Below are 72089 nucleotides of genomic sequence, written 5' to 3'. Positions count from 1 at the left end.
TTGTCTGACAGAAAAGAGTTTCAACCAGCTGTATTATTAAAGTCATTCAGTGCCGTAGATGAATAGCTCATAAGACATTTGATCTCCAAGTCCTGCCATCTAGGCCATATGGAAAACTTTGAAACTGTCTTTAAAAAAAAACAAAAAGTTTGTCTTTATATTTTACTCAAATTTTCACATTGAAACTGAACCTAACAAGGCAGACATGAAGAAATGCCAGATCTTCAATGCTTTGAGTATTTAAACCAATCACTGTGCTGAGAACCATTAAATAAAGTTTCTCCACAATATTTTTGAAAATTAAGTCCAATTTCTGAGTCTTCCACAAAGTAGCAACTTGAACCACCAATATTTCAGTTCAGACAAAACTGTTTTATTAGTAGAACGTACAAGAGTATTGGCACTAGAACACATAACAATCAAATTTTTCTTACCCCTATCATTTTTAAGAGGATTAGGACACATAAATAGTTTCTTTATAACTCCAAGGGATTCCATTTCTGAAGCTTCTGCCTTCCATTGTTTTATAAATCCAAGGGATACCAATTCAGCTGGCATTTTTATAGTGCCCAGGGGGCTCCAAATCTATCGGTTTTAGTACTACCAATAATTTTCTACTTTCCAAAGGCTATTGGAAGTCTCATGATATCCAGTGACCAACAACTCTGAAATCATGAGGCCGTGTTTTTATGATTTGTACTGGCCATTCCAATGCTGATGGAGAGCTGAGCAGGTTTACATGTTACCTATTATGTATGAAGTAAAATCTGAAACCAAACATTTTCAGCTTGTGCTAGGGAAGACTTCATTTGCTAACAATCAAAGTCAATGTTTAAGTTACAGATGGAGCTAAACCAAAGCCTTAGATGTGAACATCCTTGTACTTAGGGAAATATGGATATAAATCCAATTCTTCTCTCTATGTTAGGGCAAAATAAAGTCTGGATTCAAACACCGTCAGCCATTTTGGCCCAAGGGATTAACTAATATTTGGGGTCTTGCTGTTTGTTTGCATTAGGAAGAAAAATAGATGCTAGAGTCAAGTATTTCTTTGATGCAATCCTGTTTATTTACAAATAATTTACATAAAGTCCTGTTTCCCTGAATACTGTTGGAATCAAACAGCAGGAAACCGTTTCTTTGCTTGCAATTCTGAACTTTTTTCCAGCCAGCACTCTACCCAAAAATCTCCCTCTCTTTACTTTCTCTCAGGGCCACCTTTCCAGTCCTTATCATGCTGTCTGCTTGGGTTAGGCTACTTTTTTCTGCCTGTTTCTGACTGCAGACATACCCCTCCATCAAACAATGCCCATCAAAAACTCCTCTCCCCACAAAGCTCAGTTTCTGACCAGCCTTGCATGTGGACTATATATTGTTTCAGTCATCCTACCCCAGAAAGAGCTTAACTGCTTCTTACATTTATCCTGAAGGGAAGGTGGCTGTCGTACTTACCCATTTCAACAAGATTTTCACCCCATCTTCGCGAAATTTCAAAGATTTGGATTTAGACATTGCAGTGGGGTCTGGGGAAACGTATACGACTAATGTGGATGTTGTTCTTATTGGTGGAAAAGTAAAAAACTTTGGTCCCCAGGACCATCAGTCTTTCATGACACTAATTTACTCAATAAGAAAAAAAGCACATTCATCTCAGTATTTCACAATATGGAGGAGGTATGCATTACCATCTATGGACCTAATCCAAAGCTCACTGAAATCAATAGAAAGATTTCCACTGAATTAAGTGGGCTCAGATCAGGTCCTATCTTAACTGTGCCCTAACAGGATGAGTAAACGTTAATTGTTTTGATTGGTGTCACACAGGATTCCTGTAGATAAGTCAGTAAGATCCACCACGCATATGACAATTATCTAAACTAAAGTAAACCCACCATCATCCCCATCTCCTGCCACACACATATGGATAATAGGTACAGATCTTGTTTATTTACACAGCACGTTATTATAGTTCTTCAGAGCACGTCACATGACACAGTAATGGTTTTAGAACTTCTGTTTTTCTTGCAGCAAATTTAAGTTAATACAGCCAGTTATCTGCCCTGCCACTTCCCTGCAATGAAAGAACATGTTAACATGCCACTTTTGTCAAAATTAACAAGTGGTTAGATGGCTCCTGCTCACCTTGGCACTTTTCATTAACAGGTGCAAACCCACACTTGGAGCTTACAATGTCTTTCAGTGAAATTAATTATGGATATGTTTACATTGTCAGCTCCTAGGACACTGACGGCCCTCTCACATTTGGCACAGAGCTACATTGGTATCTGAAGAGGAAGTCTGGACAGGCAATAAACTGACCTAAATGTATTTATCAGCTCCTGGAATTCTGAACTGAGCCTCAGGTTGTGGGTGAGGTCTTACCTTATGGACAACAGCAATGGCTCCCAGAGCCCTCTGACACCACTTCCCTGCATGCTTGGAGTCAAGGGGGTGGGGGAACAGAATAGACTGGAAACTCCTGCTGATACCAGTAGGGAGCTTCTGTGTGGGCTGATATGGGCAAGCAGTTTGCTGGGCCAATGATGAGCCAAGGCTGCTCAGCCTCTCAGAGGGAGGGTCAGCCTGACTTAGAGACAAAAAACTAGTTTTGGTTTGAGTTTGGGACCTCAGACAGAAGCAGAACAGCGCAGGGAGTCTCTGATTAACGCCCCCTCTCCACAAAGGGAGTCTTTGAACTGCTGTGGGATTTAGTGCATGGGTCAGGCAGTTCCAGCCCTGCAGAGACCTGCATCAAGAGGGACAGAGATCTGCCCCTGCACCAGCTAGTGAGAGCCAGCTGAGACCCCCCACAGGACTGCAGACCAGGGAGACAGGAGACACCCAGGGGCAAAAGCTCAGTAAGGAGATTCTTTCCTTTTGTTTAAGCTAGCCAACATTCACAGTGTTGTAACACTTGGCTCCAGACTCATAATCAGAGTACCGCCCACGTCGGAAGGGGGCTGTGGGAATGTGTTGATTCATTAATGCTTAATGCTTATTAGTTAACCTTTAACCCTTTCCTTTGGTAGCCCCCTATTTGCCTGTTCTCAGTAAAGTCCCTTGATACACTTATTTTGGGGTGTATCATTTCTTTGCTCTCGTTGCACTGATGTGCTTTATTGTTTCTTGAGTACTGTGTTTTATACTCGGTGCCAAGTAGTAGCGTTATTCATTTTCCTGGGGGACAGCACCTCTTGTGTCTCAGGCACAATGAGGAAACACCTTGGGTGGAGGCAGCAGGCATCTGAAAAAGAACCCAGAACCCAACCAATATGAGGAGATGGAAGAAGCCATTCCCCATAGCAAGCGGCAGGGAGTGTCTAGAACCATAATTCAGGAGAGGGGTCACAGATGGCTGCCCTGCTAGGATTTAATTTACTAGAAGATTTTAATAGGCAAGTAGTGTCAGTTCAAAAGTCGTTGCTCTGCCTGGGAGCAACGAGTCCAGTGTCACCTAGAGAATCAGGCATTACAGTAGAAGATGGGGAGCACCTTGCTTTGTGAGTGGAGCAAAGCAGGAGGCTTGGAGCCCTACAAACCCTTTATGGGAACATGAATCCTCTGTGAAACTCCAAAGGAACAGATTGAGTGTTGTCAACACTGTGAAGGCCTGGGGAAGAGTCATACCACAGCACCAGCACCACAGCAGGGGGCCCCAGTGTCTTGATATAGTGCTCTGCAGTACTGAATGGCAACTAGAGTACCAAAGGAGACACTAGCATCTGAAGTATAGCCATCCTCCAGGACAGTGGTTTCAGGGTATAGCAAGAATGGCCTTGCACCTATGGATTTTAATGCCAACTTACAGCCTTTCCTGGCACAGGTAGAAAATACCCTAAGGGATTTGAAAGATTTGATGTCCAGGGATATTTCCCCTGCATCCACAACTAACAATTGGTTCCAGTTAGTGGAACAAGTTGTGGAGAAGTGGTTCACCTGCCATTGAGAGCAGCCGCTGTAAGAAAGTTGGGTCTTTTAGCTTAGGCCAGTGGTCCACAAACTTTTCAGGGTTGTGCCCCCCCCTTACTCCTTTCCACACACACCCCCAGGAGCTGGGGCTGGGGCTGGGAGAGGTGCCACGGATCCTGGGGGCAGGGGCAGACAGAGGTAAGAGGACTGCAGCTAGCGGCAGGGCTGGGGGCTGGGGCTGAGAGCGGAGCCCCGGCCTAGGCCAAGGCTGGGGGCGGGGCCAAGAGCAGAGCTGTGGTGAGCTCCAGCAGCCAGGGCCGCAGCCAGGTGCAGAGCTGGAGCCAAGCCACAGTCGGGGGCCGGAGCAGAGCTGGGGTCAGACTCAAGGGGAATAAGGCAATGCTTCAGAAAGGAAAACTTTAGAAATGGTAAAGGAGAGATAAAAGGAAAGCCCCTTTTCTCGGAAGGTGCAGACTTGACTCCCTCCTGTATCTGTTACCAGTGGATTTAGCTTACAATAAGGGTGTCCCTCCCTCCTTGTGTAATGTAAATAAAATAAAGAGAAGACCAGGTGATATGGTACAAACAAAGGTAAGTGTATTCAGGATAAAGGTACAGAAAACGGGGAGAAATGGGGTGGGGAAGAAGAAGCACAAACCTAAGCAATACAATGAAACAGTGACTGGCTTTAGGATCTTGAAGCTCAGACCCACAAAACCTCCCTTGGTGTTCAGAAAAATAATAAATGAAACCCCAATACAGAAACCTCTCCTACTATATTCAGGCACAGCGGATGCTATGCACCGATGCGAGGCCCAGGACCTTCAACTCTTTGGCTGATTGGGAGCCTTCGAGGAGGACCACTGGGGAGTCCTGACAACTGGTGGACTTTGTCACAGGCGGGGAGATGCTCTGGGATGATGAACACCAGGAAAGCTGCAGGAGTCCCTCCCAGGTAAGATGGTTTTGCTGTGGCGGGAATGATGACGATGACAGGCCTCTCCTTCCTCTGTCTCACTTCGGGATAGACGATGTTCTTCTTGCTAGCTCTGGAACGTTGGGAAGACCTGACCGTGCACGCGCTGCCACTGGAATGGACAGCCCCACGCAGGCGCTGAGCAAGATCTTATATAATCTTTAAGGCGGGAAAAGTTCTGATGGAATAGAGTGTTGGGGGCTGGTTCTGTGCGGTTTGAGCCCGGGGACTCCAGTGTCTAAGTTGTAAACAAATTCACTTACAAAGATGGAATCCAAGGGTCACAGATGATATACTCCATATTGGATTTCATTAGAGCCAGTGATTTACATAACCTTTATCTTATATACATTATTAAAACAACTAAACAAACACATTTAAACAATACTAACACAACTCTTTTTTCTAACAGGGGCTGGGTAGCATTCCCCCCCCATGGGGGCTGGCCCAGGTGCTGACGCCCTCCCCCACAAACGTTCCTCCACACCTCCCGAGGGAGGCACACCCAGTAGTTTGGGGACCACTAGCTTAGGCAGTAGAGGCTGATGCCTTAAGATCCAGAGGTCCCAGTTTAACTCTCTGCTGCTGCTGATCACTTGGTTTACAAGGCATCCCCACCCTTTTCTATGGTATGAGACCTGGGTAACCTACAAACAACATCTCAAGCAGCTGGAGTGGTTCCAGCAGCGCTGCCTCAGAAGGATTCTCAGGATCAGCTGGGAAGACCAACGCATGAACATCAGCATTCTCTGTGCAGCCAACATTAGCAGTATAGAAGCGCAGGTCATGAAATACCAACTCCGCTGGTCTGGTAACTGTGTATGTATGCCTGACGCTCGCCTCCTGAAGCAAGTACTCTTCTCTCAGTTAAGTCAGGGAAGATGCACTCATGGAGGGAAGCAGAAGCACTTCAAGGACATACTGAAAGTACACCTTAAAAAGGGAGGCATCAGCCCAGCAAACTAGGAGGACTTGGTGCAGAACAGAACACAGTACCACAAACACCAAGCCACAGCTCACTTTGAGGAGCAAAGACATGCTCAAGAGACAGAGAAGCAACAAAGGAGGAAAGAAAGGATACAACACTCCAGCCCACAACTACATCTCCTCCGAGATCACACCTGTCACTGTCACTTCTGTGGAAAAATCTGCAGGGCACGAATTGGGCTTCTAAGCCACCTAAAAACCCATCAATGAACCCCTTTGGCAGACATCATCCTTACAGCGAGGGATAGCCAAAGAAGAAAGTCTGTTACTCGTGGTGCCCTGTATGGGGAATTCAACTAAAAAAACCTCCAGCCCGTGGAATGTAAGCCATGTCTGCTTGGTGTAGGCAACTATCACTTCTGGTGGTGGATAGGCCACATAGAGGTTAATAAGCCTGCTCCAGCATTGGCTAAGACAGTTAACATAGGCAATAGACACTGATGTATGAAGATCCAGAGGTCCCACATTTGATCTCTGCTGATGATGACTCAACCAGGGATGTCAGCATTAAGCAAACATTACAGCAAATGCTGTTTGTTTATAACAAAAAACATTGCTAGTCTTCAGGATTGCCAAAAATCGCTCTGCTTTTGCTCAGAATTTTACATTCAACTGTAAAAGAGAAGAATGTTTACTTCCTTGTTAGCAAAGTAATGCATCATTAGGAGCAAATAATAATGTGCATAGAAGTCTCTGAAACCCATGATAAACATTTAATCTTTCTAATTACCAGATGCTGCACAATTCTGCGCTAGCCCAAGGAAGTTCTTGAAGCTGCCAAATTCTGATTTTGGTAGCATAACAAGGCTCATAGCACTGCTAATTGGGGTTGCAAATACTGTAACAAATGGAGACACAAAGATGTTTCTCCTTTTAATGCTATTTTATGGCATTCCATTGCCTGTGTTAACATTTGTTGTTAAAGTTTGAGCTTCAGCACTTTACCTGATGTCAGAATAAGAAGCTTCCGACTATTTACTATATCAAAATATCTTCAAGATTAGAGTATGGTATTAGTTAGCATGGAGCACATATGTCATAGAAGGAGTAACATGTCTCGATTTCATATTGCAAATGGTATATGATCATTTGAGTGTTTTGGTGTGAAAATGTGTTTCAATCATTTTGAAGATGTAGACAAAAAAATTGCTTTTTGAATATAGCAATACAAAATTGTTATCTGGGGTCCCAGTTCAGCAAGTTGCTTACATATGCTTAATTTTTGGAACTATTCATGTAGTTAGAGATAAGCACATGCTTAAGTACCTTGTTGATCAAGGCCTGAATTTGCATACTTAATCATTTACATACAAAAATAGAATTTTCACATACATGAAAGTATTTTTGCATGACAGGTTTACAAATAAATACTGTTTGCATGTGCAAATGCTGTTATCTGAATTTAAGCTATTTTGAGAATGAGTCTTAATTATTAAGTTATTTGTGATATTACTAAGCATCTGTGACACAAGGACAAGTATTGAAACAGAAGACATGGTTGTCATCTGCTTCTTTCACCTAAACGCTATTTTTTGTACTAAGTAGAAATGACAACATGAATGGTTTTGGTAATGTGTGTTTTTAAAAACTCTGGTCTCTACATTAAAGTGTATCACAATATATACAAATGTAAAGTATCTTCTGCAAAATTAGCCAGACAATAAACTGTTCTTTTTAAAAAATAAAATGAAAACACCATTTCCTATCTTTGTAATTTTCCCAAATACCAGCTCTCCATTATCCAGCATGTATATAATGCCTCTAATCTCACATACTCAAAAATATAGAACGTTAGCCCCAACCATAACAATCTCTCTGGCTAGCCATTCATTTTGGGTTTTAGTTCAAAATTGGTACCTTTATTTTAAAATCCTTGTCTAGCCTTTCCTTTCTTCCCTATTTGGGAAGAACTCTCCTCTCTCTCCTCGTACACAATTTCATCCCTTTGGGGGAAAACTTGGGGGAGGGGAAGGAGAAAAAGGAGGATGAGAACCTTCTTCTTTGCAGCTTGTGCTATCTAAAATAGACTTCTTGGGTCTGCAACTCCTCTCTTCCTGCTGGCCCATGCATCCTAATGTCTCAGCTTTCACTTTTTGTTTTAGTTTTGTAATGGTGAATTCTATAAGTCATTTTGGAGCAGAGTTTCTCAGAAAGACAGTACAAAGTTGTGTTTTTGTTGGATGCCACTAGACCCACTTGATGGAATCATCGCCTTATCACATTAAGTTGTGTTCCTATTTGAAGGAGGAATGACAAACCCTGCACACTTTGCTCTCACAAGTCTCACATTGATTTGACTCTATATGCACAATAAAAAGATACACCACAAAGTAAGTACCAAACACAAGTGTTGCATAACAAAACAGAAATGAGAGAGTCCTGACACTACAAATAGTAGCTTTTTTACCATATCCAGTGACTGAAGACCTTCTATTTATAATACATGAAGATCTCCATTTGATACACTTGGGGAACGATCTTGCAAACCCTACTTTGAAGTGAAGAGGAGTTCCACCTGGAGTTCTAGGATCAAGCTAAAGAAAAATATTTAATAATGCATGCTGGAAAAGAAAACAGCTTATAAGCAGCTGCCTCTTATAACTTATGCTTCCTTTTCCAGCATGTATTGCAGCTTAGCCTACAATTCCCAGAATACTCTGCTGTTCTGAACTGGAACTTGGAACAGAGCTAATTGAACCCATTGTACAGTCTGAGGCCTTTTTCTGCAGTAAGCAGCAGCCACAGTAGGACAGCAGCAAGTCGCATCCTCACATTCCATCTAAACTATCAAATTAATATAATATCAGGGCTCTTAAGTAGGCGCTCCTGTCCTAATACTACCCACCATCACCAGAAACAGAAACAGCTCTTAAGATGTTTAAAGACAACTTTGTTTAATTGTATTCTGTCTGGCAAGGAGTCACTTATCAACTTAACTAACAAATCAGTTAGTCTTTAAGGTGCCACAGGGCTCCTTGTTTTTGTGGACACAGACTAACACGGCTACCCCCTGATACTTATCAACAGTTGTGTAATCTCTACTTTATTGTTTTGCTTTTATGGTCCCTACTTCTCTATTGTTTATTTGTATGGTCTCTGATTCTTAATTGTTTCTGTCCATTGCATAACAAATTTTGCAAGGTGTAAATCAGCTAAGATGGTGGGGTATGATTGGTTCAAGAACTGTTTCATAATGGGCTAGGATTGGTGAAAAATGCTGTTTTGTAGTTTTAAATGATTGGTTAAGGTATATCTATGAAGGACAAAAATTTAACTTTATAAACTGGGGTCCAAAAGGAAGTTCTCTGGAACCTAACTCCAGGACACAGTCCCAGGTCAGAGCTGCCAGACCTCAACACCCTGCCAATCATACTGTGCAGAAGCTAGAGTTACCAGATGATCTAATCTTGACTGGCCACCAAGAAAAGTTAATCTGCCTTATTGGGAATATTATGCTTAGCGTGTGTGTTCTGTTTTGGTAACTGTTAATAAATAGAGGTTAAGGATATTACTGTGTAAGGCTCTTTCACTGGTAAAAGGCCCCACAAACCCACATAAGACTACGCCCTGAGCCCTAGGAACTGGGTAAGGGAGAGGGTGCCTTGATTAACTGGGTTACGCCTTGAGCCCATGGAAAAGTAAAGGTGTGTGCCAGTAACACTATGCTTACCCTTACAGCAACACATCCCATAGGTGAAGTTTCTGCTTTGTCAATTAGTTGTTGACTTATGCCCTGAAGCATGAAGATTTCTATTCCCTTTATTTATTATCCAACCTAAATGATTAATCCTTTTCTGAATACTGCTTGTGGTGTTCAGCGATCACTTGGTGCTTAAAGTGTTTGCATGTCAAGCCGGGCCTACGCTAACATTTTATTTTCTTTATTGACTGCCACTGCACATGAAGCAGAGGTTTACATCAAACTGTCCATACCAATGCCTCTGTCTTTTTCCTACGTGGCAGGGATAGTCAAAAACCAGAACTTTCTATCCATTCGGAAATCTTGAGATTTCAAAATTTGGTTTTGCTCCAAATTGGGACAAAGTCAAAGTCTCAGTTTTTCATGGAAAAAAAATTCAAAATATTTTGTTTTGACCTTATCAAAATTTGTTTACATTTTATCATATGCACTCAATATAAATGTTTCAAATATTATAACATAAGTCAAAATGAAACATTTCAACCTTAGCAAAATGAAACCTTGTGCTAATTTCCCTTAAAATTTTCAACAAAAATAAATACATTCTCATGAAGTGTTTCAGTTTTTGTTGAATTTTCAACCAGCTACTGAGGTGTTATAGTTAAATTGGAATCCAGTAAGGCACCTGAGTAGTTGAAAATATTCTTCTCAAAATGCATTGCATTCATTTTTCAACACTGGGTGGAATACTAGTCTCTTTGAAGTCAATGGGAGTATTGAATTGACTTTAATGGGGCCAGCATTTCACTCTTTGTATTCCACCATTATGTTAGTCAATGGCCTTGCTTGGTTAGGTCCCCTGGACCAATTATTCTCTCTTTGCTGTCTTCGTCAGTTTCTGATATGTAGCAGAACCCTAGAAGTTCAGAAACTTTGTATCTTTGTAGGTAGGTGGAGCAGAAAAAAGGCTATTGCAAATAAAAAGGCATTTTAAGTAGCTTAAACCTTTTGGTTTTGTGCATAATCGATAATTGGACTGAATCGGAGAACAAAACTAAAACTTAACTTTAAGATTAGTGCTTTGAAGTTACCATTGCAAGATAATTAGATCTTCTTTCATTACAAAGCCATATGTCTAGCTTGGAAGAGGCCTTATAGCTGCATGCTACAAACATCAAATAGTCACAAAGGAGCCATAGTCCACACGGCTCCTTTGTAACTTTAAGCAGAGTCAGGATGAGCTCCACCCTGACATCTGGTGGTGAGGTGTGGCAAGTTGTGGAAAAGAACTTCAGGGGCCGATCTCATTTGCATAGGCACACCCACCCCACCAAGAATGAGGCCATAACTGCCCAAATGGTCACTTTGGCTGTTGTGGGATCCCCAGTGTCTCTGTTATTGGGGCGGGAAAAATAAATTGTTATTACCCTGATTATGGGAACTGTGCTTGGAACTGTACTTGGCCTTTTGTTATGATGGAGGGACTCACCATCAACTAAGTAGCACTCGCTAGGCAAGGGACATGGGTTCCAAAACTCTGTGAATGGAGAGAGGCAGTACCTGGTGGGGTGGGCTGGGCTGGCCCCGCCCCGCCCCGCCCCGCCCCCTTTGTGAGGGCCTGAAGCACCAATTGCACCTCTGTCTCTTTCCACTGTGGAATGTCAGAGCTAATTTTGGGTCTATTAAGAGTCTTGCGACAGGTACTGTGCTGAATTCACTTTGGCCTTATGGTGCACCAGCATTAAGGCTTCCACTACTATAAGCTGAAATCACTGAGAGCTGGAATCACTGAGCACTGTGTCAAGTAGTGGGGAGCCGGAAGATCTAGATTGCAGTGGTGCTGTTCGTGGATAGGCTGGCGGAGTGTTCGTGAGACGGCGAGGTGAGCTGAACAGAGCTGTTCGTGAGACGGCGAGCTGTGCAGAGTGGAGCCGGTCGTGGTGGAGCGGAGCCGTTCGTGAGACAGCGTAGCAGAGCAGAGCCCTGTGGGGCAGTCAGCTTCAGGACACGTAAGGTGCCCCTTACCTCTTCCCCCCCCCCCACACAGGCACATTTTAGCCAAACTGGGGAGTAACACTATGCAGATGAACTTTTGAACTCTGGGGCTGGACTTTTTGGACTTTGGGTGATTTGTGGATTGCTGGACTCAAGAGACGTTTGGGTTCTGGGACTCAAGAACCCGAGGGAAAGGATGTGGCCCAATTTTCTGGGGTGGGTCTTTGCTCATGGTTTGGTTAATGAACACTAGTTGTGGTGTTTCCCCAATTTAATGCTGATGTCGTTTACCTCATGTTATTAAAGATTCTCTGCTACGCCGAGACTCTGTGTTTGCAGAGGGGAAGTATTGCCTCTTTGAGGCGCCCAGGGGGTGTGTAAGATTTTCCCAGATCACTGGGTGGGGGCTCGAGCCAGTTTTGCATTTGCTTTGATGAGAGGGAACCCCTGTGTACTGAACCCGGCCCTTGCTGCTATCAGCTTGGCCTGGCAGAAGGGTTACATAACAAAAGGTTTACATTTAGTCTTTCATAAAAACAGCAGAGAGAGAAAACAGGTGAACAACGAACTTTTTTTTTTTTGGAAGAACAAACTCTTTATCCAGTCTGAGAGATAAATTAGCTTTGTTCAGCTGTATTTTCCCTGATTGTTAATGTGGTTAATAATGGTGAACAAGTGTGTAACTAGCATTCTTACTAGGTGACCACAATTGTTTTGCAGGAAGCCAAAAAGCAAATGACCAGAAGGTGTCCCCATGCTCCTCATGCCACCTGCAAGGAGAAAAAAAGACATTTGGAAAAAAAACTTTAGTGCAGTTTTTAAACTAAATGTATGTTATATTGGCATGGTGTGCCCTTGCTGTTTTCCTCTAGCCTCAGTCTATGTGTGACTAAAGGCTGGGAGGTCTTAGGGTGCAAGTCTGATACCAAGTCTTTCTAACTTTGGGTCAAGACACTTAGGGTTAGATCCACAAAGGGGATCTAGACTCAGCATTGCAATGCTTAACTCTGGGTACCCTGCCACCCAGTGGAATCCTAAGCCCCTGGTTAGGTGCCCAGGCTCCCCATACAATGCATGGGGAGAGTTAGGCACTTAAGAATAGAATTCACAGAAGCCAGCAAGCTGAATGGGGAGCCGTCTGAGCTAGCCAATAGGAAATGCTTAAGAGAGGGGTATGGCCTTAGATATAAAAAAAAACATCCTGTGGTATTGCACTGACACCCACATGAGTCTTTAGCAGGACTGGAACCATAGAGCTGGAGTACCCCCGGGGAAAAAATGGTGGATGCTGAGGGGGAATGTGGGTGGGTTTAGCAGGATGGGGCTTGGTGCGGGAGTGTGGGTGCAGGAAGTCTGGATGCAGGGACATGAGGCAGATGGGGGGGGGGCAGCTCTCCATAGAGTGACCCCTCCCCCCACGGCTGGGGAGCAATGGGGGCAGGAAATGGGAGGAGGTGCAGAACTTCCTGCACGCGGGGGAAATTTCTGGAGGTGAGTTTGACTAAGCCCCTGCCCCAGGAGTGGCCTGTGAAGGGGAAGAGGCAGTCCTGTCTCCCCCTCTCCCAGTCCAGCCAGAAGCATCTGGATCCTAGCACACAGTAGGAGCCACGGCATCCCCAGCCCTGGGCACACCATGTTAGCAAATGAAAAGGACAGAGAGAGCCTAGCTCCACCCCACGAGGCTGTGATTTAAATCTCCCCTGGTTGCTCGCGCCACTCGAACCAGACACACACACACACTCACCCCTGATTGCTGCCCGGAAGGGGCACATCAATCCATTTTTTCGGCAGGGAAAAAGTACAATCTGTGGGGGTCATGAATGCTGTCCTTGCGCATTGGTGCAGAATTCCCCAGGAGTAATATTTCCAATCCCCTGTATTAGAAAAGAAGCTGGGTGGAACTAATAGCAAAATGTTTCCACCAAGCAATCCTTCCATTTCAGCAGAAATCTATTTACATCTATAATAATTTTTTAAGTTTTCTAATTGATAGGGATATGCATGTCCTGTTTTCTTAATGCCAACCATTTTTGGATGTCAGCTCTCTATGAGCAAGCAATATGATCAGGATGCTGGACAACTCCTTAACAGTTGTAAAGTCAACATCAGGAGCCAGACTTTTACCAGGTTTAAATCAATATAGCTCCAGTGACCTTTTTTAGTTTTTTGTTTCATGAAACTCTAAGACACTTCTTTGAAAATCATAACCATCCCTATCTCTTCCTGAAGCTAAGCATAGACAAACATTAGGGCCCAGAGCCTCAAAGGTAGTTAGGCACCTAAGTCACATTGATTTGAGGATCTGGGCCAGGTTGTTTGAGTCTCATTTCCCAAGTTTGGAATGAAGTGCCATATGTTTTATCATTTTGGAAGGAGATTTTCTAAGGCACAAATTGAAATTAGGCACGTAAGGCTCACTGATTTTCAATGGCAATTGGGCATCTAAGTCCCCTTTGTGCTTTTACAAATCTCTTCCCTGTTCCATGGGATTTGAAATTTTACTTGAATATGAGAATTTTGATTGGCTAATTTTGAGAGGATATGTCTCACTACCCTACTTTGAAAATTGGTTGGGCAACATGTAAAAATGATTATATCAGCAGTTTGGATAAAACACTGCATCCATCCTTAGAAATATGCTTAATGAATGGTGTTACTATTTCTGAGAAAGGTAACTATAATGCTTTTGCACCTTTTTCTGACAGTATCTGACCCTTTTAGGTCTGCCAAAGTGGGCTACCTAGCTCCTAAGAAGTGGTTTTCCCCTTGGGATTTTCACTGATTCTGGTTTTGGGTAGACTAGAAATGCTGCAAAAGTTGCCTCTTCTCTTGCTATTTTGGAATTTAATCAGATAGTATCATAAGAACGGTCATACTGGGTCAGACCAAAGGTTCATCTTGCCCAGTGTCCTGTCTTCCGACAGTGGCCCCAGAGGGAATGAACAGAACAGGTAATCACCAAGTCATCCATGCCCTGTCGCTCATTCCCAGCTTCTGGCAAACAGAGGCTAGGGACACCATCCCTGCCCATCCTGGCTCATAGACATTGATGGACCTATCCTCCATGAATTTATCTAGTTCTTTTTTAACCCTATCTACCAAACTAATCACCTCAAACTAGTGTGATCAACTACTTGAAAGTGTGCTCAATGTTGTTATTCACTGGTGCTGACAGAACATGTTGGACTGTTTATTAGGAATAATGTATAGTCACTCTTTAAAATTTTCTTTGAGCAGATGACCAGATAGCATAATGCCTGAAACTTGTTTCTTCTTACATTTTATTTATTTAGGGTGTCAAAAATAAAGTACTAAAGTGGCTTTTTTAATCTGTGAGGGGAAACTTTCCCTCACTCACTCAAATGCACTTCCATAAGTGAGATCTTATTGCGCTGTGTGTGTTAGTAGAGACTGGTTGTAATCGAATAATGTTTTCTTTCTGTCTCTGAGTTACAACTGGCTGGAAATTAGCTAAATAATTTCTCTCTTGCTCTCTCTCTGCCTTCATTAGGTTAATAAGAAAACATAACTGTGGCTGAAAAAAACAAAACAAAAAATCTTCTGGCATAATTTATTCACAGATAATAAGAAACTGTAGCCCATCTAATAATTATTACTGAAGGCAACATGACCAATGATAGCCCCCTTGTTTCCAGTTTGGGAGTGGAATTCGGAGAGGACTAAGTCTAGGTATTGAGGTGTTTCCAGTAATGTTGGTCACTATGTCCAATCTATGTAAAATACATGGCAGTAAGTAAAATGAAGCAACATATCACTGGAACTGTGACATACCTGGATTTTAATTCTTTTTGTTAATGATCATTTCTTGGGGAATTCAAAACATCATGAGAAGAGGAGTTAATCTTTATCCAAAAAGAAGGTTGAGCTGAGTAAAGGTATGGGAATCAAGGCCAGTGTGAGCTGCATCTTTAAGGATTCTTTGCTTGTGTCTATTCTTCGCAGTGTGCACAAAAATGACTACAGCTTGCGTGAGGAATAAGTGTTGGCTAGTGTTTATAATGCTTTCAGTACATGACTGTTCAATTACTGTTAGTCATTTCAATCAGTCCTGTGGGTGAGATCATTTTAAACCAAAGCATTGGGTTAACCAAAGAAAAATCACAGAGTTTAAGGCCAAAAGGGACCACCAGATCATCTAGCGACGTTTGACCTCCCGTACAGCACAGGCCACCAACGTCACCAGGCCACCAACACCTTATCCCAAGAACTGGCATTAGACCAAGGTATTATGATCCTCAGGAGACTAAACTATTGTGTGCCACAGGCAGAGAATAGGAGGGAGTGAGGTGCACCAATGCCCCAGGAAGAAGTGCATCTGAAGAAGTGGGTTTTTTCCCAATGAAAGCTTATGCCCAAATAAATCTGTTAATCCTTAAGGTGCCACTGGACTCCTCGTTGTTTTTGTGGAAATAGGCTAACAAGGCTATCCCTCTGATAATCAGATTCTTCTGGGCATTGAGTAAGTGAGATATACCCAGGTGATCCTAGCCAGCAACCCAGGCCCCCGCACTGCAGAAAAGGCAACCTCCCCCACCCCGACAGGTCACTGGCAGAGCTAACCATGATATCAGAGAAGGGATGGACCTAGAAGATATAAATATGGAATACCACACAGTCAGACCTATCTATCCAGTTGCTATCACCCATTATGACACAGAGGTTTAGATGAGATTTCAAAAAAAGAGACTAAGGCTATGTCTACACTAGAGACCTTACAGCAGCACCGCTGTACGGAGGCAGCAGCTGCTGTAAGATCTCTCATGTAGCTGCTCTATGCTGACAGGAGAGAGCTCTACCATGGACATAATTAAATCACCCCCCAAAAGCAGCAGTAGCTATGTCGGTGGGAGAAGCTCTCTCCTGCCAACATAGCCCTGTCCACACCGGCGCTTACGTTGGTGTAACTTATGTTGCTCAGGAATGTGTTTTTTTCTCTAAGTGGTAGCGTAGACATAGCCTAAGTGTACAAGTTTCAATACAATTCAGTAATAATCCCTTGGAATTGTGTTTTTGGCAGCATTGCCAAAACCTTGCAACTAGTGAAATGTCTTTTCTGCATAAGCCACTTTTTTCATGTTTCCTCTAAGAAATGCTTTAGACTTGCTAATAGGATAAAGTAAATGTTGCGGGGTCACATCCTCAGCTGTTGCAAATTAGCTTAGATGACTTTCTCACCCCCTGCTGCTTTATCCAGACTGATTCATCCATGAATCTTCCCAGGGAAAAAACAACCTTAAGAACATTTGTATGATTCTTCAGCAAGTATAACATTTGCAAATCATATAGAAATTACTAGGAGCTGATTCTTTTCCCCACTAAGACAGGTCAGGTGATTTAAATAAATAACCAAGTCAAAACACAAATTTGATTATTAGAGTTCTATTTTACAACTTAAGAGCTACATTGATTTTTCATTACAAGGCAGGGCAATGCATGTAATGCAGAGAATAACACCTCTATTTAAACACACATATATATATACAGTACACTAGCAAAATATGAACACAATACACTTTTTTTTTAGAATGAGAAGAACTCATGGGGTCAAGTCCATTCACTCCTCTTTTTCCACATTTCCCCACAAGTTTATTTTAAATAACTGGAAGATGCTTTACCATTCATGTATAATTTTCTCCTTTGAACAGGGTTTTTGGATTGCTTTCCAAACATTTGAATTGTCGTCTCTTGTCATACCATATTATTTAAATTAAAAAATGTATAGTTATACATTGTTAATTACCATATTAAAGACAAAACCTGTTTCATATCTACCCTATGGTTCTCTTAAGAATTCTTCATAGAGGAGGGCAGATATGCAGTAGAATGTAGATCCACATTTAGATTTAGAGACTAGAATTTTGCCCTTCGTACATTAGGCACATCTGATAGCTCAGGGTAAAATTCACTATCTCTTTGAATGCTAGATTATTTAGAAAGGAGTACAGCCATTTAGGCAAAGTTTAACTAAAGAATTATGAGCCAGGTTTTCAGAGTTGAGAATGTGCAGTCTTTGCAGCTGCCTGACTTGCGTCCGCCAAATCACAGATGTGCACGTGCAAATCAAATCACAGAAGTGTAGGACTGGAAAGGACCTCAATAGGTCATCTACTCCAGTAGCCTGCACTCAAAGCAGGACTAGATAATACTAGACCATTCCTAACAGGGGTTTGTGTAACCTGTACTTAAAAACCTCCAATGACGGAGATTCCACAACCTGTCCAGGCAATTTGTTCCACTACTTAACTACCCTGACAGTTAGGAAGATTTTCCTAATGTCCAACCTAAACCTCTCTTGCTGCAATTTAAGCCCATTGCTTCTTGTCCTATTGTGAAAGGTTAAAGAAAACAATTTTTCACCCTCCTCTTTGTAACAACCTTTTATGTACTTGAAAACTGTTATCATGTTCCCCCCTTAGTCCTCTCTTCCCCAGACTAAACAAACCCAATTTTTTCAATCCTTCTTCTAGGTAAGGATAAAAGTGGGAAACAACAGGGTGATAGCATGGTAGGGGTCTACTATAGACCACCTAACCAGGAAGAGATGGATGAGACTTTTTTAAAAAACTAACAATCATCCAAAGCATGGGACTTGGTGGTGATGGGGGACTTCAACTACCCAGACATCTGTTGGGAAAATAATACAGCAGGGCACAGATTATCCAAAAAGTCCTTGAGATGCATTGGAGACAAATTTTTATTACAGAAGGTGGAGAAAGCAACCAGGGGAGAGGTTGTTCTAGATTTGATTTTTGACAAATAGGGAGGAACTGGTTGTGAATTAAAAAGTGGAAGGCAGCTTGGGTGAAAGTGATCATTAAATGATAGAGTTCATGATTCTAAGGAATGGTAGGAGGAAAACAGCAGAATAAAGATAATGGATTTCAAGAAGAAAGACTTTAGCAAACTCAGGGAGTTGATAGGTAAGATCCCATGGGAAGGAAGTCTAAGGGGAGAAACAGTTTGAGAGAGTTGGCAGTTTTTTGAAAAAGACATTGTTACGGGCACAAAAGTAAACTATCCCACTGCACAGGAAAGATAAGAAGTATGGCAAGAGACCACCCTGGCTTAATCAGGAGATCTTCAGTGATCTGAAACTCAGAAAAGAGCCTACAAAAAGTGGAAACTATCTCAAATTAGGAAGGATGAATATAAATAAACAACTTCAAGCATGTAGGAACAAAATTAAAAAGGCCAAGGCACAAAATGAAATTAAACTAGCTAGAGACATAAAGGGTAACAAAAAGTAATTCTACAAATATATTAGAAGCAAGGGGAAGACCAAGGACATTACTCAGTGAGTGGGGAAAGACAATAACAGAAAATATGGAAATCTCAAAAGTGCTAAATGACTTATTTGGTTCAGGTTAGTAGTGATCAGACATCTAACATAGTGACCACCAGTGACAATGAGGTAGGATCTGAGGCTTAAATAGGGAAAGAACAAGCTAAAAAGTATTTAGACAAGTCAGATATCTTCAAATCGGCAGGACCTGATGAAATACATCCAAGAATACTCAAGAAACTCACTGAGGAGATACCTGAACCATTAGTGATTATCTTTGAAAACTCATCAAAGACGGGAGAGATTCCAGAGGACTGGAAGATGGCAAATATAGTGCCCATCTATAAAAAGGGAAATAAGGACAACCTGGGGAATTACAGACCAGCCATTGTAACTTCAGTACCCAGAAACATAATGGAGTGAATAATCAAGCAACCAATTTGCAACCCTAGAAAATAATAAGGTTATAAGTAACAGTTAACGTGGATTTGTCAGGAACAAACCATGTCAAACCAACCTAATAGCTTTCTTTAAAAGAGTAATAAGCCTTGTGGATAGGGGGGAAGCAGTAAATGTGGTATATCTTGACTTTAGTAAGGCTTTTGATACTGTCTTGTGTGACCGTCTCATAAACAAACTAGGAAAATATAGCCTAGATAGAGCTACTATAAAGTGCATGCATAACTGGTTGGAAAACCATTCCCAGAAAGTGGTTATCAGTGGCTCACAGTCAAACGGGAAGGACATATCAAGTGGTGTCCCACAGAAATCAGTTCTGGGTCTGGTTCTGTTCAATATCTTCATTGGTGATTTAGATAATGGCATAGAGAGTACACTTATAATGTTTGCGGAGGACACCAAGCCAGGAGGGATTGCAAATGCTTTGGCGGATAGGATTAAAATTCAAAATGATCTGGATAAACTGGAGAAATGGTCTGACGTAAATAGGATGAAATTCAATAAGGACAAATGCAAAGCACTCCACTTAGGAAGGCACAATCAATTGCACACATACAAAATGGGAAATGACTGCCTAGAAAAGAGTACTGCGGAAAGGGATCTGGAGGTCAGAGTGGATCACAAGCTAAATATGAGTCAACAGGGTAATACTCTTGCAAAAAAAGCAAACATCATTCTGGGATGTATTAACAGGAGTTTTGTAAGCAAGACACAAGAAGTAATTCTTCCACTCTACTCCATGCTGATAAGGCCTCAGCTGGAGTATTGGGTCCAGTTCTGGATGCCACATTTCAGGAAAGATGTGGACAAATTGGAGAAAGTCCAGAGGAGAGCAACAAAAATGATTAAATTTTGGCCCTATAGGCACAATCAGAAAGTACTAGATTTAACCAGATACTGTGGCCAGTATTTTCAAGAGGACCTAAAGTTACAGTCCTAAATGCTTAAGTGCCTAAGTAAGTGGCATGAATTTCAAAAGTGCTGGGCACCCAGCAGTCTATGGACTCTGCACTCACTTAGGTACCTAAATATGAACTTAGGAGCCTACATTTAGGCACCCATTATTGAAAATATTGGCACATGTATCTTTATTTAAAATCATACATGTCTGCTTGGAGTTAAGAGGCCACTTAAAGCACCAACAAAACAGCCTCCAGTTGAATTGCACTGTAAACTATGATGGAGACCTCATGTCTTTACTATGAGTGATGAAAATGATCAAACATTTGGTGTTCGCTTGGTGTCTAATTCTGCTCCCAATGAACACAACAGCAACACTCCCATTAACTTCAATGGGAGTAAGATTAAGATCCTAGATGGTGTGGTTATTCTAGTAGTTAAAAACACAGGGGTGGGAGACTGATGTTCCATAGTATAGTCTCAGCTCTGCAATAAACTTACCTTATAACCTTGGGCAAGTCACTTACATTCTCTTTGCCTTGCCTTCCACACCTTTATTGAAAAATTGAGGTAATACTACTTACTCAATTTGTAAGACTCTTTTGAGGCTAAATGTATCAATGTGACTAAATGTGCAATGAGAGCTTTCTCTAGTCTAGCCAGTGCCATAGTGTGTACTTATAAATGCAATTAACTCTCATTGATTTTTGTGTCAATTTACTACATTTTTAGTAACTAGTTCATGTATACATTCTTTACTTTTTAAAATTTTCTGAAATTGTGTATATATCAAGGACAGCTAATATAACATTAATTTTAGCCATGCCCGTTTGCTCTTTTACTGTTGAGTCTTTTGTTATACTGTTCTTTTTAACAATTTAGTGACCGGTCAAGAATTCTTTGCATTTTTCTAGTATTTTGCTGAACAACAAGTTGTTGAAAGGCATACTGGAATATCCACAATCAATAGATATACATCTTTTGGAGAATCACATATAAAGACAGTAAGCATCGTATGTGACTTAACATATGCTAAAATATATTAAGGATTATCTTTAAATCTTGATTTTTTTTAAGCATTGAAAAGTTTTCACAATACACAGACACAATAAAATCATTTTGGTCTGAAGGCAGATCATGCTTAAACTGGATCTCCACAATACAGACAAACGTATGTTATTTCACACAAAGTAGTTAATGAGAATTTTGATTACATAGCTCTGCCATGTTTTGTAGTCTCAGAACTGATACTATTCATTGTAAAGCAGCAAAATAAGTTAGGATGCCTTCTTTTTGTTTGTCTGAAGCAAAGATTTTTAGGTCAAAACAGAGTTTCTGCCATAATCTGATTTAGTGTTATCACCAAACGTTGCTTGGTATAGACTAGAAGGTGGCAGATGTGTTCTATAAGAAGAACAGTTCAATTTTTTTCTTGTCCAGAGTCACCTAATACAGTATGAAGCACTTCCTACCTTGCTGAAAGTGGGTATTTTACCACTTGCTCAGCTCCATTGTAAATATGGTTCCAAAATCTGGCAGTCAGTCATCTTTTTCCTTTGAGCTTATTTTGGGGAATTCCCTGTTCTAAGCAATTAACGTATTTTAGTTCAAACTGTGAGAAGTCCCAAATATTATCAAAAATGTCTCAAACCACAGTGGTTATTTGAGTTAGTCCAAGATCGTTTGATTCTCCTATTCCTTGAGGACAGTAAGATGACATCTCCACGACTAGTCATACTGGTTTGTTTGTCCCATCCACTTCCCTCAGGTAAGCAGGGTCTTGAACTGTGTTTCTGACTCTGCTGGTGCTCTGCCTATCCATCCTCATCTTAAAGGGAAAGCAGAAGTCTTTGAAACAGCGCTTGAAGTTTTCATCCAAAAAAGCATACAGGATAGGATTTAGACTGCTGTTGGTGTAACCCAAAGCAATACAGAAATAATAGCTGGAGATTGCTGCAGTGCTATGGGGCACATCCCCTAGTGCCTCAACCAGCACAAAAATGTGAATGGGAGTCCAACAGATAATGAAAACTGCCACAACAACAAGAACCAATCTGGTGATCCGACGAAGGTTTCGGTCTTTTTCTCGAGACCCTGAGAGAAGTCGTACGCTCTTCAAGCGCAGGATCATCAGGGTATAGCAAACAATGATAATGAGAACTGGAATAACAAACGCAAAGACAAAGACGCAGATTTTCATGAAGATGTCCCACCACATATAATCAGGGTCTGGAAACTGCAAAGAACATTCAGTACTAGCAGTATCTATAAATGGAGGAGGCAAGAAGAAGAAGAAGAAAATTGCTTTATTATTAGACATTCCAACCTATAGCTGCATTACAGTATAAGCTTGCAAAAGTGATTACCATGTAATGTGACACAAATAAATGGAGTTATCATTAAATCACTCCAATAATTGCTTTCCATTGTCATTGAAACTGGTTTTCCACTGCTGTCTTTCAGGACTAGTTGGAGAATATTTTAAAATGTGTTATATTACATTTTATATTACAAACTTTTGTGCACAAGAGCGGCATCAAACCTACAGAGGCACAAAAATACGATATATAGAGATGCACTGAACAGTTGTTAGGCTCTGGATCTCAGTTTGATTTGAGGCCAGGTTCCATGCAGTGGCAGAGCCAACTGGGGGAGGGGCGATGGGTTGTTGGTGAGCTGGAGGCCTGACACTCACTGGAAAGCAACAGTCCTGTCCCACAGGACTAGGTCTGGCTCTTCACTCCAACCATTGGAGCCTGGTGCATGGGGCCACAGCACCATTCAGGTTTGGCCTGGCCACCTCTCCATCATGAAAGAAGGGCAGTCAGGGCAAATTTTAATGAATGGTGTTGCGACTTGGAGCATGGGGATCACAGCGCCATTCAGGTTTGGCCGGGGCACCTCTCCATCATGATGGAGGTTTGTGTGGGCCAAATTTAAGTGAATGGCATTGTGAAATTGCACATGGGGTCTCAGCACCACACAAACCTGCAAACTGTGTCACAGCACCCGGAGTGGGGAGCTGGGCCCAGCTCCGCAGGACAGGAACTGCCTCTGCCAGGTGAGCATGGGGTGGACTCAACCATAAGCCCTGTGTGAAAGCCGATACACATACATCCAAAGGTTAGCTGGGGTGGGAGTCACACACACACACACACACACACACCCCTCCTTAATAGCTCCACCACTGGTTTAATTGAATTGAAATCTTGTAGCTGCTTTCATGCTATTTTAACCAAAAAAGGGTAAATTTCTGCCATCCTGAATGGTGGAAATCTCATCAGGTTAGCTGATCTCGTGAGATTTCTGCCATCATGAAACAGTCTTGCAATGAGACAATTACTTTGCAGAAATGTTTTCCCACATGCTTTCTTCAGTGCAAACACTATGCAGTCTGAGTGCTACATTCCCTTCGAAATATCTTTTTTTAAATGAATCTTAGGTAAAGCAAACTGGTATACGCAGAGTCTAACTGAGCTGCTCCTTTTGCAGAACACTTCATTGAGAATTCTGTCTGAGTAGGGACTGCAGGATTTGACCCCATTGACATCAGTTCACTTCGTTTCTTACTGCAATATTATGAATGGGGGTCACATGCTGACATTTTATTTTATGTTCTAGTCTTACTTCATCATACAGGAGGCTTGTAGTCAGTGTGATATTCTTGGGTTCATTTGCTTACCTCAGTGTAGTATTTCATCATATAAACCAGGCACAAGGAAAAACAAGACACAAGATAAATGGCAAAACAAGACAAAGGGTCAGATTCTCCATTAGTGTTTACTGGGCATTTTTTTACTATGACTGGTAGTTTGGCTTTCATTCCTGTCTGTGGAACCCATGTGCCTACTAGGTAGATATCTCTTTAAGAGATCTATTGAGTGGTGAGTAGGAGTGAGCTGTGTCTGGGTCACTGTTGCTAGGCAGATGAACAATTAGCACTCCACATCCAGAAGTTTCTGGAGTTGGGTGTGGTAGTTTGAGGTATGCTCAATAGTTTATAATAACTAGCTGCTGGAGTCAGACTCCATGAGAGCAAGAAGTCAGGGCAACTGCTATACAAAAGGCCATGTATCCTTTGTGGGTTGGGAGGAGCTGAGCCCAGGAGAAGGAAGTAGGGTGTTTTCCCTAGCTCTGAATTATTTTGCAGCATGTTAGTGATATTGTTAACCCTCCAAAAGAGAAGCATGGGCAATGTTAATTATAGAAAGGGAAAATCATGAGGGAAAACTCATTTCTTTTATTTTAATTGAATACTTTGAATGTTGTTCAAATTTTGAATGTCGTTAAATTGTCTCAACTAGTATGAGTCACTAACTTTTCTTTTATTTAAATGTGATGATGGAGAAAGTCATTTATTTTGCTAGTCTCATTTTTTTTGCATTTTTCTTGTAACAGTTTTTTTTTTGTTTTTGTTTTTGTTTTAAATCTATAGACTTAACTGAGTGGTTGATTAATCAGTTAGCTGACTGGCTAACTGTGATTTCAGCAGGGGAAGAGTCTGCATGGAGTCCAGCTGAAGATTCCTACAAGCAAGTGGAGGGAAGATGTTGCTTTTGACTCAGCAGATTGTATAGATTTGATTATCAAAGACTCTGAGACTTGGGTGAACTCAAACTAAGCTTTTTGGGAACTCTGAGTTTCTTCTCACTGTGTTTCTGCGGGAACTGACTGTTTAGATTTAATTTGTTTTCTTTTTTTACATGTATGTATAATAGTAAAGATAATGTTTGTGGATTATAAAATAGCCATGTTATAAACATTGTTATTATTATTATTTATTATGTTTCTTTATCATAAGATTTTATACAGTTGGTACTTAATTAAGTTCATTTCTTTTGGGGACTTGAATGTGGGGAGGTTGACTCTGTGCAATCCTTACTGAAAATCCTTAGAGACTAATTCTGGGTCTCCAGCTGCTTTTCTGTGGGAGTTGGGGTTTTTTTAGGCATTGGAGAAGGACAATGAAGTGAACTCTAGCCCATCCAAACTGAAGGGAAAAAACTTCTGAAAGTGCTGATACATCCTATTTTAAGATTTTTGTATAAAACTTTTTGATTTTTTCATTTTGGAATGACATTTTTTCAAAATTATTTATCTTGTATTTTATTATATATTCTATAATATGTACAAAATAGATATATAAGTATAAAATATTCAATTTAATGTTGTCAAATTTTGATTGATCTGAAACTGATTTTTTTCAGAATTTTCCTTCATGGAGAATTTTGAAATTTTTAGGTTTTGTTCCAATTCTAATGAAGCCAAATTTCAAAATCCTTTGTGAAACAGCTCTTCCTTTGTCCTCTCAGCTATAGTATTCACCAAATTTTTGATACTGTATTGCATGTTTTTGCAAGATAAATTACGGAAAATATTTGATTTAGATGTCAACTCATTTCTTTTTACACTCTCTCAATTAATAAATGTGACAGCTTTATGGAGTCTGGGAACAAATGTCTATATTTTTTAGCTATCTCATTCTTGTGCAATGCAGTTAATGCATTTCCTAAGTAGCAGAAAGCACAATATAGACCTCCTTCATACTGTCTGTATTAAAGAAAGGGGTGGCCTCTGTGGTTCTCCAAAGGAACAAAAAATGCAAAGGAGAATTTGATATTAGATTTAGCTTTCATTATTTTGAAAAGTTTCTAGACCTCCCTGTAGCAAAAGAGCAAAATGATGTTAAAATGGTCATTACGCTTGAAAACATATCACTGCATTTCCTAATGATCTCAGATTATTCACAATGTCCTCATGGTCATTCAAAGCTGTCATTGTGGGGTCTGGAAAACCATAGCAAATCCCTGTATTTGTTATTTTGAAGCAGTATCACAGTTAATACATTATTGCGTGGGGAGGAGGCTGAGAAAGAAGGTGGAAGCAAAATATTTTTTTTTACCTTGGAAACATGCTAAGACTGGCCCTGTTAAAGGCTACAGTGCAAAAGTTACTTAATGTTATTAGATTCTCATGCAAAAGATTTTATATTTGTATAGCACATGATTTACATTTTGAGAGAAATAAGAAATGTTGCTTCTATTTTACTTTCATACTTAAAATTCCCTGTTAACGCCAATGGTATTCAAAAACATTTCTTTTTTTCCTGGAACAAAACAAATTTAAAAGTCTTAAAACTCTCTCTCTCTCAAAAAAAAAATCCAGTTCCTGACATTAACAAAACCGATTAGAGCAATATTTGAAAGATACTCAATTTACTCATTTTCTTTTTCATGTTTCTATGAGTTTTAGATGAGTTTTGTGCATATGAATTTCATAGCTGCTATTCTCAGATCTTCGAACTTCTAATAAGTTAAAGTCTTCTGGGTTGGAAATTTAAAGAACTGGTGAAACCAATTACTTACCAAATTAGCTTTGAATATATAGACAAAGTAGTTCAGTAAGAACATGTACATTTATCTGTAATCCACATTCCTTTAACTTTAAATTAAAAATTACTTCAAATACTCAAAAAAGTGCAGAATATTGTACATTGCTGTGGATTTAGGTCCAGTACCTTCTTTTATATTTTTCAATTACATAATAAGAAACTGTTGGAATTGACTCAGATTCCACCTTAGCTAAATATATTTTAGTAAAATATTTACTTTAATTTACCCAAAGCCCCCACAATGGCAGGGAAATGGCAAAGTAAAATAAATCCAGAAAATTCTGGCAAATGACACACACGCACATGCTGCAGAGGAAGGTGAAAATCCCCCATGGTCACTGCCAGACTGAGCTGGGGGAAAATTCCTTCCTGAGCCCACATATGGCTAGCAGACCCTGAGCATGTGAGCAAGGACCAGCCAGCCAAGCAACTAGGGTTGCCAACTTGGTAATATTTAAAAACCGGACACTCCGGAGGAATGCTGGAACTTCCTTGCCCCGCCTCTTCCCCACAAGGCCACACTCCTGCCCCACCTATGCCCCTGAGGCCCCGCCCCCATCTACTCCTCTTCTCCCCTCCCCCATGTCGCTCACTGATTTTCCCCTCCTGCCACCCAGATCAGGAGGGACTTGCCTGCGGAGCCGGGGCTGAGAGCTGCAGCCACCCAATGAAGGTAAGAGTCAGTAAGCCCCGGCTGAGTAGGGGCTGGCGTGGGTGATGACCTGGCACCTCTCCACCTCCCCAACTCGCAGTAACCGGACTTTGGGTGTCCAGTCAGTAGATCTGACCGGACACTGTCAGGTCCACTTTTCAACTGGACTTTCTGGTCAAAAACTGGGCACTTGGCCAACCTACAAGCAACTGAGAAAGAGAATGCTCAGTGCCACTTCAGAGCCTTGCTTCCCCCGAATCCATCTGATCCCCAGGCCCATGTCCCATCTCCAACTGTGGCCATCCCTGATGCTTCAGAAAAAGGAGATTTTTTTAAAAACAGAATATATGGGGGGGAGGATAAATCCCTTTCTGACCCCCTGCAGGTGGCCGCTTAAACCCTGAAGAATGAGTTATTAGGAACATAAGACAAAATCTGGAAGTGAGCCTCAGGGCTTTTGAGCCCTACCCCCACCACCATCACAAGAAACCACGATGCACAAAAACACTCATAAATATGTCCAGCTCTCTCTCAAAACTAATTAAGTTGTTTGCCCTGACAATTCCTAGTGGGAAGCTGTTCCAGAACCTCACCTCTGTGATGGTTAGAAACCTTTTTCTAATTTCCAGCCTGAATTTGTTCATGGCCAGTTTGCAGGATCAGGGCCTTGGAAGAAACTAGAATTCTGCATTTTTTAAGAGATTGGTCTGTCAGTAAAGGAGAAACTCTGTTAAGGTCAAACATATCAAACTTATGCTGCAGGAAGGAAGTGTTAGCAAATACACTGTTGGGAATAATCCTGCATTAGGAGAACTAGATGGGCTAGACAATCTAAGAGAATAATTTTTAGAGATGGGCAAGGTCATTTGATGCTCAGATGTTAAACTGACCACACAGAGTCCTACCCAGAAATACTTTTCCTCACTGAGGAATTAGAGGTTAAACCTAAACTTTGGTTGGAAGTGAAAAAAGTAGCTTAGTCACTTCATCCTCAGGGCCATCCCTACGGGGGTGCGGAGCCCGAGGCGGAAGTCACAAATCTGTCACTTCTGGGACCAACCGCACCGGCCAATCGCACCGGACCCCGGGGCCCCCAAAGCACAGGGCCTGCAGCGGTCGCCCCAATTTGCCATACTCAAGAGACGGCTCTGTTCATCCTACTCCCAATTTATTTGTTAATTTCAAATAAGCACCAGATAATATAGTTGGCCATAGTTACTCAAATGAGGCTGACAATTAGAAATGCAGGGGTTTTGCAGTCAGCACGGAAGTGCATTTGCAAACAGTGCCCAATCTTGCTGTGCACAGTTATCAGTCTCAGTTTTGGGAGTAAGAAGCTCACTCACATCCTGATTCAACAGGGCACTTAGGTGCATGACTAACTCTTAAGCACCTCTACCCCACTATAGTGAATAGGATTACTCATGTGCTTAAAAAGCTAGACACATTCCTAGGTACCTTGCTGACTTAAGTGTTTCACATCTTTTAAAATATAATATAAGCAAGCCAGACAACTATTCTTCCCAGCGGAGGATACCTGGAAAGCACTCTTTCCAGAGGCAGTCATTGCTTTATTGAGACTGTCAATGCTTTATTAGTCAAAAAAGTTTCTGCAAAGCAGTGGTTCTCAACCTAGTTACCATTGTGGGCCGCATCCAGTACTAGCTGTATGGCCCTGAGGATGTCACATGGGCCGTAGCTCTGTGCTGACTGGGCCACAAGTTGAGAACCACTGCTGCAAAGCAAAAGAAGACACTTTCTTTCCAAAGATCTGAATGCATTGTTCCCAGAGCACTCTGTCTGCAACCCCAGCCAACCCAAGATCAAGATCAGGAACAAAATCCATGTTTTGCACACCAGTGCAGACCAATAGCCAATAAGTTTCCTCTCTGCACTCGCTAATGAGCATTAATGTTTTGTTTACATGTATCTATACCAAACGATTTAACAGGAAGTGAAATCAGTAGCGGCTGCTTTCATAAATGGGTAGAGCAGTCTTCCATAAAGTTCATAGGTTCATGTCTGCTAGAGTTCCATAATGCTTAGAGATATGCAGCCACTATTATGCCCCATAAGAGGAACATGAGCTCCACTCCACGGCTGGCCAGGTGTGATGATGGATGCCATAGAAGTGGGGTCATGGCCACACCACATTGCTGCTCCATCCTCACCCTTTTTTGGGTGGCTCAAAGTGCTAACCCAATGAAGTTCTTGAATGAGAGAGAGCACAAGAGCTACAATTGTCCTTATCTTCTTGGGGGGGAGGGAGTTTCATAATATGGCTTATATTTACTTAAGATGGAATCTGAAGTCACTGAATACGCACTGGAATTCATAATCTTCCAAGTGACACAAATATTTAGAGGAAAGCAGATATAGATTACAATACATGGCTTTTTGGTCTTCTAAGTAGTACTTATTCTGACTCTGCCTAAAAAAGTCAAGACCTACTAATCTTATGCATTTAAACCTTTCATTGAAGAAGCATGGCATCAAAATGTTTCCACTTTCTCCTCAGATGTTCCTCCATTTGGAATACAGAGCATTCTGCTTTATAGGGCCTGATTCTCTGCTGCCTTCTACTTTGTAGCTTGTGCAAATTAAATGTTCAACTCTACCTCATCAGGATGGTTGTGCTTTACACCCACTTGGCATGGTTTAAAGCACTGATCTATTGGGCCAATAGAGTACTCCGATTCACTGAAACTCATTTGTGCATGCATGTCCAGTTACAGTGAAACTCTGCGTCTAAGGGCTAATCCTGCAGTCCTTACTCAGAATGCCAGTTCCCATGATAGTATATGGGAGCTTGGGATACCTGTCCCATAGACCCTATGCCTCTCTGTTGCCCTATCTTGCTCCTACTCCCAACTCCTCCCTTGACATACTTTTCTCTCCAGCTACTATGACCTATCTTCTTTCCCCTCTTCTTCTCTAAGCGCCTTGAATTGATTATTTACAATCAGCCTTTAACTTCTAATTCTGCTTGACACTCTTCAAACACCAATCTGGCTTCCATTTTCTGATCTCCACTGAAACTTCTCTTATGAAGTTCTCCAGCCAGATCTCAGACTTTTATCCTGACCTTTTCCTCCTTGACCTATCAAGGATAATGCATCATAAAATGTCCTTTGTTCATTTAGTTGACCAGTGTATCTTATCTTTAACTATAATATTTCATACTATAATATTCTGTAGCATATTTAAATATTGAAGTCTTAGAAATATGAGTTCTTAGAGAAGTATTCCACTATTACAATTTTGCTGAGAAAATGTGACCGGGTTTTTTATGTACAAATTAAATGATGCACAAATTAGTGAAGTGTGATTCAATAAGTTTCTACTCTACTCAGTATTCCAAGTTACATTTATATTATTTTAGAAGCAAAAGCATTTGAGTTTAAGTGATCAAAATTATACTCACCTTCTCTGACTTTAGTGCCTCCAAGGACTATGGCAGATATACCAACAGACGAGGACAATAGCCAGATACAGATATTGATTATCTTTGCCTTGAGAGGAGTGCGGAAGTCCAGGGCTTTCACGGGGTGACACACAGCAATGTATCGATCAACACTCATCATGGTCAATGTGAATATGCTGGTAAACATGTTATAATAGTCAATTGAAATAACTATTTTACACAGCACATCCCCAAATGGCCAAGAGTTCATCAGGTATTCAGTGCTTTGGAAAGGCATAGTCGTAGTAACTAAAGCATCTGCCATAGCCAGATTGAAAATATAAATGTTTGTTGCCGTCTTCATCTTTGTATACCTGAAGTACAAGAAAAATAAATCTTAATTATAACAACACATTCGCATATGAAGCTACTGTATTAGGGAAACTGTGTTGTAACAAACTTTTGGACAAAAATGCAAGCACGTTCAAGACTGAGGGATTATTTTAAATATGTTACATTTAGTCTCTCAGCTATGTTGCTGCTGCTGCATCACCAATTAGATTTACTTGCCAGAGGCAGAAATGGATTTTTGAATAATTTTAATGGGATCATGTAAATTAGTCAAGCCATTATAAAAATACTAGATTTAGTTTCATCCTCTAAAATCCAACTACAAATAAATCAGAATATAATTTGCTTCATTTGCAAGTGATAGAAAATTCTAGCAGTTCCTTTCCTTACAAGCATCTGAGAATACATCTACACTGCAATAAAAGATCCATAGCATGGATGTGGTTGGCCCAGGTCAGCTGACTTGGACTGGTGGGGCTCAAAGTGTGGGACTAAAAATTGCAGTGTAGATGTTCCAGGTCGGGCTGGAGCCCAAGCTCTGAAGCCCCATGAGGGAGTCGGGTCTCCGAATCTAGGCTCCAGCTTGAGCCCAAATAGCTACACTCAAATTTTTAGCCCCACAGCCTGAGTCAATTGACCTGGGCTCTGAGATTTGGTGCCATGCCTTTTTTATTGCAGTGTAAATGTACCCTTACTGCCTGTTGTTGGGTTTTTTGTTTTTTTTTACAGAAGTAATGGGTATCCTCAACTCATCGTGCTATGGCATGAATTAATCATTAATCATTACTCTTGCAGGGCCAAATCCTCAGCTGGTGTAAATTAACATCTCTCAATTGATTTCACTGGAGCTATGCCAATTTACACCAGCTGAGTGGTCTGTAGAGTGTAGAATAAGATACCTGGTTAAATAGGCTACTCGAGTCCATAAAAATTACATTAACTCTAACACTATTTTCTCTATATACATTCAAGCAAAACTGATTTTATTGGTTTGTGTAACACCAATTAAGAAATGTGGCTGGCAATAGAATACAAAACTATGGGGGCCACATTTTCAACTGTGGGCCCTTAAAGTTTCTGAGGTGGCACACAACAGAATATTGATTGTTGCTCATCATTGTCGATGTGAATATGCTGATAATGCTTTATCATTATTGATGTCATATGATCAGTTACCAGCAAAAAACATGGAATGGAGCTAGGTTCATTTTCATTGCTGAGGCAATGGAGTCACTAGTCTGGCACTATTATTCTAGGGCAGTTGTGGTTTTGCTGATTGTACAAGAGACTGGGTCTCAGGAAACCTGGATCTGCTTTTGACTCTACTACTTTTCTTTTCGAGAATACTTTTCCCCCTCTAGATCTGAAAGTATTATAAGATTCACAACAACTTTTCCTTGTTCAACTTTGTTCTACCCACAGATCTCAAATGTGTGTGCAAACAGGCATTATTGTTCCTAACTACCTGTTTGGGTGTCTAATTAATTGACTTGTACCTGAAAACCTAGGATTTGTGAGCACCACACTTTGTAACACAGCCACTTACTCCTGAAATCTTAATTTTTAATATAAAAATAAATATACAAAGTCTAGTAATGAGAAGACTTTCATGAGCCCTCCCACACAATTACCTCTCCACAAGTGCTCCCTTAAGCTAAGGCTTATGGGCATTATGGCCCTGGGATCAGTGTCCAATCAGGTTGCAGTAGCAGGTGTCTTTCACGGATCCCCTGCCCAATGGAGGATCAGACTGTTTACTGCTGTCCAAAGACCCTCATAGATTAGAAGGAAAAATTATCTTTTCTGCTAGTCTCCTGAACCTGCAAGAGGAGGGAACAACGACGCAGAAGCACTGGTGACCTTGGGTGACCTTGGCTTCATTGTAGCCTAGCAATAACCTATACTTTACCAATATAGGGAGCTGGTAGTAGTTGCCTAACACTTTACATTATAGGGAATTCTTGTGACTTTTTCTTTGTCATCATTGTTGACAAGAAGCCTTTGATAGTCAGCAGAGGGAATCCCCTTGAGCTACAAAAGTGCCTTTCTTTATCACCATTCAGATTTGGCTGAGATAGAAAGTGTTAAAATTGCCATTTTCATTCTCTCACTTGCACCCACAAAAAAAAGTTTGGCAGCCTGCCAAAGTCCCTGAACATTCAAAAGTCAGGTTCATGTCTCCACCAAAGCAGCCCACGCTGCAGTGAGAATAGAATCATAGAATATCAGGGTTGGAAGGGAGCTCAGGAGGTCATCTAGTCCAACCCCCTGCTCAAAAGCAGGACCCATCCCCAATTAAATCATCCCAGCCAGGGCTTTGTCAAGCCTGACCTTAAAAACTTCTAAGGAAGGAGATTCCACCACCTCCCTAGGCAACGCATTCCAGTGTTTCACCACCCTCTTAGTGAAAGTTTTTCCTAATATCCAACCTAAACCTCCCCCACTGCAACTTGAAACCATTACTCCTTGTCCTGTCCTCTTCCACCACTGAGAATAGTCTAGAACCATCCTCTCTGGAACCACCTCTCAGGTAGTTGAAAGCAGCTATCAAATCCCCCCTCATTCTTCTCTTCTGCAGACTAAACAATCCCAGTTCCCTCAGCCTCTCCTCATAAGTCATGTGTTCCAGACCCCTAATCATTTTTGTTGCCCTTCGCTGGACTCTTTCCAATTTATCCACATCCTTCTTGTAGTGTGGGGCCCAAAACTGGACACAGTACTCCAGATGAGGCCTCACCAATGTCGAATAGAGGGGGACGATCACGTCCCTCGATCTGCTCACTATGCCCCTACTTATACATCCCAAAATGCCATTGGCCTTCTTGGCAACAAGGGCACACTGCTGACTCATATCCAGCTTCTCGTCCACTGTCACCCCTAGGTCCTTTTCCGCAGAAGTGCTGCCTAGCCATTCGGTCCCTAGTCTGTAGCTGTGCATTGGGTTCTTCCGTCCTAAGTGCAGGACCCTGCACTTATCCTTATTGAACCTCATCAGATTTCTTTTGGCCCAATCCTCCAATTTGTCTAGGTCCCTCTGTATCCTATCCCTGCCCTCCAGCGTATCTACCACTCCTCCCAGTTTAGTATCATCTGCAAATTTGCTGAGAGTGCAATCCACACCATCCTCCAGATCATTTATGAAGATATTGAACAAAACCGGCCCCAGGACCGACCCCTGGGGCACTCCATTTGACACTGGCTGCCAACTAGACATGGAGCCATTGATCATTACCCGTTGAGCCCGACAATCTAGCCAACTTTCTACCCACCTTATAGTGCATTCATCCAGCCCATACTTCTTTAACTTGCTGACAAGAATACTGTGGGAGACCGTGTCAAAAGCTTTGCTAAAGTCAAGATACAATACATCCACTGCTTTCCCTTCATCCACAGAACCAGTAATCTCATCATAGAAGGCGATTAGATTAGTCAGGCATGACCTTCCCTTGGTGAATCCATGCTGACTGTTCCTGATCACTTTCCTCTCATGTAAGTGCTTCAGGATTGATTCTTTGAGGACCTGCTCCATGATTTTTCCGGGGACTGAAGTGAGGCTGACTGGCCTGTAGTTCCCAGGATCCTCCTTTTTCCCTTTTTTAAAGATTGGCACTACATTAGCCTTTTTCCAGTCATCCGGGACTTCCCCCATTCGCCATGAGTTTTCAAATATAATGGCCATTGGCTCTTCAATCACAGCATCTAGTTCCTTTAGCACTCTCGGATGCAACTCGTCCGGCCCCATGGACTTGTGCACCTCCAGCTTTTCTAAATAGTCCCTAACCACCTCTTTCTCCACAGATACCTGAGAGCCGTTGGAGCAGAGAGCTGGGGGTGGGAGGAACAGACAGCCAACCCAAGCGCCCCCACATAAGCCCCTTAACCCACCCCATGGCCCCAGTGGTCCATTCTCCTCCAACCCCCAAGAGTTCTCCCAACACCAGGAGCAGGAGAAAGATGTGCAGGGAGAGAGAGAAAGCACCAGTCAGGGCTGGATTTCCTCCACACACACAATCTGGCCTAGCACCTTATCCCTTTTTGCTTTATCATTATTGATGTCACATGATCAGTTATCAGCAAAAAACATGGAATGGAGTTAGGTTCATTTTAATTGCTGAGGCTGCCTGCTGGTTAGATTCAGAAATGCTTCTATTAGCAGCTATGGAGTCTGACTTGGAGTCAGACAGCTTCTTGGGAAGACATTTTGACAGACAATTAGTAAATGCACTGTAGAAGCAACCAGAAAGATGCCATAATGTGATGATCCCATTTTCAAAAATCACATATTACTTGTACTCTCCAACACATGACAAAAGAGTGAACAGATATCTGGTTGACTAGCTGTCCTCTCTCTCCCCTGATTTTTTATGACCTCAGACAATGGAATTCAGTGGTATATGGGAAGCCTAGTTTTCTAAGTTTTCAGGCCTGCACTTGTACAGGGTGAAAGTATTGACTTAAAACCTCAAATTTTCATAATAAAAAAGTTCAGGGATGCTGCAGAAAATTAAAATTATTGATCTAATAATTTAACTTCAGCTATGAGGAAAATTTCAGTATCTGTTTTTAAATGTCAAGTACGGGACTAAGCAGAGTTGGATTTAATGTAGCACATATAAGATGACTCACATTTACGGTCTTTCCTCTAAAGTTCTCAAAGAGCTTTACAAAATATTTATAAACTATGGATCATATTTTACCTCAGTCTTTGTACAACCCTGGCCCCCTTCCCCCATTAACTTCAGTAGAAGTTCTGTGCACAGAAAGAGGGTCAAATATAGCCCATTATATAATGGGAAATGTAACAGAGTGGCAGTTTTGATGATCCTACATAAAAGTGAAAGGCTCCTCTCATTAGTCAACCTAAGCTCAGGTGCTAGAAGGTTGTATGAAGATGCAGAATAATTTCTGCTGTCCTATGTTTGTAGGTAGATCTTGTTATCTCCCGCTAGCATATAAAAGAAGTGGCTGGAGCCTCTCTGGTACTAACATACCTGGGAGGAATAGAGATATCCCACAGGAAAAACTTCGGCTTAAATTTATGTTTGGATATTATTGTTTAAGTTACCAAACCCAGAAGAAACATGATCTTAAAGTGTGTCCACTTTGTAAGGAGCAGAGTGGAAATGCCATTTGTCTGCTTACAAATTATGGGTAAAATTCTCAAAAGCATCTAAGCATCTTCAGCATTTGGAAGCCTAAGGCCTACTGACTTCCAATGACTTTAAATGAACTTTGGCTCCTAAGTCACTTAAGCACTTTTGAAAAACTTACCTCACTTCTTATTTCACCCATCACTGCAGTGCACTCACTTCTGAAATAGGATGTAGCAACTATTTAATAGGACACATCAACACTTACACATCTGTTCAAGAGAGCGAGTAAGTGGGAGGGGAGAATCACAGCTAATGTAAACCTACAGGGAAACTTGAGGTTTGGTAGGCACAGTGTTATTAACAAATTGGTACACATTGAAAAGGATCAATATGTAAGGATTCTTTGACAATACTATTGCAAGCAGCGACAAAGAGAATGAGGATTTAGAAATTATAGTCTTGCATTAATTATTTTAGTTAAAGCTAAAAAGGTGGTTCCAAATCATTATTCATCCAGACATAACTTTGATAAAATAACATTTTCATGCTGAAATGTTCCACTTCAGTATGAGATCAATTTGTTTTGCAAGAATGACAAATATACCTCGACAACATTCTATGATAGTGGTTAATATGTGAAGTACAAATGCATTAAATAGAATGAGGCATAGAAAAGAAGTGGTATAGGAGGACAGCTGTCGCACTGAATTAAAACATACAAAACCAAATGTCAAACATTTCTTTAAGCTACAAATGGATGCTATCATGTTAGGCTCCCTTGTGTGAAATTACCATGGATAGCAGCAGCAAGTGTTGCAAAGACAAAGGGCATAACTGGGAAAGGCCCCAGATATCAAGGTTATATTTAGGGTAAACTCAAAACCAGCTGAATCAGAACATAGTGAAAGACTGGGGACATATGAAGTAGAATGAATCTAATCTTTTTATCATCTTAAAAGGCATTTTAAAAGTTTACATCAATATGAAACTTAACACAGAGCTAGCATAGAGTGTAAAAGTCTGCATGTTGCAACCTCCACACTCACATTTTCGGCCATGTGTTATCACTACATTCTGAATTCATGGCAGTCTTGAATTTATATTAGCGGGGACCCCAGAAAACAAATTCACACTTTCATAGTAATCATTATTATTGTTATCATACAGATTCAAGAATTGTCTGTCCACTGAATTAGCTTTAACACAATAAGTGGCCTGATTTTCAAGAGTGGTGAGTGCCCAACAGCTCCCACTGATACAGCACTTCTGAAAAATCAGGCCACCTATTTAGCTGCCTTAATATGGACTTAGGAGCAAAACCTGAGATGCTAATTTTTAATATATTTGCCATAATGTTTACTTATTATAAATATTATTGTAACTAGTTAAAAATTTGTACAAAAATTGATATTAAAATATTAAACATGAATTGCAAAGGATTTTTTTAAATAGGTCAGTTCCCTTGCAATATCAGTGCTGGCTAGCTTATCTGCAGGGAGTCAACCTGGGAACTCTGGATCAAAAAGCATGAATCTCAGCTGCTACAGCTAAAGGACTAGGTCTAATAGCTCAAATGGAATAATAGTCTTAACCTGTATGCATGGTTTAGCCCTAGAGGAGGATAAAGAGCCACACCGTGCTGGTATGAATTTTGCATATTCCTGATTGTAGAAATTCATCCCAACTTTCAAAGGTCAACAAGAGTTAAAATCCTCACATGGGCCTCCATTTATAACTACATCCCTGAATGAGACATCTATGGGGCCTGAACTCAGGTCAAAAAGTTTGAGTTTCTATGCTTGAGATAAAGTACTGGATTTGAAAATTCAAGGGCAGGACAAGACTCATAAAACGCCAAACATGGTCTAGTCACTCACTGAGGACAAAGCCACACTGCATTATGAATCCATCTTTTTTTTCCCTCTTTGGATAAAGAAGATTCAAAGGAGTTGTTTGTTTTTAATTAAGAAAAAAGCTACTATTTTACCTTACAAATGGCAGTAATGTCAAATTTGGTGTCCCATGGTTTTGCTGAGAAAGCAATCAGACTCAAGGATATTGTGACTTCTCACGCTTGAAAGGAGAAAGATATTAGATTTTAAGGAATACTTCCTTAAATATTTCCTTCCTCTATCCAAAAACTTAGTTTTTAATTTTTAAAGTTAAATTTAAAATTTAATTTTAAGTTAAACAGGTTTAATAAATACAGAAAAAAATTACAATTTTTAAACCATCTGGTTGCAAATCTCTTTCTCTTGCAATAGCTAAACTTTCTCTTGCTGAGATCTTGAGATGTTGTCATTTCACTAGCCTTGCAGTCATCACAATCTTCTAGCTTAGACAGGATGAGAACTTCTAATGTAAGGCAAAATAGGGGCTCTTGGAAACAGCCACACTGGTGAGGAACTTTGTATATAGCGAGCTGGACAACCCACTCTGATGCTCTGCATGGGTCCCATGTGAGTGCAGAGCATCAGAGTGGGTTGCCCAGCTCCCTATATACAGAATTCCTGACTAGTGTGGCTGTTTCCAAGAGCCTCTATTTTGCCTTACGTTAGAAGTTACTTTAGAAGTTACATTACTTTCCTAGTGAATGCTGCTCCTCTGTCAATGTAGCATTTTTCAGCCTCAACGTTCCTCTTTCCTGCAGTGAGGTTTTCTTGCAGGACACCATAACCTCCCTAGGTATGTGTCAGTGGCTCTGGGACAAAAGGTTCCAGGTACTGCCTGGCAGTTCCTGAAGAACCAGGTGTGTCATACGCGTCAGTTGTTGGTCCAACAAGGAGGGACTCTATCCTTCACTTGAATGGAGTTGTCTGTGCCGATGGATGCTGTGGGCCAGGTGTCACCTGGTGGAGGGCACAGATCTCATTGCTCATGGGGAGAAGCAATAATGGCTCCAGTGGAAGGTTGTCAGAGTGCCATTTCCCCCTTTCTTCCTTTGCAAGGGCTGTGGCATCTGAAGGGCTAGGGAATGGTTACCTCTGAAGATCCTGGCTAGTGGCAGCCAAATCTTTTTAAGGGAACTGCGTTTGTCAGGCTGTTTCTGTGGGAAAGTAAAAGCGGGGTGGAAATTCAATACACACAGAGGCTCTGCGAGTACGCTGCATGAATACAACTCATGGGGAAACACCTTCAGCCTGTTCTCAGAACAAAGCACATGGCCTCTGCCTTACCGTGGAAATAGAAGAGAGCGCTGGTAGCTGACGTTAGGTATGCTCTATCTGATAACTGTGTAGCTGAAAATTAGGACACATGGGAGTTGCATCTTAAACAAGCATTCCGTTAATGCTCACTGGGGTATCAGGGAACATTCCGAGTAGTAAGGGTAAGACACTATACAGCTCAGAAGTTGTGAGAAATAGAAGTCACACTGTATGACATACACTTCCCAAGTGTATTTATCTGTGAAGATCTGGTTCATTAGGGTGGTCTCAAGTCCCCATAGGCTGTTGATGGTCTGGGTGGGCTACAGCTCCAGTGTCTCCACTTGGGAGAGATCATGTGGGATCAACCTCTGGCCTCTATGCATTCCTCTACCTTCCTCACCTCATTGTTGCATGCCACCCACTTCTTAATATTCTCCATACCTCTCCAGTCATCTCCCATAGCATTCACTGCATCAAGCACAAACTTTCCTTATAGGACACTTCAGGGTCAAGTCTGAAGTGGCAGACATAGCACTTCTGGATCATTTGGGTCAAAATTCAGATCTTCTCTGGAGACTAATTAGCCTTCCTCTTCTGGACAGTGTTTGACAAGCCAGTTATTCTGGGAATACCTCTAGAAGAAGGTCCTGACATGTCAACAGCAGCTGATTCTCATATTCCGTGAGCATCAACTGAGAGATTTAAAAAAATCCTGCCTTGGGTGAGGAAATTGAATGGGCGTATTTGAATAGCTAGTTGTAACATAAAATGTTGTACTAGGTCAGAACTGAACATTCCCTCCCCCCACCCCCACACACACTCTCTGTCACACACCATGAACCAGCACTGGTGGATGCCCTGCCTCACTGAAATGCCCTTAGTAGTCATTATGGCTAAGGCTTTCTGAAGAATCAAGTAGTGTTTGAAAGCGTAGTTCAGTGAGTGCATTTAAACTGTCTGGGGCTTGGCTAAGCTCTACTTGGCATAGAGGTGAGAAGGGCAATCGTGGATGTACAGGACCATCACAATCTCCCCATCCTTGAGGATGCTGGGGGACAATTTGGCCCCACACAAACTTGAGCAGCCCTGGGACTGCTCTAATTTATGGAGACTTATAATGCCTTCCCATGGCCTTACATGTTTGCCCGAATTCATGATGTTCTGGCCATCTCCCCTTTCCTCCCCTGCACTCTTTCATGCCAGAACAGCACAAAGACGACTTAGCGGGGCCAGGAACTGACTTCTGTGTTTAGAATATAATGTTCCCATTTCCATTCCTGATTAGTACAGACCTCCTTGGACCCCCTTCCTCTATTTGAGACTGCAACTCTACATTGCAACTCCCTCCCCATTCTTACTCCCTTCAGAGCATATGGTAAAATCCTTTCAGATAAAACAGTTTCATAATCTGCTTCTCTCTCACACATGATTCTGTGTGGAATGCAGTTATCAGCCAAGAAATACAGCCTCACTGGGTTTGGCCTGAGCCAGAAATTTCTTGGCATAGTCAAGATGGGGCTATAACAGAAAAGGAGCCAAAAGACTAAGTAGATGAACTGGTAAATATTTGGCCTTGTTTAGCCAGTTTGTTGCTGGGACTATACATAATCTTGCATATACTTGATGAGACAGGTTTCCTCCAATACTCAACAAGATTTGGAGGAAAACTTTCTCCAAAAGAGCTTGGTGACTCTTCCCAGCATGATTCTATTATCCCTTTGACTATTATTACCACATCATTCCAGTCCATAAAGAAAGGGTATTCCATCCAGGAATGGCTCCTCACAAACAATTCATTTAAGGAAGAAAAGTTGGACTTTATGAGGTATCTGTCCATGGGCAAGACCCATGGAAACAGCTGTGTAGAACAGTCACAGTCAGCTGCTTACATGGAATCTGGAGTTTTCCCTGACAGCTGAAGACAAGGTGGGACAGATGAAAGAGGAAGGAAGAAGGGGGAAAGTGAATCAGCTACTGAGTGGCAGATCATTGATCCTGCTCACCATTGTCCAAGAGTGCTTGATCCAAGAGCAGATTCGGGGTGTCTTCTACAGCTCTTCCACAAGATTTGGAACAAAATACTTTGAAGACATTAAGCATTTCTGATTAAACATATAAGAATTAAGAAAAGTAAACTGTGGACATTTTCCTGCACATGCAACAAACCATGTGACACAGAGGAAGGCATAATACATTTTGTAGTGCATCCATGTAGCAGGAAACAAAGCTGTAAGTTATGTAGTGAAACAGAGTGCCACCAAACTACCCCATCATTAACTTGTCAGGCATTCGTTCCTGTACACTCAGCTTCTGACCAAACTAGCCTTCAATGTCTGTGCACTTAACTATGTGATTGGTAACTTGAGTCACAATTTTCAATGCCAGCTCTTGTGTCCAACGTGCGATAACTAGGGTCTGCTTTTCAGAGATGCTGAGCACCTGAAGCTCCCATTGTCTGTGCACTTAACTATGTAGTCAGATTTTTCAGAATAGGCGCTTAAAAGGACCTTTGAAAATTCCCAACCAAAACTACATATAGATATTTATGCTCCTATCTACCAGTCTAGTTGTAGGTTTTGAGAATCCAGGCTAGGTTTTGAGAATCCTGCAGTGTGTGCTGTGACAAATTGGGGATTCTGTCTGCACCACTTCTGAATTAGAAATGATTATATGAATTGTGTGATGAAATTACTGTGTAAAGGATAGCCTGTCATGTCTGTGGATCCACCGTACTGCAAGGTTTGTGTCAGGTCTCTGCCAAGCCAAAGACAATGGTGAGCAATCAGCACTGGACAAAGTAGAGCACCTTCGGACCATAGGTTTGCTGTACCTAGGACAAGACACCTTCTCCTCTGCTCTGAGGGATAGGTAGAGAGTTAGGAGTAATGAAAAAAGTACCAAATGGCAGAACTGAAGAAGCAGGTGACCTCAGGAGGAGTATATAAAGAGACTCACAGGAGAACTGGGGGAGAGCCATTTTGGACCAAATTAAGATAAGGAAGGTTGCTGCAAGGTGGGTGGGCAAGGGGCAGAGGACCCTGCCTGCCTAACTGACAGAACACAGGCGATTTCCCCAAGGACTCCCAAGGGAAGGGTGAGCTAGTGAAGGACATTGCATTTAGGATGGTTTATTGTTTTGTGTGTTCTGTACTCTCCTGTGCTATTCATGATTAAATAAAAAAAGCATAAAGATGTTAGGCTGTCAAAGTGTGTGTGTCTGGGGGGGGGCGGCGGTTGTTGACTGGTTCACACTGGTGCATGCCCCTGAGAGAGTTAAACCATAAACCAGAAGCTTCATACTTTTGGGGTGGAGTGCTGGGAAAGGGGTATGTTTAAGTATTGGAAACATGGGCATCATCTTGGGGGGGGGCGGGGGGCACATTGTCCTGTCTGAACAGTCCAAATAGTAAACTATATGGAACTCATTTTACCTTCCCGGAGAATGAAATACTGAACCTGACTAGATTTGAATCTGTGACTCCAGGAAAAATATTCCAAACTTGATGGTTAGAGCAGTAAGCAAGGCTTCCCAGCAAGGCCATAAAGATCCATTGTGACTCTTTTTTGCTCTCGCCCTCCTTTCCTTTTTAAATCATTTTCTTTGTGCAGAAATCACTTTTGTAAAAGACCCCCCCTTCCCCATCTTCATTCAGTGTATATAGCCTAAGAATCAAACCCTTTCCTTGCCCAAGTTTCTTCTCTCAAAGCTAATTCAGTTGGTACACTCCTGTATGCCAGTAGGCTGACACCTGATGCATGTGTTTGTTGGGAGGCACCTCTCCAACTCAACAAATTAGAGTGCTAGTAAATGGAGTGTTAGCTTTGTTTGAAACAATAAGGCGATGGGCTGCACACCACAACTAGGTAAATAAATAAGAATTATCTCCATTTTATAGATGGGGAAACTGTGGCACAGAGGGTTTAAGTAACTTGCCAAGGAGTAGAGCTGGTCAAAAGTTTTCCAGCAGAAAAAATTTCTATCAGAAAGTGTCATTTCATCGAATATCTAAACTTTCCATGGCAACATGTCAATTTCAACAAAATTTCACATAGAAAAACTTGAAACTTAACATTTCAATAAGGTCGACCTCGTTGGAATGGAACATCTTGATTTTGCATTTCAAAATTATTTTTGTTTCAAATTTTATATTCTGTCATAAATTATAATAAAATAAAACAATTTTAAGAGACAAACTTGGAAGAAAACACTAAAATTTCATCAAAATGGAATGTTTCAGTTGGCCTACAACAGATAATTTTTTATTTTTTTAATGGAAACATTTCCAAACTGGAAGTCCAAGTGCAACCCAGCTCCACCAAGGAGCCAGTGGTTAAATCATTTCACTAGGATGTGGGAGACTTGGCTCAAGTCCCTGCTCTACCATGGACATTGTGTGTGTCCTTGGGCAAGTAATTTAACTTCTCTGGGCCCCAATTCCCCATCTGTAAAATGGGATTAACAGCACCACCTCCTAGGAAAGTGGTCCCCAAAGTGTGGGGCATGCCCATATCCCCCCCACACACACACACACCAGGAGGCATGGAGAAACATTTTTGAGGGGAATGCAAGTTAATGAAAGTACAAAATAGTACTAAGAGACTGACATGGGACAAAGAACATTTTTACAGCAGTAGCACATAAAAGTAATCTGAGAAAGAGTTGACTACATTATGACATTTCTTAACAGAGTATTCCTGTTATACAGGATGCCATTAAATTCAGTGACGCTTATTTTTTTTTTCTAAGACATTAGACAAACCAGAGGCATACAAGCTCCTCTTTTCCCTTAGGAATGAACGCACATAGCTGTGACACTGCCTATTGTTAAAACTGTTTTTAATCCTAGAGAATTATTCAGACCACTGGAGGCTTGCAAAATATTTTCAAAGAAATACAGGATTGGCTGTCTTGGAGTTTGACGTCAGCAGTTCTTCCGAGTAAGTGACCTGTTGGGGCAGTCAAGACAGAGCACACTGAAGAGGTGAATCCAGAATGAGTGAAACAACAGACACATAGCTCCCATGGTGGCTGTGTACAACATTGTGATAGCAATTCCATAATTAAAGTTGTAACTCAGTTTCTGTTAGAAATACGCCTTTTCATCCCCTCCAGGTGTCTCAAGACAGCACCATTTTGCCTGAATTTTTTCCTGTGAAGTCCCTAATCAGAGTCGAATTTGCAGGGGGCAGGAAAAGTTTTGGTGTAAGGGGACAAGGCCTGTTTTCATATGAAATTTTAAAAATGTGATTTTCCCTTTTAGAAGCATATTCTAAGGTCTTTGATGTTGTCATATCTCAAAAATGGCTTGCTGTAGAAATGTAATATAGACATTGCTCAAGTGATTTATGTAGGCCTGGCCTGACATGAGTAATTGGACATATGTGAAGCCTCATTTCTTGGGAGGCAGTATCAGGAAGGTTATTGTATCAGTAGATTGGAAACAATGTCTGTACTACCTAAGGTAAGGGGGGAGTACTTGTGGCACCTTAGAGACTAACCAATTTATTTGAGCATAAGCTTTCGTGAGCTACAGCTCACTTCATCAGATGCATACTATGGAAAGTGTAGAAGATCCTTTTATACACAAAAAGCATGAAAAAAGGGGTGTTTACCACTACAAAAGGTGGTCTCTCCCCGCACCCCACTCTCCTGCTGGTAATAGCTTATCAAAAGTGATCACTCTCCTTACAATGTGTATGATAATCAAGTTGGGCCATTTTCCAGCACAAATCCAGGTTTTCTCCCCCCCCCCCCCGCCCCCCAAACCCACTCTCCTGTTGGTAATAGCTTATCTAAAGTGATCACTCTCCTTACAATGTGTATGATAATCAAGTTGGGCCATTTCCAGCACAAATCCAGGGTTTAACAAGAACATCTGAGGGGGAGAGGGGGTAGGAAAAAACAAGGGGAAATACGTTACCTTGCATAATGACTTAGCCATGCCCAGTCTCTATTCAAGCCTAAGTTAATTGTATCCAATTTGCAAATGAATTCCAATTCAACTGTCTCTCGCTGGAGTCTGGTTTTGAAGTTTTTTTGTTGTAATATTGCAACTTTCATGTCTGTAATCGCGTGACCAGAGAGATTGAAGTGTTCTCCGACTGGTTTATGAATGTTATAATTCTTGACATCTGATTTGTGTCCATTTATTCTTTTACGTAGAGACTGTCCAGTTTGACCAGTGTACATGGCAGAGGGCATTGCTGGCACATGATGGCATATACCACATTGGTGAATGTGCAGGTGAACGAGCCTCTGATAGTGTGGCTGATATTAAGGGGGAACACCCACGGAATCATTCACAATGGACAAGATAACAAGGGACAAAAAAGGCCTGGAACAGAAGATGAGGTAAAAAGTAAATCGTGTATGGACAGTGTGTGAACAGAGCATGCTGTAAAGGGATTGGTTTCTCCAAAGTAACCAAGCCAATCCCAAAATGTGTAATGCAATATATAGTAAATGCAATGTAATAAGTGTAAATGTATATAAAGGAAGAGATTTTCTGTTTAACTATGAATGTGTGGTATGCCCTATACCCCCTCCCCCGATGCTTGAGTCTAAGTAAATCAGGTTAGCTTTGCTGTATGCTAAATAAAGGAATCTAAGTGAAGAGACTGGAGTAAAATGGAGTTCTTGGACAACTGAATGCAAGAGGTCTCGGGGGAACTCCAACACAGTGGTACAGCGACTCAGATCCCCTCATCTGGAGCAGGTAATGTATAAGGTAAGGTAATGTATACATCCCTTAGTGTGCGGGTTGCAACCTAGCATTAAGGGAAATGCATTGGAAGGGTTTAAAGGTTTCAATATGAGGCACCACACTTCTTTAGCACCACGCTGAAGAAGTATGTTAAATCTAAAGGCAAACCCTAGAGAAGTATTCAGGTGAAAAAGGAAATCCAGAGAGTGGTACTAGATTTAAAAAAAAAAAAAAAAAAGAATGCTTAGCAGAACACAGCGGAGCTCCATTGAATGCCATAAATAAATAAATTATTTGCAGAGCACAGCAAAGGTCTCGAGTGCCACTGAAATTTTTTTAAAAAATAGGACCCATTGGCAGCCATGGAAAAATAGTATCTAGGTTTTTGTTTGTTTTCTTTTGTTTTTAATCTTGAGTCCAGATCGATGCAGCAGCAATTTTACAAAGATGATTTCTGGTGGCTAAAACTTTACAAATGAAATGTGCTACCCAGAAGGGTGAATGTAAAAAAAAGCACAAAGAAGAAACCAGAGTTGTAGAGGAAGAAATAAACTAAATGGAAAAGATTCCAGAGAGGACAGAGAGAAAACAGTGTCAATTACCTTTCTGCATAAATCCAAAGTAAAAAGTAGCCATCCTTCAAGGACTGTATTTAGTGAGTACAGCTTTTCAGGCAAAGTGTATTAAGTTAAAGGATAAGTGCAAAAAAACATAAAAGATAAGTTCAGACACTGAAAATAATCAGCTGAGAAATGTGTCACTTTGAAAAATAAGTCAGTGATTTGAGGGGAAAGGATAAGGAGTTAAAAGGAGCTTTTGTACAAATTGACACTGCAGAGCTTGGAGGGGACTAGATAGTTGGGGTAGTGTAAGGCCTGGTCTATACTACGAGTTTAGGTCGAATTTAGCAGCGTTATCTCGACTTAAACCAGCACCCATCCACATGACGAAGCCCTTTTTTTCAACTTAAAGGGCTCTTAAAATCGATTTCTTTACTCCACCCCCGATGAGGGGATTAGCGCTGAAATCGGCCTTGCCGGGTCGAATTTGGGGTACTCTGGACGCAATTCGACAGTATTGGCCTCTGGGAGCTATCCCAGAGTGCTCAGTTGTGACTGCTCTGGACAGCGCTCTCAACTCAGATGTACTGGCCAGGTAGACAGGAAAAGGCCCACAAACTTTTGAATCTCATTTCCTATTTGGCCAGCGAGGCGAGCTCACCTGCACAGGTCACCATGCAGAGCTCATCATCACAGGAGACCATGCAGTCCCAGAATCGCCAAAGAGCTCCAGCATGGACCGAATGGAAGTTACGGGCTCTGATCACTGTATGGGGAGATGAATCCGTGCTGGCAGAACTCCGTTCGAAAAGATGAAATGCCAAAATATTTGAAAAAAATCTCCAAGGGCATGAAGGACAGAGGCTACAACAGGGACCCGCAGCAGTGCCACGTGAAACTTAAGGCGCTCAGGCAAGCCTACCAAAAAACCAGAGAGGCAAACGGCCACTCCGGTTCAGAGCCCCAGACATGCCGCTTCTATGATGAGCTGCATGTCATTTTAGGGGGTTCAGCCACCACTACCCCAACTGTGTGCTTTGACTCTGTCGAAGGAGTGGCAGGCAACCCGGAAACGGGTTTTGGGGGTGAGGAAGATGATGATGAGAAGGTTGTAGATAGCTCACAGCAAGGAAACAGAGAAACTGGTTTCCTCAACAGCCAGGATCTGTTTATCACCCTGGACCTGAACCCAGTACCCCCCAAACCCACCCAAGGCAGGCTCCCAGACCCTGAAGGCAGAGATGGGACCTCTGGTGAGTGTACCTTTATAAATATTATACATCATTTAAAAGCAAGTGTGTTTAATGATTAATTTGCCCTGGCATTCGCGGCCAGTACAGCTACTGGAAAAGTCTGTTAACGTGTCTGGGGATGGAGCGGAAATCCTCCAGGGACATCTCCATAAAGTTCTCCTGGATGTACTCCCAAAGCCTTTGCAGAAGGTTTCTGGGAAGGGCAGCCTTATTCCGTCCTCCATGGTAGGACACTTTACCACGCCAGGCCAGTAGCACGTAGTCGAGAATCATTGCAGAACAAAGCATTGCAGCGTATGGTCCCGGTGTTTGCTGGCATTCAAACATCATCCGTTCTTTATCTCTCTGTGTTACCCTCAGGAGAGAGATATCATTCAAGGTCACCTGGTTGAAATAGGGTGGTTTTAGTAAGCGGACATTCAGAGGTGCCCGTTCCTGTTGGCCTGTGGCTGAACATAAATCTTCCCCACTGTTAGCCACGTGGTGCAGGAAGGGGTGAAGCCATCATCCCAGAGAATTGGGTGTGTGTGTGGGGGAAGGGTAGCTGGGTTTCTGCTGCACGTGAACCCGGAAACCGCAGCCCCTCCTTTTAAATTGCCAACCCATGTTAAATGGCCAACCCAACGGCTACTTGGTAGGGGAAATGAGGGTGCTGCTGTTTGAAACCATTCCCACATGTTATGAAGCTTAAAGAAGCCAAAAGACTGTGGCTTACCATGGCTGCCTGCAAGCCAAATTCTGCTGCCCGGCCCTGCGTGAGTGATCTCTCACACCAAACCGGCATACCCTCAATAAGAGGCAAAATGCGACCTTGTAATGAAAGCACATGTGCTATGTAATGTTAACAGTAAGGTTTACTGTGAAAGTGTACCCATTGTTCTATAAAATGTGTCTTTTTAACTACCACTCTCCCTTTTTTCCCCCCTCCACCAGCTGCATATGTTTCTCCTTCCCAGAGGCTAGCAAAGATTAGAAGGAGAAAAAAATGCACTCGTGATGAAATGTTCTCTGACCTCATGCTGTCCTCCCACACTGACAGAGCACAGCAAAATACATGGAGGCAGACAATCTTAGATTGCAGGAAAACACAATATGACAGCGAGGAGAGGTGGTGGACTGAAGATGGTAGGTGGTGTCAGCTTGCTGAAAGAAGACAGGAGTCAATGCTCAGGCTGCTGGAGGATCAAACTCATATGCTCCAGCATATGGTTGAGCTACAGGAAAGGCAGCAGGAGCACAGACTGCTGCTACAGCCCCTGTGTAACCAACCACCCTCCTCCCCAAGTTCCATAGCCTCCTCACCCAGACACCCAAGAATGCAGTGGTCTCCGGCCACCCAGCCACTCCACCCCAGAGGATTGCCCAAGCAACAGAAGGCTGGCATTCAATAAATTTTAAAGTGGTGTGTGGCCTTGTCCTTCCCTCCTCCACCACCCCACCTGGTGCTTCCCTCCTCCACCACCCCTCCCGGGCTACCTTGGCAGTTATCCTCCTATTTGTGTGATGAATAAATAAAGAATGCATGAATATGAAGCAACAATGACTTTATTGCCTCTGCAAGCCGTGATCGAAGGGAGGAGGGGAGGGTGCTTAGCTTACAGGAAAGTAGAGTGAAACCGGGGCAGGAAGGGAGAGGGGTTCCATCAAAGAGAAACAAACAGAACTTTCACACCGTAGCCTGGCCATTCCTGAAACTGGTTTTCAAAGCTTCTCTGATGCACATCGCGCCCTCCTGTAGTCTTCTAAGCCCCCTTGTGTCTGGCTACATGTAATCAGCGGCCAGGCAATTTTCCTCAACCTCCCACCGCACCATAAATGTCTCCCCCTTACTCTCACAGATATTATGGAGCACACAGCAAGCAGTAATAACAATGGGAATATTGGTTTCGCTGAGGTCTAACCGAGTCAGTAAACTGCACCAGCGCACTTTTAAACTCCCAAATGCACATTCTACCACCATTCTGCACTTGCTCAGCCTATAATTGAATAGTTCCTGACTACTGTCCAGGATGCCTGTGTATGGCTTCATGAGCCATGGCATTAAGGGGTAGGCTGGGTCCTCAAAGATAACTATAGGCATTTCAACATCCCCAACAGTAATTTTCTGGTCTGGAAAGAAAGTCCCTTTCTGCAGCTTTTGAAACAGACCAGAGTTCCTGAAGATGCGAGCATACCTTTCCCGGCCATCCCGCACTGAAGTTGATGAAACGTCCCTTGTGATCCACCAGTGCTTGCAGCACATTGAAAAGTACCCCTTGCGGTTTATGTACTCGGCGGCTTGGTGCTCCGGTGCCAAGATAGGGATATGGGTTCCGTCTATCGCCCCACCACAGATAGGAAATCTCATTGCAGCAAAGCCATCCACTATGACCTGCACATTTCCCAGAGTCACTACCCTTGATAGCAGCAGCTCAGTGATTGCGCTGGCTACTTGCATCACAGCAGTCCCCACAGTAGATTTGCTCACTCCAAATTGATTCCCGGCTGACCGGTAGCTGTCTGGCGTTGCAAGCTTCCACAGAGCTATCACCACTTGCTTCTCAACTGTGAGGGCTGCTCTCATCTTGGTATTCTTGCACTTCAGGGCAAGGGAAAGCAAGTCACAAAGTTCCATGAAAATGCCCTTACGCATGCGAAAGTTTCGCAGCCACTGGGAATTATCCCAGACCCGCAACACTATGTGGTCTCACCACTCTGTGCTTGTTTCCCAGGCCCAGAATCAGTGTTCCACGCCATGAACCTTCCCAATTGACACCATGATGTGCACATTGCAGGGGCCCATACTTTGTGAGAAGTCTATGTCCATGTCCTCATCACTGTCGTCACCGCTCTGCAGTCGCCTCCTCCTCATCTGGTTTCGCTTTTCTTGCAGGTTATAGTCCTGCATATCCTGCTGGATAATGCGTGCATTGTTTATAGTGCTTATAATTGCCACGGTGATCTGAGCGGGCTCCATGTTCCCAGTGCTATGGCATCTGCGCTGAAAAAACGTGTGAAACGATTGTCTGCCATTGCTCTGAGGGAGGGTAGGGTGACTGACAACATGGCTTACAGGGTTGGCTTACAGGAAATTAAAATCAACAAAGGGGGTGGCTTTGCGTCAAGGAGAAACAGAATGGCCCCCTCAAACATAGGACTCAAAACCCTGGGTTTAGCAGGCCGTTGATTTCACAAAGGGAGGGAGGAGAAAATGAATACAAAACAAATCTGGTCTATTTCTTGTTTTAATCCACTTCATCTTTATAACATCTTGCTGGCAGCAGGCTGTGCAATAAAACTGCTAGCCATCATCATCTCCTGGGTGCTCATCAGAAGACAGTGCATATTACTGCTGGCCATTGTCGTCTCCTGGCTGCTCATTAAAAGACGGTGCAATAGGACTACCGGCAGGACTGAATCGCCCTGAGATGAAACTTAAAAGGGTAATGACCTGGCTGAGTCACTCCCATGTTTTCCCAGGCGCTCCTGACCTCACCGAAGTCGGTTAAAAGAGCACTCTGGAGTACAGCAACTATAGGCTACCAGTCATACTGCACTGTCTGCTGCCAAAAGGCAATGAGCGGCTGCTTTGTAGCAATGCAGTACCACATCTGCCAACACCCAGAAGACATATGGTGACGGTGAGCTGAGCGGGCTCCATGCTTGCCGTGGTATGGCGTCTGCTTGGGTAACCCAGGAAAAAAGGTGCGAAATGATTGTCTTCCGTTGCTTTCACGGACGGAGAGAGGGAAGGGGTGCCTGACAATATGTACCCAGAACCACCCGCAACAAGGTTTTTGCCCCATCAGGCATTTGGATTTCTACCCAGAATTCAAATGGGTGGCAGAGACTGCGGGAACTGTGGTATAGCTACCCACAGTGCAACGCTCTGGAAGTCGACGGTTGCCTCAGTACTGTGGACACACTCTGCCAACTAAATGCTGGACAAATGCACTAAGACCATTTGTGTGGGGACACATACAATCGACTGTATAAAAATGCTTTCTACAAAACCGACTGCTATAAATTCGACCTAATTTTGTAGTGTAGACATAGCCGTAATAAAGTGTTAAAGAGAATGTTGAATGTGTTGGGTTTTTTTAAGGAAGAGAACGGTTGGTTTGATAATTAAACCCAGTTACAGCAGTATAACTTGGTGCCATCATACCTGGTAAAATCCTTAGTAACCAAACAAATTATGCAAATAGGAGTTTAAGTGATGACAGCTACCACGACTATGTGTTTTCTCCCCACTAAGTGTTTACTATGTTTTCCCCCGCCCCCACTAAGAGTTTACCGCCTTTCTAAAGGAAATGGGCCCTTCCCAATGAACGTGTTTGTAAATGATTAGTTATGCTGGCTGCTGCAGACACAGAGACAATCCGATTTAAATTGTTTAACTCTGGGTGATTTAATTAAAAACACTTAAAAGGAAATAGGGCTTACCTGCTTCCGAATGTACTAGTAGGGATGTAACCTGGGCACAGAAAAGGGAGGTAATAAATTGTAATGCTAAATTAAAGGAAAAAATTAATGAAACACCAGCTGAAACTGCCAGTCAGAAAAGTTTCTGATGAGGTAAAAACTAAGTTGTGTGTAGCAGAGCATCCCGTACAGGGATTCTTTCCTATAAAGTAACCAAGTCAATCCCCAAAAGTGTAATGCAATATATAGTATATGTCAGGTAATGTGTAAATACATATATAGGAAGATGTTTTCTGTGTAACTTTGGACGTGTGGTACACCCTATTCCCACCCCCTATGCTTGAGTCTAATCAATTCAGCATAGCTTTGCTGTATGCCAAAAGCTGTGTTGCTGTATGCCTGATAAATGATTCTGAGTGACAAGAGTGGAGTTGAACTGAGTTCTCGGGCAGCTGAGTGAAAGAGTTCTCGGGGGAACCCCAACAATTTATAATACCACCAAGCTTTTATACAGCACTTTTCATCCATTGCTCTAAAAACACTTTACACGGGAGAAAAATATCAGTAGCCCCCTTTTATGGATGGGGAAACTGAGGCAAAAGGAGGTGAAATGACTTGCTGAGGATCCAGGTCAGTGGCAGAGCCAGGAATAGGAACCAGGTCTCCAGAGTAAAGCAATTTAAAAAAATCAAAAGTTTAATTTTGAGTTGTACCAAAAATGATATTTTTCGACAAATTGAAAAGTTGTGTGTCAAAACAAAATGTTTTGGTAATGTTAAAAGGAAACATTTCATGTTGTTTCACCCTCAGTCATTCTGACAAAATCAAGGAAAGGATTCATAAAACGACTGGAGGAAGAGGAGGCAGTGATGGTGCCACCCACTCCCTCATAAGCTTTAGCCCAGTGGTTAGGGAACTCACCTGGGATTTGGAAGATCCCAGTTTAAATCCCTGCTCCAGTGACTAATCATTTATAAAAAGCAGAACAGCTTCAAGAGGAGAGATTGAGAAATCATCCTGTCAGAATATCCTGTAGGCCAGTGGTTAGGGCATTATTCTGCAATGTAGGAGACGCATATTCAAATCCTTCCTCCTCATCAGACAGAAGAGGGAATTGCACCTGGGTCTCCCACAACCCAGCTACCTACACCTAAGCTTATAAGGGACAAGGCTAAAGTGTATAAGGGGAGAGCAGCTGCTTCCTCTGCCTCGGTCATTTTATGAATCCTTTCCTTTGTTTTTGTCAAAATGGAAGTAAAAAGGAAATGGTTGGGTTGAAAGGAAATGTTTTGGTTCAATATTACTGAAATATTTTGACCATTTCAACTTCAGTTAAAACTAATCAGCAACTCAACATGAATTTACTAATAGTTTTAGTTGACCCAAAAGTGCATTTTTTGACTAAAACTATTTGTAGAAAAATTTCACCCAGCTCGATTCTGGAGTCCCAATCCACCAGGCCACACCCCTCCACTAGTACCACTGACTTCTTGCTCCCTCTTCTATCTTCTACCTCACTTCTACCCCTACCCCACCAGGGATGGAATGGCTGAGTTGGCATTCTCCCTCTTCTGACCTCCCACCAGTAGGGTATAAAGTCCTCCAATGGTGGTGAAGGGTCTCTCTTTACTCCGCTATGTAGCCTCTGATATGGCCTCTGTGGCAGGGTCAGCCTGCCTAGAACACCTTGCCCATCATCTCTCTCAGAACATGGTGCTGATAAATTTAAACAATAGTCCCAAAGGACATGTAAAATAAATGAGTCTTCTATCCTTCCTGAGCTACCCTTCTACCCTGCTCTCTCATAGAGTACTGACTCTCTGTACTTTCTTCCAGGAGGACCAGCTCCAACCCAAGTCACTGATTCTTAGGGCTTCCTCCTTAGAGCTGTTCCCCTAATTTGGTTCTCCACAGGCTGGATCCTTATTCCCAGTCTATCTCCAGGCAGAATAATTGGGGTTTAGCCATCTCTAGAGCCTGCCACAGATATCTCCTTTTCTCCTACTGCCTTCTCCCTTCAGAGCCAGTCACAGAAGACAGCCTCCTTTCTCTCTCTCTTCCCTTTAGTCACCAGTGACTGGACTTCACTTATTTTGTGCATTCCGTGCCCACACCTCCCCTTTGAATGTGGTGTTATTGAGGAAGCCTGGGTATCTTTATCCTCAACCTCCTGCTCCCAGTTGTACCCCCTACAGGTATAGGTTTTCTCTTCACCCCTTCTTGATACTGCCTTTTCTTCTACCTTTTTCTCCACTGTCCCTTCCCTATCTATTGAAGTGGAGATTCACTCCTCTTTCCCTCCCCATTGATTCTCACCACCTACCTCTTCTCCCCTTTCTTCTACAGCCTCCCCCATTGATGAGGGCCTCATTGAATGTCTGCTTTCTCTCACTCCTCTCTACCTTCTTTCCCCCACCCTTTCTTTTCCCCAATCCCCTTCACCACAGAACAGAAGCTCTCTCTTTTACCCTCCCTGGTGATGGGCCTGCAGGTGTGGGTTCTCATTTCTCCCCTTTCCTCCTCCCCACCATCAGGGGTTCTTTTATCTTTCTCCCACTCTCTTCCCACAGAGTTAGAATCCCCCAGGTGGTAGGTGTTTTCTCCTCACTCCGTCTTTGCCCCTTAGTTCTTTTTTCCTTGCTCTTGTTGTCTCTTGAGGTAGGGCTCTTCTCTATTTCTGTCTTCATCTTTTCTCTTCATCTTTGGTCCCATCTCCGAGGGGGTGCAGTTCAAGAGTTCTCTTCTCATTCCTCCCTTTTTTCTCATGGGGGGATGTAGTCCTCAGGTGGGAATTTGCTCTGTCTCCATGTCCCTGCTCTGGAGAGGTAAACTTCATTTCCCTCCAGTGTTACTATAGCCCCCTGATAAGCTGGTGCTCAGGCAGAAGTCTGTGAAAGTCTGAATTTACTGACCAGAGGCCTAATCCAGACCACCAGTCAGCTCAGACACTACAGGTCTAAGTCAGGGACAATGGCTATATATTAGAGCTGCCTGGAAAAATTTTTGACAAAACTTGGTCTTTTTGTTGTTATCGATGGAAAATGCCAAAATTTATATATATATTTATTTTCACAGATGCATTTTGACAAAATTTTAAAATGAGAAAGTATCTCAGGTCCAGGGTGGATGCATATGAAAGAGAAATTCAAATTGAAAACCTGAACTTTGTGATCCAACAATGGACTTTTAAACAAAATTCCACTTCACTAAAACTTTTGAAAGGTTTTGGTTTTGTTCCACATTGTCACAAAGACAAATTTCAAAACCTCAGAAATTTGCATGAAACAGAATGGACATTTTCTGGAGAGCTCAACTAGATATTCTTCCCCATTTGGCCATCTAGAAGGGCTGGGGAGAAGACAGCTAGTGAATCAAGGTCTCAGTTCCACCCCAGTCTGCTCATAAGCCAATTAAGTCAGTCTTTTTGGGTCAGGAAAAGCAGCTTGAGAGACACCTCCTTTTCTTTGTCGTTTAGCAAAAAGCTGTTTTAACAGCTCCAAGAGGGGTGAGGAATAGGGCAGACCTGCCTACTCTGCAGCTTTTGGCTGGATGTTAGCTGGTTTATGTAGCCCTCCAGACTGCTCCTCACTTCTTCTGCAGGTTCCCTGATGCTTCTGTGGGTCTCCTGCATGTGATACAATATTGCCAACTTTCACAATCTTATCACGAGACTCATGACATTAGGTGTCTTATTTAAAGCCCCGCCTCCTTTAGGCAACTGATTACCCAAAGAGCTAAAAAAGTTGTAAGCCAGAGTCTCCACATCCCATCATCAATGCCTAGCAACAGTCCTGATGTTAGGAAGGAAACAACAGCATTAGCCTGAAGGGATTGTACAGAGTAGAAACAACAGTGAGGGACATCACATGAATTCCCCCACATGTCTGAGGAGTAAAAAAAAAAAAAAAGAGGAGTAACAGTGTGTCATCATCCTCCCCCTCGAGACTGCTAGGGGCAGCAGGGAAAGGAGAAGAATAAAGAAATGAAATGGCAGAAGGAAATGACTCTCCCACGCCACTTTCTCCAAAGCTTCCCACCGAGCTGGTGTTTGTAGAGAAAAGGAGTTTTTTGCAACATATATAATATATTTTTCACTGGTTTATGAAAAATCAGATAGTGACACTCAGTGCAACACCAATTGGAATATTTCAAATTAGAGTTTATTTTATATTTTATATATTCTAGTGATGTCAGAACATTTAAACCATTTGCCACACAGAAATAAGGGGAGGGGAAGGGGAAAGATATTGTGAACAATCTCAGGCTTTTCCATGTAGAAATATAGGTAGGGGAGACACAAAGAGGAAAGAGCAACAAAAAAGCTGGGGTGGAGAAGAGAAAGAACTACATAATTAGCAGAGGATGCCGCCCTTCTCCCCCCCCCAAAAAAAAACCACCTCAGGAGGGAAGTAGTAAGAGAGAGATAGGAAATACACACAAGCCAGTATAATACATATTAGCTTGCTTTCAGGGTTGATGGCTGGTGTATTTTGGCAGCCCATCTAGTTAATTGTCACTATTAGACTGACAGCTTAAAGAAGCTCTCCCCTTACAACTGAGGGTGTGTCAGGGAAAGACTCAGTCCTCCCTATACATTAGGGATTTTATTTCCTACTATATGTAAAGGACAGAGTAGATTAGCCGGTAGGAGTACAACATTTTCAGCCTGGAGCAAACTAAATTATCTCACACTGACACACAGGCATCTTATTTACGGTGTTGATTTTTTGAAGGGATTTTATCTTTATTTTCAAGGGGCTTCACCTGATTGTAAGTGTTCCTCCTAACGTACATTGTAAATAACAACTACATTGTCTTCCAATCTGAATCAATCTTGACATATTTTCCTCATTTTAGAACTGCTTGACCTAAACGAGGCCAGTTTTGTTCACCAGAACCTTTTGAATTCATGTCAGCTTAATTTTCATATACGGACTTCTTTTACTCAAGCACTAAAACACTCCAGAAAGTGAATTTCACAGTGTTTATTGTAGGATTCAAACACATTATGAAGCAGGAGACCAAAAGGTTGAGTGATTTCACTCACAAAGAAGTGAGCTATAAACCTTATGAGAGGCACTATATGGCGTACTTTGATACAGTAATTGCACATGGAAATTATAAAAATAGATAGTAAAATTCACACCCCATCATTTCCTGGGGATTAAAGATGTACATCAATATACAAGTGTAAAAGAGTGCATTTAAATGAGCTGTTTAGCGTGAACACCAATTAGTGCAAATAAATTTTTCTTTTGTCCTGTTATTTGGAATATGAAAAGCAACCCCTATCAATGCTTACTTTGATTTTATCAGGCCTAAAAGCAATAATGGCATTTAATCCTGGAAACTATCATAATAGTCTAATTTAAAGAAAAATTACTCCCATCTTTATATTCAGGATTTCCAAATTTTTATAAAGTCTTTATCTTAAAAAAAAAGTCAGTAAAAGATAATATGATAATACAATAATGCAAATTGGAACCATAAACAATTCCCTTCTTTTATGGTGCCTAGCCCAGGAAAAGGATGCCTTGCATAAGAAGTTTCCTTATTCTAGTTCATCTTTTTCTATAACATTAACTGCTTCTGACCCTTGCGGGGGGAGGGGGAGCCTCTATCCACACATTTCCAGTACGCAGCCAGGCAGCACCTCCTCTCCTCCAACTCAGAGGCTACAGAATTATAACTTTCTAATCCATTTCTCCTTTGGGTTTCTAGCTGTACTCCCAGGCAAAAGTCAAAAATGTGAATAGCTACCAACTAGCACTTGGACACAGCTCAGTCACTTCCCTATGGCTCCTAGGATATGCACCTTACATCTCCCAAAGAGCTTTCTCCCCACCCCTTCCCTTACATCCCTTCCAATGGGGTATCATTTGAAGCCTCCTTAGTGTGATACTCAAAAGCCAAACAGTTCTCCCCAAGATCCCTTACCTTATGATGACAAACATGACCAGAGAGTTCCCCACCAAGCCAACCACAAAGACCACAGAGTAGACAGCAGTGATGATAATAGGGATAGCTGGGGAAATGTTGGTGTGATTCTGCTGCAAGTCTTCAAAGCCACCACTGGCATTGTTGCCATATTCAGCCCAGCCCAGGAGCCAGCTGCTGCTGCTGGGGAGGAGGCAGGGGCCTGGAGAGCAGGTGGAGGGTGGCTCCTCACGGAAAATGTGTACAGGGGGCTCCATGTGGTCCATTGCTATCACAAGCAGAGAGGAGGACGGGACAAGGATGGAGACAGCAGAAGGCCAATAGAGAAGAGAAGAGAAGAGAAGAGAAGAGAAGAGAAGAGAAGAGAAGAGAAGAGAAGAGAAGAGAAGAGAAGAGAAGAGAAGAGAAGAGAAGAGAAGAGAATGAAACACAATGTGCAAGCTTTCTATTCAAACAGACCTGCATTTCAAAATCTTGTGGCGGGGGGGGAGGATGGGAGGGTCAATGGTGGAGATAGTTTAATAAACAGAGGTTTAAATAAATCCCATTTAACTAAATGCAATATTTTAAAATCTCTTCATTGTTTAATGTAACAGGTAAGTGCTGGCAAATGCTCTATGAGATACATGGCTAAAGTTTCTCCACTTAGAGATTACACGTTAGAAACAAAACAGAAGAGAGACCATAACAATTTAGAAACAGCTCAGTTCCACTCTACTGGTTTCCCCCTCCCACCACATTTTTTAAGTCAAACAGTATCCTAATCTCTGGGTGTTCTTACTGCCTAAACTACAATGCGGGGGGGGAGAGAATCCACCCCCTTCACCACAACTGTGTGCCTTTCTGCCCTGAGTTTTTTCCACATTCAGATGTGACCCCTTTAAATGAGATCAACAAAATTTCAAAAATTACCTCTTTCAGTCCTGAAAAAGGAGCAGAGTCCTCAGATGCTTTTAGGAGTAGTAGAGAAGCATCCTTTCAGCTTTGGAGGTGTCACTGATCTTCTAGGACTTTTGAACGTGGAGCATCTATGCCTCTGGAGAGCCGAAAACGTGCTGGAGATGGAGCTGAATCCCAGTCTTTAGCTCCGAGGTGGCAGCAGCTGCTGCTGCTACAACTCCCAGCACTTCCCCCTTTTCCACTCACTCTCTCTCTCTCTGTCTCACTCTCACTCTGCCAGGTCTCCAGCAGCACTCTGCATTAACACACACATTCTGCTCGATCTCAGTCCCTGCAGCTCAAAAGCTCACATGACTTCTGTCTAAACACTGACAGGCAGATAAGTTGAAAGGAAAGACAGACAGTAAGTTCTACAGTAAATGAATGTATCATCTCTATACACTTTTCCAAGTTGTCTTTCCTTTATTTCCCCCCCCCCTAGGCAGTTTTAAGGCCTTCAAGCAATGGTACTTGCTCCCTTACTGAATATTCCAAATTTTGCTAACTAGAAGACATTAGAATGAAACCCCTTTGACTTCCCCCCATTTCCTTATTAATAGAAAGTTTGCACAGTGTGTCTCATAATATATTATGGGGAGGACAAAATGTAGATTCATGAAACTGGATCCAAATGGTTCCTCATTGGGAGGTTGTGTAGTATTTTATTATATCTATAGCAAGAAGTCAGTTAGGAGGGGTCTAGGGAAAGTTATAGGCAGAAGCTCTGCAGTGAAGCAGAGAGAGTGAGAAAGTAGATTTAGATCTAATATCCTTGTTCTTTTTCTCGTAAGTTTCCTTGTACAGTATTAAAAGAATGCAACTCTTTTGTGATTCTTTGCCATTGTCACACGACACCATAATATTCCATTCCACCAGAAACTAACCCCCCAGGGAAAAGGGGGTACATAACCCAAATCCCTAAAAGTTGAATATCAGATGAAAATATTCAGTCATTCAGGTATTTGGCTCCTGAACATCATTCTGGATACTACTTAATTAATTTGACCCCAGATGGGGGTGGAGAGCTCCACTATGTTTCCCTGTAAATGCCAAATTGATGAGTGAAACAAGATCCTCTGGGCCTACACTTTGCAGCAGAGAGAGGAAACAGACTAGCTGTCTTTGTAAGGATGCACAGTGGGGTAAGTAGAGCTTTCCCCAAGAAGACAACAGCAGGTGACTGAGTGTAATGTGCTTCTATGCATTTTGGTGGAGTTCAACAGGGTGGGGTGTGTTCCTCTTGCTCCTTTTGTAATACAGAGACTTTACTCCATGCTCTGATTTCAGTTGAAGAGTTACATCTTAGAAAGGGGCTCCAAACCAACAGGCCGATGTGGTTTGAAAACCCAATCACAACGCTTGACGTTTTGCCAAAACCAAACCATGTGTCATAGCATACTTTTCTGCTCTCCAATACGTAGACGTAGCTGTAGTGTTTTAAATAAATTTGAAACTACCAAAAACAACCGATGCAACATGACAGAAATGTCTCTGAGTGAGTCATACGCATTTTAAAGATGTAGCAATGACCTATGGACTGCCATGAAAAAAGTTGCTCCCCACTGCTTCTCTTCTTCCTCCAGCTGCAGCCCATAGGCCAGTTTTAACATATGGAAGTCAGACCTGGATTAACCAATATGCAATTGCACAGGCACCTCATCTGAGGGAGGCCCCAGACAACCCAGAGGGAAAAAAAATTGAGTAGCACTGCTCACATTTGGCCTGGCTGTCCCTCCAGGACAGAGGGGCAGCTGTGCTAAACCTGAGTGGTGCGGGGGTTGTGTAAGTGCAGGGCAGGTGATGGGAGTGAGCAGAACTGGGTCACCAGGATCAGGAGGAGCCACCCTGGCCTGGGATGGGAGCAAAGCACTGAGCCAGAGAAGCGCCAGAGAGTGACCAGATGGGTCCTGGGGGAAGCAGCTGAGGAGCTGCAGGTGAGTTGCTAGTGGGCTACGGCGTGAGTGGGGGCAATTGAGAAGCAAGCAGCTGTTGCAGGCAGGGGGTGAGTTGGGGGTGGGTAGCAGTAGGGTTGAGGACTGGAATGTTGGGGGCTGTGGCTGGTGGAGCTGAGGTGTTGGGGGCTGCAATGAGTATGATGTATGTCAGGGTTTCTGGGATGTTGATGGGGGCTGGTGGAGAGTTGGTGGGATATATGTGGGGTGGGAGAGGCATTCAGGTTTCTATATGTGGGGTGAGGAGAGGGGAATTCTGGAGTCTGTGTTGGGTGGAGTACATATGGAACGGGGGCACCTTTGCTGTCTAGTTTATGGAAAGTGGGGCTCCCCAATTTCAGCAAGTGGACAGGGTGGGGGGGTAATAGGCTCCTATATGATACAAAACCCTGAATATCGGGATTGTCCCTATAAAATCAGGAAGTCACTCTAGATTGAAGTATTGGCTAGGGGGGAATTTACTGGCTGTCACTTTTAATCTATAATTTAATTCATTAATTTTCAATTACTTTTAACATTTTATTTGAACTTTTCCTAATTACAGATGTTATATATACATATATATACACACACACACAAGCCAGAGTGTAGCAACATCTTTAACACTCATTGGCTAACCATTTCATTGTGTGTTTTATAATAAACAATTATTTCATTCAGACAAGTATGAGGCTGAATTCTGGTCAATTTATCAGTAAAGTGAGACTTATGATTGTTAAGTTGAAGGTAGGGTGGATGAGGAGGAAGTGGTTTGTTGTTCTCCAGTTACTCTAGCTGGATCAGAAATGTTCTTATGGAGAAAAAAAACTGCTATTTTGGATGTTCCAGACAAATCTAAAATGAAGAGGGTGAATAAATACAGTTAGATTAACTAATAACTGACCCCAAACTTTTTAAAGTGTTCAGGTTTAGATAAGGAATCACCCTTTCTCTTCCCATCTAAGCTACAAGTACTGAGTATGGTTATGGCTTATAAATCTCAAAGAATCTTCAAGTACTAAAAGTGTATGCAAACAGGTATGCTCATCCCCAACTAGGGTTGCCAATCCTCAGGGGAGGGGGCGGGGAGAGTGGGGAGGGCACCTTGATTATCACTACAAAAAGGTTCCCCCCCACCCCACTCTCCTGTTGGTAATAGCTCACCTTACCTGATCACTCTCTTTACAGTGTGTATGGTAACACCCATTGTTTAATGTTCTCTATGTATATAAATCTCCCCACTGTATTTTCCACTGAATGCATCCGATGAAGTGAGCTGTAGCTCACGAAAGCTTATGCTCAAATAAATTTGTTAGTCTCTAAGGTGCCACAAGTACTCCTTTTCTTTTTACGAATACAGACTAACATGGCTGCTACTCTGAAACCTGTCATTTGGATTTAGCTGAGTTATAAACTGCCAGAAATCACCAGTTCCCTTCTTTTGCTTGCATGCCTGAGGAAAATTTTGGCACCTTGCCAAAACAACAACTGAACACATATCCTAAAGAGCCAGGTTCATGTCACCCAAACACCACCACTGCGCTAGCAGCCCACACTGCGCTGGGAATGTTGGGAACTACTAAAGAATCAGAAACAGGGAGAGAGCCAGAACTCACCCTCCCCCAATCAGCATAGAGATAGATACCCTGTTCCATTCCCCTCCCAGCCTCCAGAGGTCATCACAAGGGGCAGGAGATCCTTCAACTCACATGGGTAAAGGGAGAGAGAAAAAAAAAAAAGGTTAGCAGTCCACCCAGCAGCCCATGCCCTTCTCTGGGGACACCATATGGGAGTGAAGATCCCCCTGCTCCCCGGGTGGTAGGGGGGTGGGGAGAGAGAAATCCAAGCCAGGCCACGACCCTGGACCCAGCAGACAGTGCCAGTAGTTAGTCTTACAGCTTGAGTAATAGTTTATTCTACAGTAATGAAAATAAAGGCTTCCAGACCTGATGATGATGGGGGTGAGGATACACGGTTGATATACATAGTGGAATTTGTTTTTACTTTTTTCCATTAAAAATAGGAGAATACATACAAAATAGTATATTAAAAGATTATTATTTAGGTTGCAAATTCAAGCAATCAAAAAGTTTTAAAATGCCAGATTTGGCCCCCCTTGTGCATATGTGCTATGGTATTCTATAATTACATGATCACATTTTTTTCCATAGGACACCTGCCTCCTGCACTGCACAGATTGGACGCACAAGGTATCAAAATGCATGGTTGCCTATGCAACATAAATGTGATTGCACAGGTAACCACATATCTGGCACTTCCTGTCAAATGCTTGACTTTGTAACCTCACTAACATATAGTTGTCCCGTATGTACTAGGATCTTTAATGAAAACAAGTAGGCAGGGCCTCAGATTCATCATCTCATTAGAAAAAACAAAACAAAAAGGCATATCCAGAAGCACAGTGCCCTCTAACCACATACTAGGACACTAATTCAGTACTGATTCAGATGTAAGAGTAAAACCTACTGAATCACCAGCATTACTTTCTCTAGCACCTATGTGCCAGGCTGCAGCAAAGGACTGACATCACCATCTCAGAAGATTAGGTGTCTTTTAAGTTCTCCCATCTAAGTGCTAACCCTATCCATTTTCTGAGAGCTGACTGGATCATGGCAGATAGTGGTCTTTCTGCAGGCTACTTGCTGTCTCTGTCATTTTGCCAGATGCCAGATGATTAGGCTGTGAAGCCCTCCTGAATGAAAAAACCTTCTCATTTTCTGCTAGAGTTTCGATTATCCCTCCCCGAAGATGAAATAGTCTTTTGAGGTTTGTAAGTTAAACTCTGAAGAAAGCTGAAAACTTGAGGTTCAGCCATGAGCTTTGGTGTGGGGACTGTGATAATTTTCAAGGCCTCTTTTTAGTCTTCTGGGAAATAGTAAGTAGTCACACTCCCCCCTTTACCGCCCCCCCCCCCCAAAATCTGCTAGCTTGTTCCATTTTAGTCCACCTGATAATTATTTTTCTCTTTGCTACCTGATTGACCAACGGCTACAATAAAAGAGAACCCGAATAATGAGAGACAGTTTAAAGAGCTTTCAAGTGGCTTTGGTTGCTAAGGGAACCAAGTTCTCCTGTCTATATGCATTCAGAAATTATAGCTGTCTGTGCGAAATCTAGCTGTCAGGAATTTATATTTTATCCTGTTACGGGGGGGGGAGAAAGAATATAAAATAATTATTCCTACATGGTTCATGTACATGTAGGTAGATATATTGTATTGTAAACCCTTAAATTTCATTCTCAGGAGGCTTCATTTTTACCTGCCAATGACGGATGTTCAAATTCTATTTTAAAGTAAGTCATTGGTATAGCCATCCATTGCTTCTTCAGGAAAAAAGCCCAACCAAGCATTGGGTCACCTTCCTCTTCTCTTTTCAGAGCCCAGAATTCCTCCAACAGAAAGACGTATAGAGGAGGAACCCCCCCCCCCCCCCCACAGTGAAACAACCAACTAGGGAGTTTACAAGTACAATGACACAGTACCTGCCAAATATTTTCTGAATGAAGAGTGCTAAAGATGCTGAGTCAATAAAGGAGGGGGAGGATAAAGATTTGGGCACCAAATCTGACTAACCACAACACAAGGATTTAATTCCTAAATCAAATGGACAGAGAGGTCCTTCTCCTCTGTGATAATCTTTTCAAAGTCACAACCAGTAAAACTGTTGGAGATGGTGGTCCATACAATCAATCCAGATTACCTTCAGGCAATTTCCCAGTGGACACTTTCTCACTGTGAGGAGTTTTAGTCTATTTGTCTCATAATATTAACCAGATTCAGGACAATCTCACAGAATCTATGGTAACAATATGAAAGCAGGAGGGAGCAAATGCACCTCCTTCCCTGATTGACTTTCATCCAATTTCTGCAACTAGAGGTTCTAATGCTCCAGAAGAGCTGCAGTCAGCCACCTGTGGTTTTGATCCAATATCTTCATGGCTGCTGGAAGCCTACTGAGAATACCTGAATCCTTTATAGGCAAAGATTTTTAGTGCCTTCCTTAAAGGGAGCAACTTCTCAACCTGTGGTCAAGGATACTCAGAAAACCATTTCTTGTCCTTAATGTTATCCTAATTATTGTCTGGTATCTAACCACTCCTTTTGAGGAAGGCCTTTGGGAAGCTAATGTTTGACCAAATCCAATAGCATCTGATATCTTCCAATTCCAGGATATAGACCTAGACAAGATATGGCAATAATGTTAGTGTCAGTGGTTCAGGAGAACAGAGAGAGGTCAGCTGCTGGTGCTGATACTATTTGATCTCTCAGCAGACTTCTGTATTGTAGAACTTGAGATGCTGTAGAAGTCACTGCTGGGCTTCACAGGAACAGACAAAAATCACCTTAAAAGTAGTTCTGTTAATTTCTTTTGGAAAGATCCTTGAGTTGCGTAGGCTGTCTACTAAAATGACTACTATTCTTCCCAGATGGATTTCAGCTATTGGACTCCAGAAGACCCAGTCTTGTTTCTTTTCTTGTTGAATGTTTAAACAGAAACCCACAAAAGAGATTTTGCATGTTTTAGACTGTGTCATCAGTGTGCTTCTTCGTCTTTTTCATCAGGCTTAGATTGTTTACTTGCTTTTCCAATGTCTGACAGGAATAAGGAACAGACAAGATGAAGTGAGTATACCAGATGCTGGGGAAAAAAAAAAAGACTACCAAGAAATAGCAATTTTACTCAATCACCATCTGTCTGTTGGTTACATGAAAAATACATTGACTCTGCATAGGCAACTCACAACTCATAGAGCCTCAGCGTCTCCCACTTTCTTGTTCTTTTGTGCCATTGCCTTGCTCTTTACATCTTAATTCTTAACTAATTAATGATATACACACAAAACAAAGTTGTTCACTTGACACAACAAAAAACATGCTTGATTCTAAGAGGGAATGGAATCAAGCAGGATCACCAATGCAGAGCCAAGATATTGAGACTTTGACGAAGTGTTGGGATGGGGAGAAATTGTGAGAGAATTACTTTTTTTAAAAAAATCAGTGTTACCAAAACAACAAACCCTACAAGTAGTGCCATCTGTAAAGAACTAAGGTTCAGTGTGACTTTGCAATCACTGGTACTTCAAACATACAACTCAAACTGAATGCCAAGGTTTTATAAAACTGCAGCAACACACAATATGCAAAACAAGTATCGTTCAAAGGAAGGAAAATGTGTAACTGAAACTCTAGCATGCAGGGGAAAACTGCAGTATTTGAGGAATACCACCAAATGAGAAAAAGATGTTAGGGTCTGATAACCACACAGGGGCTTGGTCCTGAAATCGTAATTCTCATTGTCCTCATGCACACAAATACTGTAACAAAGCTTCTCCAATTCACCCTCTGAAGTGAAGAATAAAGAAAGCAAAGTAAATTCAATCATTTTAATAGCTATATTCAATACAAGCAGTAGAGGGTGTAGGTACTACAACATGGTATCTATCATAGGGATGCTAACCACAAATAAGACTACAATCTGCAAATGAATACTGGTCATTAATTGTGTGCCTAATTATATTTTAAGTACTCCAACAGTAAGTGACAGACAGGCTTATGCTCAAACCTTAATATCTATCTACAAACAATGTGGCCTTGTAATAATGGAGCTGTTTGATTATACATGTGAATTGGCAACATCAGAAGATGAAAAAATGTAGAAGGAGATATTTCAACTCTGTATATGAGCCACAGACAAACTGCTGGAGTGTGCAGTGTTACACTGTGAAGTTTGCCTATTAAAGATATATTTGATCCTATTACGGATACTGAAATTAACTGTAATTATGGAAACGAGTCAGAAAAGCATATTACTGTTTTTCAGCATATGTAAATGTGCCAATGTGACAGACATTTGTTTAGACAAACGATGCAAGAAGAAAATGGGACTATGATCAATTTGTCAATCACTTAAAGAAAAGCTAAAAACGACATTTGTGTATGCTGGAGATGATCACATTAGCAAGCAACTAAATGGATCATGTAAGTTACTAAAGCCAAATTATGCAAGCAACTAAATGGATCATGTAAGTTACTAAAGCCAAATTATGCTACCATTACTCACTCCGAGTAGTACCTTACTTGATGAGTCGTCTCATTAAATCAAATGGTGCTCATCATGATGTAAGGTACTACTATATAGGGCTGAATTTGGCTGTAAGTTTGTAGTAAGGTTCTGAAAGAGATAATGGGAAACTTCATATTAACAAAACTATAGAAAATTGTATGGGCAACTCAAGCAGAAGAAAATCATGCTACAAAAGTGGAAAGGGTTGCCAAAGTAAAGCAAACGTCTTCATTATATAATTTGTTTTTTGCATGAAGAAAAAGAAAATAAATGGTTTTCATTATATAAAAATATATACATTATAGCCAAGAAGGTCAAGCCCCATCTAATTTAAAAGCTAACCACTGCATTCCCCACTTCCATCTCTACCACATGATCTCTAAATTCTCCCTCTCACCCCCAGTTCAGCAGAACCTCATCAGTCCAGCTGTCTGTCAGGTAGTCAGTGCCGAAAGGAGGCAATAGGGAATCATGTATTCCTTAGTATTAAACTTTCAAAATAAAAAAAAAATCAAACAAGAAATACTATTGAAGAGATGTTCACTGACTGTAAAGTTACTTTTGTAAAATGAGCTAAAATGGCAGTGTTACAGTTTACGACTTTCTCTCCAGGTACACCTACTCAGGTCTCAGACCTTGAGCCTTTACCTCTCCTGGTAGGAGTCCCATGATTCTCCCACTCTTACACTGGGCCCTGGGCTACATACTGTACCTTGCGTCTCGATCATACTGCCCAAGCATGTCTGACTGGGTTCAGCACCTGTGGTTCTTGCCTTCAGGAGCTTGTGATCAGTGGTGAATACTGTGACCAGATAGCCTTCTTAAACCAAAGTGTTGTTGAATCTTAACAGTAGGAATAAAGCAAAACTTAAGAGAAAATGAATTGTTAAAACAACAAAAAGTCTACATTCATACCTATCTTACCTAGACGTTTACCATCCCTTAGGAGAGACCCTAAGCAGGCTTCTCATTCTTAGATATTCTAAACCTCTTGGGTCTGGGTATCAGTCTGTTTCCCTCAACTATGTCTCTTCCCTGCTGAGAGAGGGACCTTTTCACAACTATTTTGGGTCTTTTTTCCTCCTGTGTTCAAAATCTTAGACCTTGCTGTCCAAAATAGTTTGGTGAGCTCCATAAGAGTTTACAGACAGGACATCAAAGTGTAACCCTTCTGCCCGTCAGAGTTGGCAGCAACAAGGGCCAGGTTCAATATCTAGGGGATCCATTCCAATAACACAATGCAAACTGGCTCGAGCCCCCACCCAGTGACCTGGGACAAATATATACCACCCCCGCTGGGCGCCTCCAAGAGGTAATACTTCCCCTCTCGTAAGCACATAGTCTGAGTGTAGCAAAAGCCTTTTAATAACAGAGAGAAACAATGTGGCATTATGTTGGGGAACCACCACCAACGGGATTCATAACACAACCCATGAGCAAAAAAAACCCACCCCAAGCAAATTGGGGCATGCCCTTTTCCCTTTGGTTCTTGAGTCCAGCAACCCCAAATCACCCAAAGTCCCAAAAGTCCAATGCCCCAAAAAGTCTCTGTCCCTGGTCAGGGCAGCCCCAGAGTTCGAAAGTTTATCTGCGGAGCTTTACCTCCCAACCTGGGTGGAAATGGGACAGGGGTAAGAGGCAGCTTACATGATCTGAAGCTGACCGCCCCATAGCCGCGCTCCGCTCCGCCAGCCGCCCCACGAACTCCTTCGCTCAGCTGCGCTCCGCTCCGCCAGCCGCCCCACGAACTCCTTCGCTCAGCTGCGCTCCGCTCTGCCAGCCGCCCCACGAACTCCTTCGCTCAGCTGCGCTCCGCTCTGCCAGCCGCCCCACGAACTCCTTCGCTCAGCTGCGCTCCGCTCTGCCAGCCGCCCCACGAACTCCTTCGCTCAGCTCCACGGCCCACAAGCAGCTCCTGCCATCCACAAACTGCTCCGCGTCGAACTGCTTCACCAGCCGGTCCGCAAGGCACTCCAGCCGTCCCGCAACTGCTCCACAATATATCTTCAGGCTCCCCCACTACTTAACACAACACTCAGTGATTTCAGCTCTTAGGTAAATTCAGCTTGTAGTAGGGGAGCCCCAGTGCTGGTGCACTGTCAGCCCAAAGTGAGCTCAGCAGCCTATAACTAGACTTCTAATGAAATCAAAATTAGCTCTGATATTCCACAGTGGAGAGAGGAGGAAGTGCAATTAGCATGTAAGGCCCTCAACAAGGGGCCCATGCCACCAAGTATTAATACTTGTCCCCAGCCTCTCTCCCTTCACACAGTTTTGGAACCCATGACCCTTGCCTAGCGAGTGCTACTTAGTTGATGGTGAATCCCTCCATCATAACAAAAGGCCACGTACCGTTCCAAGCACAGTTCCCATAATCAGGGCAATAACAATTTATTCTTCCTGCCCCAATAACAGAGACACTGGGGATCTCACAGCAGCCAAAGTGACCATTTGGGCAGCTATGGTCTCATTCTAGGCGTGGTGGGTGTGCCTATGCAAATGAGATCAGCCCCTGAAGTTCTTTTCCACAACTTGCCACACCTCACCACCAGATGTCAGGGTGGAGCTCATCCTGACACTGCTTACATCAGCAAAAGGCTCTTGCGTGGTTCCTTGTGCATTGGCAGATCAGTGGTTATCTTGAGTCACTGTCCTGTTTCCTGCTTGTTTTTTTCAGCAGCCTGCTATTAAACTAAGCCAACATATCCATATAGTAAACCTCCCAATAACCAGGTCACAGATAGTAGTCTTAAATTACCACAGAGCAGCTCCACTTCTGCCACAGACAGGCCATAAAATTGAAAGATATTAAAGGAGATAAAAATGTTTATACTCATATGGTGCAAACAAGCTAAGGGATAACATGTGATATTCATATAGTACATAGTGTTTCTGATACCGTGTAATGTATTTGTTTTGCTTGCGTAGGAATCCTGTAGACAGAAGTTCTGCAACTAGGAGAGATTCCACTCAGAGGGACTGAGGCTTGGAATAAATGTTCAGCATTGACATGCACAGTTTCTATAAAGAGCTGCAACACAGGTAATAAGATAGCATTTCTTTCAAGACCTGTCTACACATTCAGTTAAACAGAAGCCTCTATGTAACAGTGCCATCTGATGACTCCAAACAATATTGCACATTACATAAACAAGTTCATTTGGATTCTCCAGTGATAGGCTGTCAAAAGACACTGTCTTGTATGAACAACAAGGAGTCTGGTGACACCTTAAAGACTTAACAGATTTATTTGACTCCTTGTTGTTTTTGTGGATACAGACTAACACGGCGACTCCCTGTTTTGTATGACAAACTCTACTACAGTTGGGACTGATAAATTAGCTTGACAGGATTTAATTTCCACAAACCCATGTTGATTTGTATTAACTTATATAATACCCTCCTTAAATTCTTTATTAATAGAGTCCCATATCAGCTACTCCATAATCTTGCCAGTGATGTCAGCACTGGTGAGGGCACATCTGGAGTACTGCATCCAGTTTTGGGTCCCCCACTACAGATAAACTGTGGACAAATTGGAGAGAGTCCAGCAGAGGGCAGCAAATATGATTAGGGGGCTGGGGCACATGACTTAGGAGGAGAGGCTGAGAGAACTAGGCTTATTTAGTCTGCAGAAGAGAAGAGTGAGGGGGGCTTTTTATAGCAGCCTTCAACTATCTCAAGTGTGGGGGGTGGGGTCCAAAGAGGATAGAGCTAGGCTGTTCTCAGTGGTGGCAGATGAGAAAACAAGGCGCAATGGTCTCAAGTTTCAGTGCAGGAAGTCTAGGCTGGCTATTAGGAAACACTATTCACTGGGAGGGTGGTGAAGCACTAGAATGAGTTACCTAGGGAGCTGGTGGAATCTCCATCCTTAGAGGTTTTTAAAGCCCGGCTTGACAAAGCCCTGATTGGGATGATTTAGTTGGAGTTGGTCCTGCTTTGAGCAGGGGGTTGGACTAGATGACCTCCTGAGGTCTCTTCCAACCCTCATCTTCTATGAAAACTATTTATTTGCAGATGTGATATACCAAACAGACAATTATTTGAGAAGGCAATAAAATTCTAATAGTAGTTTATTCCCTGAAGATTAATGTTATTTATTAAAAATATAGTGAAACTTTCTGATGCTTTACAGGCACAGATAAAGATCAGGTTCCTTCCTCAAAGGGCTTAGTGTCTCAGGCTAGATTGCTGACAGACTCAATAAACCGTGAGAAAACTTAACAGTTTCAATTTAAGAGAGGATACTAACAAGCTATTTATTTAGGTGCTTAATCATGGATTTGGGTGTCTTCTGTTAGGCATCCAAATGTGAAAATTTTGGCTGCGTTTTTTAACTAGCATTTACTGTAAATTTTGCTAAATGTTAATGTTCTGTTCAATTATGTAAATTCATATGGCAGTTTTAGAATAGAGTCTCAGTTTTAAGCTTATCAAGATGTGTCCAGCTTCAAAACCTATTTGGATTAAATTTGCTCTGCTGAGCTATCAGCCAGCAATAAATCCCGACACAATTATGGTACTTTTAAGTACTATGTTTATTATTTATGATGTTAAATAAAAATGTAACAGGGCAGGAGTCATAATAGAGACAGTCTCTGCCCTGAGATAACTAGAGCCACACTGGTGAATCTGGCCATGCTGATGAATCTAAGACCCTCTATTGGGTTAAAAACAACAGCAAAATATTTCTTGAGCAACGTAAAATCTTTGACCTATCTAAATGGAAAGGAGCATCCTTCAGCCTACTTATCTAATTCTCATAACACTTCTGGTACCCAGTATTGCCAACCCCAAATTGGAGAGAGTCCAGCAGAGGGCAGCAAATATGATTAGGGGGTTGGGGCACATGACTTAGAAGGAGAGGCTGAGGGAACTGGGCTTATTTAGTCTGCAGAAGAGAAGAGTGAGGGAGGCTTTTTATAGCAGCCTTCAACCCCAAACATTCAAAAATCAAGAGTCAGGCTCACCAAAAATCAAGAGACTGGTTTTAAAATAATGAGATGATGTAAAAATAATAGATTTGGTGTTCTTTTTATTTTCTTTCTGCTTTTTCAGGCTTTAGTG

General features: G+C 42.2%; 1 protein-coding gene across 1 annotated transcript; it reads right to left on the bottom strand.

Annotated features, from left to right (window-relative positions):
• Positions 1-21495: 21495 nt before the first annotated feature.
• On the bottom strand, positions 21496-59239 carry OPRK1 (opioid receptor kappa 1). The gene is made up of 4 exons (XM_084621671.1): positions 58979-59239; positions 58067-58334; positions 30637-30989; positions 21496-22434 (listed from the first exon to the last, which is right to left on the bottom strand). Exons 2-4 carry the CDS (start codon positions 58330-58332, stop codon positions 21902-21904), a joined length of 1152 nt encoding a protein of 383 aa, XP_084477797.1. The 5' UTR covers positions 58333-58334; positions 58979-59239; the 3' UTR covers positions 21496-21901.
• Between the last annotated feature and the right edge of the window lie 12850 nt (positions 59240-72089).

The sequence above is a fragment of the Lepidochelys olivacea genome (assembly GCF_965140295.1).
Source record: "Lepidochelys olivacea isolate rLepOli2 genome assembly, chromosome: 2".
Taxonomy (NCBI): Eukaryota; Metazoa; Chordata; order Testudines; family Cheloniidae; genus Lepidochelys; species Lepidochelys olivacea.
Note: the sequence above shows the minus strand (reverse complement) of the source record. Positions and strands in the feature narration are given on the sequence as shown.

Excerpts from the sequence above, each read along its gene's own strand:
- OPRK1 (XM_084621671.1), bottom strand. The coding sequence starts at position 58,332 with ATGGACCACATGGAGCCCCCTGTACACATTTTCCGTGAGGAGCCACCC. Across the intron at positions 30,990-58,066 it reads GTCATGTTTGTCATCATAAG|GTATACAAAGATGAAGACGG; the intron begins GTAAGGGATCTT and ends CTTGTACTTCAG. Across the intron at positions 22,435-30,636 it reads AGGCACTAAAGTCAGAGAAG|ATACTGCTAGTACTGAATGT; the intron begins GTGAGTATAATT and ends CTCCATTTATAG.